This window comes from Hippopotamus amphibius, chromosome 9 (genome assembly GCF_030028045.1).
Source record: "Hippopotamus amphibius kiboko isolate mHipAmp2 chromosome 9, mHipAmp2.hap2, whole genome shotgun sequence".
NCBI classification, from domain to species: domain Eukaryota; kingdom Metazoa; phylum Chordata; class Mammalia; order Artiodactyla; family Hippopotamidae; genus Hippopotamus; species Hippopotamus amphibius.
The window spans coordinates 103,931,565-103,990,624 of NC_080194.1; the positions used below are offsets into that span (position 1 = coordinate 103,931,565).

At 55.6% G+C, this 59,060-nt stretch overlaps 6 protein-coding genes across 17 annotated transcripts; 4 read left to right on the forward strand and 2 right to left on the reverse strand.

The window, feature by feature from the left end:
* The first annotated feature begins 1,731 nt into the window (after nucleotides 1–1,731).
* AGFG2 (ArfGAP with FG repeats 2) lies at nucleotides 1,732–25,455 on the forward strand. Of its 5 annotated transcripts, none has more exons than XR_009055554.1 (14): nucleotides 1,732–2,200; nucleotides 10,112–10,205; nucleotides 11,040–11,155; nucleotides 12,246–12,399; nucleotides 12,982–13,147; nucleotides 13,816–13,941; nucleotides 14,583–14,615; nucleotides 18,105–18,225; nucleotides 18,421–18,503; nucleotides 18,859–18,939; nucleotides 19,736–19,864; nucleotides 20,499–20,584; nucleotides 22,902–24,216; nucleotides 24,386–25,446. XR_009055554.1 is itself a non-coding variant. In XM_057749961.1 (13 exons), exons 1-13 carry the CDS (start codon nucleotides 1,980–1,982, stop codon nucleotides 20,974–20,976), a joined length of 1,470 nt encoding a protein of 489 aa, XP_057605944.1. In that variant the 5' UTR covers nucleotides 1,732–1,979; the 3' UTR covers nucleotides 20,977–23,033. The 5 variants fall into 5 exon arrangements, 2 of the variants coding, with proteins under 2 accessions (XP_057605944.1, XP_057605945.1); XR_009055556.1 differs by lacking the exon at nucleotides 1,732–2,200 and adding an exon at nucleotides 2,412–2,696 and having other exon boundaries at nucleotides 24,386–25,455; XR_009055555.1 differs by lacking the exon at nucleotides 14,583–14,615.
* A 720-nt stretch (nucleotides 25,456–26,175) lies between these two features.
* LOC130860992 (insulin receptor substrate 1-like) lies at nucleotides 26,176–27,937 on the forward strand. The gene is given in 3 exon segments (XM_057749501.1): nucleotides 26,176–26,590; nucleotides 27,011–27,791; nucleotides 27,841–27,937. Coding segments are annotated over 3 exon segments (1,293 nt in total).
* A 990-nt stretch (nucleotides 27,938–28,927) lies between these two features.
* SAP25 (Sin3A associated protein 25) lies at nucleotides 28,928–30,778 on the reverse strand. The gene is made up of 6 exons (XM_057747635.1): nucleotides 30,388–30,778; nucleotides 30,080–30,180; nucleotides 29,900–29,988; nucleotides 29,657–29,804; nucleotides 29,484–29,581; nucleotides 28,928–29,401 (listed from the first exon to the last, which is right to left on the reverse strand). Exons 1-6 carry the CDS (start codon nucleotides 30,771–30,773, stop codon nucleotides 29,108–29,110), a joined length of 1,116 nt encoding a protein of 371 aa, XP_057603618.1. The 5' UTR covers nucleotides 30,774–30,778; the 3' UTR covers nucleotides 28,928–29,107.
* Nucleotides 30,779–31,096: 318 nt separating this feature from the next.
* Nucleotides 31,097–44,585, reverse strand: LRCH4 (leucine rich repeats and calponin homology domain containing 4). 6 transcript variants are annotated; one of them, XM_057747626.1, is made up of 19 exons: nucleotides 42,357–44,585; nucleotides 41,411–41,821; nucleotides 37,785–37,929; nucleotides 37,499–37,625; nucleotides 37,225–37,330; nucleotides 35,334–35,470; nucleotides 35,076–35,191; nucleotides 34,840–34,939; nucleotides 34,504–34,594; nucleotides 34,343–34,419; nucleotides 34,173–34,234; nucleotides 33,936–34,067; nucleotides 33,726–33,809; nucleotides 33,522–33,631; nucleotides 33,302–33,385; nucleotides 32,994–33,079; nucleotides 32,683–32,820; nucleotides 32,513–32,590; nucleotides 31,993–32,198 (listed from the first exon to the last, which is right to left on the reverse strand). In XM_057747626.1, the coding sequence occupies exons 2-19, from the start codon at nucleotides 41,628–41,630 to the stop codon at nucleotides 32,001–32,003; spliced, it is 2,091 nt and encodes a 696-aa protein (XP_057603609.1). In that variant the 5' UTR covers nucleotides 41,631–41,821; nucleotides 42,357–44,585; the 3' UTR covers nucleotides 31,993–32,000. The 6 variants fall into 6 exon arrangements, with proteins under 6 accessions (XP_057603613.1, XP_057603609.1, XP_057603610.1 ...); XM_057747630.1 differs by lacking the exons at nucleotides 31,993–32,198; nucleotides 42,357–44,585 and adding an exon at nucleotides 31,097–31,215 and having other exon boundaries at nucleotides 41,411–41,901; XM_057747627.1 differs by lacking the exon at nucleotides 42,357–44,585 and having other exon boundaries at nucleotides 33,522–33,628; nucleotides 41,411–41,901.
* On the forward strand, nucleotides 42,068–51,880 carry FBXO24 (F-box protein 24). 3 transcript variants are annotated; one of them, XM_057747633.1, is made up of 10 exons: nucleotides 42,068–42,173; nucleotides 44,372–44,470; nucleotides 44,580–44,763; nucleotides 45,737–45,975; nucleotides 46,217–46,451; nucleotides 47,781–47,939; nucleotides 48,207–48,328; nucleotides 48,569–48,700; nucleotides 50,947–51,117; nucleotides 51,441–51,880. In XM_057747633.1, the coding sequence occupies exons 1-10, from the start codon at nucleotides 42,135–42,137 to the stop codon at nucleotides 51,801–51,803; spliced, it is 1,743 nt and encodes a 580-aa protein (XP_057603616.1). In that variant the 5' UTR covers nucleotides 42,068–42,134; the 3' UTR covers nucleotides 51,804–51,880. The 3 variants fall into 3 exon arrangements, with proteins under 3 accessions (XP_057603616.1, XP_057603614.1, XP_057603615.1); XM_057747631.1 differs by lacking the exon at nucleotides 50,947–51,117; XM_057747632.1 differs by lacking the exon at nucleotides 50,947–51,117 and having other exon boundaries at nucleotides 48,276–48,328.
* Nucleotides 51,881–52,810: 930 nt separating this feature from the next.
* Nucleotides 52,811–58,126, forward strand: PCOLCE (procollagen C-endopeptidase enhancer). Its single transcript, XM_057747634.1, has 9 exons — nucleotides 52,811–53,131; nucleotides 53,999–54,107; nucleotides 54,536–54,794; nucleotides 55,695–55,819; nucleotides 56,364–56,500; nucleotides 56,844–57,091; nucleotides 57,347–57,424; nucleotides 57,572–57,742; nucleotides 57,886–58,126. Exons 1-9 carry the CDS (start codon nucleotides 53,034–53,036, stop codon nucleotides 58,047–58,049), a joined length of 1,389 nt encoding a protein of 462 aa, XP_057603617.1. The 5' UTR covers nucleotides 52,811–53,033; the 3' UTR covers nucleotides 58,050–58,126.
* The last annotated feature ends 934 nt before the right edge of the window (nucleotides 58,127–59,060 follow it).

Below are 59,060 nucleotides of genomic sequence, written 5' to 3' on the forward strand. Positions count from 1 at the left end.
TTTGGAAACTGAACATCAGATCATGTCTTGCTCCTGTTACAATCCTTCCAATGGCTTCTGTGGCAGAGGCTGTGGGTTTATCCTAATATCCTTTCTCCCCTTCCACTTCGGTAATTGAACCTCTGAAGTTTAGGTGAGCACACAGAAGCCCAAAATAAAGAATGCATTTTCCAGAGTTCCTCCCTGTACTTAGGTGTGGTCATGTGACTGAATTCTGACCAGGGAGAACCAATGAGGTTGTTTATATGTCCTTTAAAAGAGCAGGTTCTTCCTGCCGCTATAGCAGGCATGGCGGCTGAAGCTGTAATAGACCACGAGGTGAACTTGGGAGGGGAGGTAATGCACTGTGGAGCAACAAGACAGAAGGAGTGTGGGTCCCTGACATGGTGGAGGAACCCACCAGCCCCGGAAGCCTACCTAGACTTTTACATGAGAGAGAAATAAACTTCATCTTGTTTAAGCCCCGATTATTTAAGGTATTCTGTCATAGTGGGACCTAATTCTAATACAGCCTTCCATTACACTTAGAAGAAAATCCCAAATCCTTACTAAAGTCTGGAAGGTTCCACATGATCAGGTCCCACTCTAGTATAATCCCTCCCCCCCCCCCCCCCCGCCCCCAACACACACACAAACTCCAGCCACCCTGCTTACTTTTTTGCTGCTTCCACACACCAACCTTCCTCACGCTTTAGGGCCCTCACACTTGCTTTTCCTTCTGGCTGGGTTGCTCCTTCTCATATCTCCCCATAACTGACTCCTGTTTTGTTACTCAGGTCTTAGCTTAAATATCACTGCTTCAGAGACGGTTCCCTAACCAATCTGAAATACCCAATAAGTCACTCTTTCACAATACCTTATTTTGATTCTCTGCATAGAACTTCTCAGAGCCAATGATTCTTTTATCTGTTTATTGTCTGCCTCCCCTACTAGAATTGTAAGTTCCATGAGGATAGGAATTTTGATTGGTTGGTTCACTGCTGTACTCCCAGTGTCTACAACAGCGCCTGAAACCTAGCAGACTACTCAATAAGTGTTTGTCAAACGAATGCTCAAATACTGTTCCACGGATAGGATGGTGGTTAAATGCACAGTTTCTAAAATCAGACGTCCCAGATCAGAATCCTGTCTGGGCCACGAATCAGTCGTGTGACCTACCCCAAGCTGTATACCAAAGACTCTCTGTAAAACTAGATTTCCTACAGCACAGGGTAGGAGTAAGACAAAAAACAAAACAAACCAAACAAAAAATATATACACACACATACATACATATAGAGTTTATAAAGCACTCCCTCTCCTTCTCCCTTCCTTCCTCTGAGAGCGCCCTTCTTTTCTCTCTCCCCTTGTACCCTCATTTGGCCACTTCCCTTCGGCTTTGCGTCCGTCTCCGCACAGTCTAGCAGAAACTAGTCCTTTGAAATTTAGCGGGAATTAACATCATCCGCCAGGAGGACCACAGGTGCGCACGCGCGGGAAAACGACTCTTTCTCGCGCGCTATCTTTACAGTCTCGACATCCAATCAGAGTTAGCGTCGAAGCCCGAGTTCCGAGGGCTCACCAATCGAGTGTCGGAGGCGGGCCGCCCTGGAGGCAGTGGCGAGAGGGGGCGGGAACAAGGAGGGAGCGCGCAGAATTCTTGCGGCCAGGGTCTCTGCAGGCCAATCCAAGAGGCCTGAGGCCTGAAGGTAGTGGGGCGTGGAGGCCTGAAGGTAGTGGGGCGTGGCGTTGGCGGCTCCCGCAACTCTAGGCAGTCCAATGCCCGGCCAATCAGAGTGAGGAGGTGGAGGAGACTAGCCAATCAGCGTGCAGGACAGGGGGAAGCAGGGCGTTGAGGAGTCTCGCGCGGATGCCGCCGGCTCCCTAGCTTCTGTCAGGGCAGCCGGGCGTGCGGGGGCGGCTGAGGAGGCGGGAAGGCGGCAGTGGTTGAAGGGGCAGTTGCTGACTTGCGGGGAGGAGGTCCGAGGAGTCGAAAAGCCATGGTGATGGCAGCGAAGAAGGGCCCAGGGCCGGGTGGCGGGGTCGGCGGGGGAAAGGCGGAGGCGGAGGCGGCCTCGGAGGTGTGGTGTCGCCGGGTGCGGGAGCTGGGAGGCTGCAGCCAGGCCGGGAACCGCCACTGCTTCGAGTGCGCCCAGCGCGGGGTCACCTACGTGGATATCACCGTGGGCAGCTTCGTCTGCACCACCTGCTCCGGCCTCCTGTGAGTGGAACGGCACGGGGGCAGGACAGGGAAGGAGCGGTAGAGAGTCGCCTTTGGGGACAGCGGGACCTGGGGCGAAGGGACAGAGCCGAGGTCGGGGGCGGCGGGGAGGCCTGGGACGCGCCGGATGTGCAGCAGAGGGTCTTCTGCTCCAGAGGTGTCATGGGGAAGGGGAAGGACCAAAGGCGACAAGACACGATTGGAGTCGCGATGCAGGGGAAAGGAAAGACAGCGTGAGAACTGGAGAAACTCCCTAAAGGAGGTGAGGCCATCCGAAAGTGAGGAGAAAGTAGGCAGAATTGAAGGAAACTGGGGTGGGGGTGGGGGTTCGAGATTTAAAGGGCCAGAGAATGACAGACACCTTGAAAGGAAACTTCATGTAGGTGGAGGGCAAACAGGAAAGAGGTAGGGCAAGCTAGGCTCAAGATGAAGGGATACCTTTCTTCGGGTTTGTGCCCACCCTGGAGTGTGAGATGGAGAAGCCAATTTAAAATAGGTAAGTGAACCCAGGTTGACAGCACAGAGATAATGGCAGGTAAAGAGCCACGTTCCAATGTTCAGGAACAGATCCTAATCTTTCAGGGCTTTGGAATGCTACCCAGAGGGAGATTTCTTACAGATCTAAGAGATGAACGCTGATGGGTTGCCCTGTTAGAGAACTTAACTTTTCCAAAGGTTTGGGGATCGGAATGAGCCATCCTTAAGTGTAATAATTCACACTTTTAAGCTCCTTGTTGCCAAGGCTTGCTCCTCGTAGTAACATCTGGCAACACTTTCTAGATTGGGGGGGGAGGGCTGTTGTATAATCTGCAGTGCTACTTTGTCACTGGTACTGTATTTGGTCATGCCTGAGCTAATTTAGAGCCACAGAATTCTAGCCCAGATTTCTTATTATATAGTAAGGTTCTTTTTTACCTCTTAGGGAATTATCTGGTTAGATGCATGACTCACATTTGATACCAAACTGGTATGTCTGTCTTTATAAGTTTATCAAGGGATTTATTTTGACTTTTTTTTATTATTATTACATTGGTTTGGTTGGTTTCATTTTTAACTAGGAGTGCTTTCCTTGTTTCTTCTTACACCTTTAGGAGCCGAGGAGGGAGCAGTATTGTTCTTGCGTGACAGATGGGAGAACAGAAGCAAAGAGACGTTTAGTAACTTATCCAACGCCAGATGGGGGTTGCTGTTTTCAGCATTTGTTATTCGATATTAGCTATGATCATGGCAGACCAGAAATGAGGATCCAGGTCTCCTCATGCAGTTTAGGATTATTTCTCTATTCGATTTTTACCTCCTTTGCCAGACTTCTGTGTTGTGATCAACCTCACTTGTGTGCTGTGAGGATAGACTTGACTTTGGGCTCAGTAAAAGTATTGTGGCTCCTGGGACAGTGGTTTAGAATACAAACATGAGTGTATCAAAAGTGGAGACAGAGGCTCAAATGAAGTAAAAGGATAGAGACTGGAGACTAGGACAAGTGCTTTGAGGAGAATAGGAGCAAAGTTTAGGAATATTTATAGTGTAGAGTACAAAGAGAGCAGACTCCTGAAGTTCCTGTTATGAAAAGGCAAATCCGATCATAGAGTCTGGAGAGAAGTAAAAGGAAGCAGAGGGATAAAACTGATGTCATATCAGAGTCTAGGTCCCAAGAAGAAAATGTCAGGAAACAGTGTTAATTCATTGCCATGGTTAGCTGCCATGGCATCAAAGCTAAAACTGAATAAACGGCAAGTGCTGACATCATTATTTTATAGATCTTGGTTTAAAGTATCCCACAGACAACATTTCCCTTCTATAATGAATATCCCTCAATCAGGACAGGAGGGCCAAGGGATCTGACTCACATTAAAAACCTGGTTTCTTTTGCTGGAGAAGTTAACTCCTTAAACGTCAGTGCACAATTTGTAGAACTTTACCACTTACCCCTGTGGTCATTATTGTTGAGCTCACTGGTGAAAAGTCAGACATCTGTGGTCTGGACAGACACTGGGTGGGGGTGATGATGGCCTAAGGTTGATTGAGAAGCACCTCAAGAGGCTTGTCCCTGTGTGCAGCATACATACTTCCAGCTAGGGGCTTAGCTCCTCAGGAACTTAAGTTCTTATAGGACGAAGTGGTGGGAGTCTACTAGCTTCCCCCCCCCAGCCCCGTTTTAGTTTCAAAAGATTCTAGAAAGGACATTTTTGCTTAGTATTTTGGTAAAGCATTATGAGAATCAGTCGGAGTGATTCTCAAGGTGGTAGACTTTAGGGAACACATTTTGGTGGTTGGGAAATGAGAAGCTAGGCCAACCGTTTGTTAGCAGGAAGTGAGAGGAGAGTGAAGGGTCAAGAAGCTGGACCAATAAATGAAGCTGAACTGAAGGCATGTAAAGATTATAAAGAGATAAATATCAGAAGAACCTCTACAAGAAAGTGGTAGTTGCCCTGACTGTGACCATCTGCCTGGGTTCTGGGGGTTTGGTACTTCTCCTTTGCTAGTTGGAGTTGTAATTAGCATGGACTAGGGCAAAGCATGTGAAGCTTTAAAAGGGGGCTTTGCAAAGTATTACCTGTGTCCTTTCATGTACCTTGGGAAGGGCTGGGAGCTGGCAGGTGGGGTGTGCTTATTGCTGGCTGCAGAGTGAGGAGGGGGCACACAGTCCAGCAGGCGATGGAGAGGCATGGCTCCACGGTGACCCACACACCAGTTAACATCTTAAATCCGCATGGTTGACTGTCCACAGATTAGGATTTTGTGGTGCTAGTGAAATTGTAGTAGTAGGCAAATATCTTGCACATCCAGTCAGTCAGTCAGTCAGTCAACAAATATTTGTTGAGTGTCTGTGAAGCCCCAGACACTGTTTTAGGCACCAGAGATACGGTAATGAACAAAACTGACAAAGTCCCATCCATGTAGCTTGCATGCTAGTAGAGGCCATGCACTCTAAGTAAATCATGAGATATATAACTGCAGGTAGTGATAAGTGCTATGAAGTACACTAAAGCTCAGCATGGGCTAGAGAGTGATGGGAGCTCATACTGAGGTATGCAGATGAAAAGAGAAGAAATATTTTTTCTTAAAATAAAGAGGATACTGTGGACCGCTCAGCGGGCTGGGGTGTGCTGGGGGCAGTGAGCAGAATTGCCAGGGTTCCCATCTGGCTGGATTGACTGATATAGCAAAGTTGGCTGTTCAGCCACAGTTGAATTTCCTAAGATCTGAAGAAAAATTGAGAGTCTAATAGTGGTAGGTGGGTATGACTACGCCTTCACCCCTGCATGTGCGAGCTCATTCTTTCTGGCTTTTTAAATGAGACATTTTTGCTCAGCTCTAGCAGAAACGCACAGTGTTGGTGTGAAGGCCTGAGAGAGGGGCTGCTACTTTCTGCCGTTTCTAAATTTACATACATGCTGCCACAGTTGTAGGTCCCAAATTTGACCTAGTTTTATTCATTTAGTTTTCTTCCAATACCTAATTTCCTTAACCTGGATATGGATCCTTTTACTCTCCCCAATCTATTCATGCGCTTGTCTGTTTAGTTATGTTTCTAACTGTTCCACTAGAAGATGAATCTGCCATTTGAAGCTAGGGAGGGGTAAAAATTGCCACTGAAAAGGATTGCTTTCCAAAGCAGTGCCTCAGTGTTCTTTCTTGTTCTGGTTTGCTTGGATGCCTCAATGGATGAACCACTTTTCTTTTAAAAGGAAGTCGATGTTGCCGAGGCCTGAGATCTCATTGGCATCCAGGCTAGGCACTATCTGAAAAACTACCAGTTTTTCAGCCAAGTACGTGACACGCTTCCCTGACCTGTCAGTTTGGGTCTGTCCCTTTAATCCATCATCCTTCAGGTCTCAGTAGTGGATGCTTGTCTCTTCTACTTCTTTACAGCTTTACTCTGACAGTGGGATTAAGTCAGGATTAAGGTGGACAGAGCTCTGGACTGGGTGTCCACACCTCTTTTTTGTGACAAGTTGCTACCCTCCTGGTGCCTTAGTTTCCCTGGCTGGCTGGCTAATAGCTGTTCCTAACTGAAACACTTTTCTCTCCATGAAAGGAAAGGTATAGTGTGTTGTTCAGTAATTTAGTACTTTTTCATCTGTTTGGGTTGGAGAGGTAGACATATGCCTTGCCCTTATTTTAGGCCTGTCCCTCCATCCCCGCACACCTCACCTTTCATATTCACTTCTGCCAGGCAGAGATGGACAGATTTAGGCACTTTATCATATACAGCCCTTGGACAACTTGAAAAGCTCCTAAGAAAATACTAAATTACCAAAGGGATGAGAAGAAAGGGGTGGGGGGCGGGGGGGGGGGGGGGGATGTGAAAGGACTGAGATTAAGCCTGAAGAGGAAAGTAGCAGGTAATATCAGGATTCCACTTGGCTCTACATGAGGGGAGCTGTTTAGTGTTGTCACGGAGAAGGAGCTTCATGAAATGTGTCAAAGCAGGGGAATTTCTATTAGGAAGGAATTCCCTAAAATTAGTGAAATTGGCCCTGGAGCAGGGTAATAGGGGAGCCTTCCTGATAGGGACTATTCTTGGTAATGTTTGAGTCCAAGATAAGAGCCAGCCTGGTTTAGTTGAATCCTCAAGTCAAAGGCAGAGAAGTGGAATCCCAGGGGCAAAGAAACATAATCTAGGGTGTATGAATTTGAACACAAATATTCAGAGGTAAGGAATTCCCAAGTCCAAATCTGGCACAAATGAAGGAGTTTGGGTGCTGGGTGGAACTGTTTTTTTCCACTGTTGACCTGGCAGAACCCTTCTCATCTGAGCAGCTGAGCAGGTTTGAGGCTTTTATGAAGCAAGATAGAAGCAAAATATGGGTCAGTTTGAGGGTGATGACCACAGAGAAACAAAAGGTATGGTATTTGCAGAAACAGTACTATGCTTAATAGAAGCAAAGGGAGGGGAGAGGGGCAAAGAGAGGGAGGACTGGGCAGATTTTAGGATCTCTGCAAGCCGCTTCACTTGCCAAGTAACTCAAAGTGCTTCAGAGAGTGAGTCACAGTACCTCAAGTGCCGCTTAGGCGCCCTACAAAAAAGAAACTGAAGTAGAAAAAAGCATCATGACTGGGCTGAAGGCTTGAGCCCTAGTAACATACTTGCTTTCAATTAGAAAAACTTGCCCTATTCTGGGCAAATACCTTTATCTCTATTTCGCCAGCTCCTCCTGGTTAGAAATGACAGAAAAGATTTGCTGTGATAACCAAAGGGCAGTGCCCCCTTTGAGTTCTCACTCCTTTTGGGGAGAACCTGAGAGTTCTGTTGGGGAGACTGGCTACAAGTTGGATAGTCAGGTCTGTTTAATTCCAGGCCAGTGATTCCCATCTGGCCCAGTGCCTAACCCTGGTTTGTACCCAGTAACACACAACACTCCTAGACCATTTGATTTCGGCTTCTGCGGGGAGAGGGGCTCTTGATTCTTTGCTTCTCTCTGCCAGCAGTGGCCTCTCTATGATTCAGAGACAAACGCTCTGACTCATAGGCCATGTAACTAGGCCCTCTTCCTGGGCTGCAGAGTGTAGCCTTGTAGACTCTCCCTGCCCCCAAACCGTGGCTCTGGTTATACATAATCCAGTCTACAGACATCAAGGTCAGAGCAGTGCTTTTTGTACTGTGCTATGGAAACATCCTGTTCCATCAGATTCATTTGGCCCAAAGCACCTAAATCACTTCTTTTCTCTGCCTTCCCTTTATCCTATCTCCACCCCCCACCGCCCCCAAAACCCCTCCAGTCCAAGCTCAACCGTAGGAAGTTCTGTTGCTGTAAGCATCCCCTCTAGATTGATGAGTGGGTCAAGTTCCCCGCCCCCCACCCCTCCCAAGGAAGCACACCTCCCTGTTTACACTTTGCTAACAGTTCCTGGTTGTCCTTTCAGGAAATGTCAATGACCTTTTCGTGCTAGGCTTAGAATCTGCTTTTCTAGTGTAAACATAATACATTTTATTTTCCCATGACCATTTCTCTCCCCTCACTGCTGCGTTCTGGCGCCACAGCCTCCCGGATCTGACTGCGTGCGCCTGCTGCGTTGAGAAGTACCCCATCCAGGCTCCCTGGCTCCTTTTTGGGAGCAAGTGATCATGTGGTCCTATGATTTTTGTATCCCCCACAGTGCCGACCACAATGCCTTGTATTTTTATTTAGCAAAGTAAATATTTGTTAGTGGGAGGTGATGGGGCGGCCCGGGATCATAGGAGCAGAGGTCTGCTCTGGCTAGACCTCGGAAAGGCCTGGCATCCCCAGGGGGAAGGGCACAGTGGTTAAGGTGAGAAAGGGCAAGGGAAAGAGTATCAAAGTAGGATGTCTGGACTTCAGAACGAAACAGAACCAAGCCACTGGTAAGAGAGGCTTTAGGAGAGAAAAGTGGAATCTCTCTGAAATGCAATCAGAAGAGAGTCTTCAGGTCAAATCAAGTTTAAGAGCTGTTGTTTGACACTGAGTTACAAAGCCTGGCTTTTGGTTTTCCCTGGCTCTCATCTTTCCTCAGGGCGTCTGTCCTCTTTGATATCACTTATCTTTTAAAGGGGTGTTTTGAGACCTATCCAAGTCTAGTAGCAGAATTGCTGAAAACGCCCCCAACTGTAGCCTCCAGTGTCCTTCCTGTCCTTGCTTAGAATCCCATAATCCGTAATTTATTGTCCGAAAGAGCAGCTGCCCTTCACTGTTTCCCTTGTACTCTGTCATCTGTCTGCTCTCCCTGCCCAGGCAGCTGTCACGTATACTGACCCCCCGTGCTGCCGTCCCACCAGGCTCACCGGGACACCTTCATGCAGCGTGTGCACCTGTAAGCTTGGATGTGTGCTTTCTTCACCTTTCCCTAGACTTTCCAGCTAGTAAATTTTGTTTGCTTTCCTGAGGGCGTCAACCAGGACCCTATTCTAGAGTTACTTTTATTTTCACGTCTTGCTTTGCCCATTTTTTCCAGGGGGTTTCCTGCATGTGCCCGTGGTCTTTCACTCCTGGCCCCAGGGTCTAATTTATTTGTCTTGGTTCAGCCAGTTGTGTTTTCATCTAACGAGGGCCTTAAGTTCAAACTAGAGTAAAGCTGAAGGTGAGGAAAGGGGAACCTCTGAAACCCTGCTTGGCTTAGCCCCAAGCTTGTGTTGAAACACTCCAGAGGGCAGCTAAGTGGGGGCAAGGACGCCTTCTCGGCTGTAATCTCCACAGGGCATCTGTGGGCAGAGCCAGACTCCCAGGGAGTTAACAGAACACACAGAGCCGGCAAAGGGCATCCCTGCAGGGTATACATTCCTGACTCATGCCCGTCTCATAGCTCATGGTTGAACCTGACTTCCTCCTGCTTCGTTGAAAGATCTAGAAGTGAGAGAAAGTCAGGAATACTTCTCCCAAAGATCACTTCCTGAAAAGAGACCCACTCCATCCCTCCATCATGCAGGCCTCCTGCGTGGAGGAGAGGAGGACCAGCCAGCCTAGGAATTCTTTTTGTCTCCAAGTCTTTTCTGTGTTGGTGTTATCAGGAATGGCCAGGGGCCATGATAATACCGTCATTCTTGCCTTCCATCGTGCTTGAGGGACTTGTGTCTCCATGGGCTCTGGGACCCTGAGGATGTGCTGTAGGTCTCAGTGATGAAGCGGGAAATGGGAAGTGGCTGCATGCCCAAGTTCCCAGAAGTAGCCCTCAGCCTGAACATTCGGCTGCTGTGGTCTGAGCTGAGGTAGAGGAGGCTTCTGGATGGGCAGGCTCTACCTTCCTCTTCAGAATGACTGGGGTTCCCTGTCTCATGAGAGGCCTCCAGAACATTCTCGCCTCCCTTCTTTCCTTGAATTAGGAAGTAGCTTCAGTCAGAGAGTTTCGTGTACATGTGGTTTTATCCTTTCTCCCTCCCTCTCCTCCCATAAACAGACCCGCAGTGCTAACGGCATTCTACCACTTCCCGTTTTTTCTGTTTCTCTCCAACAGGAGAGGCCTGAACCCCCCTCATCGTGTCAAGTCTATCTCCATGACAACTTTCACTGAGCCTGAAGTAGTGTTCCTGCAATCTCGCGGAAACGAGGTGAGCCACCACAGATGGAGGGGTTCCAGGCTGCACTTGCCCTGTCTGTCGACAGAGCTTTGCCTCAAGATCATAGAAAAACCCTACAGTTTTCTTTTTTGTTTGAGTGTCTCTTATTTTTCAGTATGTGAGGTATCTTACCTCATGTCCACGTATATGTTTACGGAATCATAGTTACACAAACTGAGGTTTATCTAGCCCCTTGTTGGAAGAATCAGGGAAGGAGCAAACTCTCTGTCGGGGTAGCCCCTGGGCACTCGAGGGGGAAGTGCTCCACAGTGATGAGCGCTGAGGGTTGATGGGTCAGCCCCTCTGAGCAAGAGCGCCTGGAGCCAGCTCTGCTGACTTCAGCCTCAACAACCGGGTTTAAGCCCATGTTGTTCACTTGAAAGTGAGTTAAACCCCTTCTCCAACTAAATCTGCTGATGGGAAGATGCCAGCCTTGGTGTCAGCAGTACCCCTAACTCATGGGTGATGGACTTACTTGGAGGGTGCAAACAAGGGCCCCTAAAGGGTATTCTGGAAGCCACAGCTCTAAAAATTGCTCCTGACCCCACCCCCATCCAAATTTAGTTTCCCATAATTCTCATGGCCCTCTATTTTCTTTCACAAGATGTGTCACAATGCATCATTATAAACATATTTTTATTTATCTAAGGCATGACCTCCCATTAGACGATCCACTCCGCAAGGACAGGGATTATGTCTGTTTTGTAGGCGTACCCAGACCCTCACGTTGTGTCTGTGGTCGATAAACGTTTATTGATGAATGAGCAGGAAATGGTATCACTCCCATTTCACGCTTTCTGCCCCAACCCCCCGTCATCCTTTTAGGTCTGCAGGAAGATTTGGCTGGGGCTTTTTGATGCTCGCACATCTTTAATACCAGATTCCAGGGATCCTCAGAAGGTGAAGGAGTTTCTCCAGGAAAAATATGAGAAGAAGAGATGGTAAGGAGGAGGAGGGAGGTTGCTCTGGAGACATGTGTCAAAGATGTACTTCATCCTACAGTCCAGTTTCCAGAGCTGAACTGGGGCTTCTCTCAAAGGCTGGACGAGGGTTGTTCCACTCAGGGCTGAATTCTGACTTCAAAATGATAAAGGTACAGGAAAGAACAACTTGCTCTTGGTCACTAGCCTTGCAGATTTGATGCCCCCTCTTTTGGGGAGACAGTAGATTGGTTTGAGGGGAGAGCTAGGCCCCTCACTAGGGAGTTTGGGTTAGTTTTTATAGCTCAGCTGATCTCATTTATGGAAAGAGGTGACTGGGAGCACATATCCTCTAGCTTTATGCTTTTAACCCGTGATTCATATGTCCCCTGTTTTCCTGCTGAGGAAACAGCGTCTCTGTTCTCTCTTGCCTTTTCTCTCTCCAGGTGTCATTTCCTATTGTTTGATCTCTGGGGTGTGTGCATGGTGGGGGGTAACTATGGGGTGGAGAAGAGAAGGCAGGGAGCAAGGAGACCAGTGTGGATAAAACAGCATTTTGGGGTCCCTTCTGGGGGTGTCCTCGGGATAAAGAAGATAAATCTGGAGTAGAGACCACATCCACTGGGGTGGAAGGAGATTTGATCAGAAGTTGCAGGAGCCGGCGGGATAGATCGTGAGCACTTAGAAGATGAGGTTGGCAGAGAAGGAGGAATCTGAAGACACACTCAGGAAATAAAAGGGGGCCCTTGAGTAGGAAGTTGGAAAATAGGATCACCTGTCGGTCAGCATGATTGCAAGTGTTGTTACTTGAAATCCAGATGGTTTGACGTGTCAGAAAGAGGAGGGAGAGACAAGGGGAAGACCAGCACAAGCCAGAGCAAACTGAATGTCCCTGTGGGGGAAAAAATGAGCATCTGACAATAAAGGGGAAGCTCAAGTTGGGCAGAACTTTGCTAAGTTGCTAAATTCCCTTTAGTTCAAAAAACAGAATCACTAGGGAAAATGAGGAAAGGACTTTGACTGCTGTAACCTGTGTTTTCTCAAGCACCTAAGCTGAGCAAGGTCCAAGGTTTCACCCTTCTCCTCTCAGCCTAACTATTCTTTCTCCAAGGTATGTCCCCCCAGACCAAGTCAAGGGGCCTGCTTATACCAAAGGCGGCGCCTCTGCCCCCGTCCAGGGCTCCATTCCAGAAGGGAAGCCACCGCGGACACTTCTGGGGGATCCTGTGCCAGCTCTCTCAGCTGCCGCCTCCGCCTCCAGCCAGGTGACTCTCAGATCTCCCTTCAGCATTACTTTGGGATTTGGGAGACAGGGGTGTGAGTTTCTGAAATCAAATCCCCTGGACTTAGCAGACGATGGTCCAGGAGGTATGAGCAGGTTCTCAGCCCTGCTATTACCTATTTCTTGCATCTCTCACCTTGGATTTGTATGTTTTGGAAGAAAGAACCCAACAGGAAGTGGTATTTAGGAAAGTCAGAGTATCCACTTCAAACCTGACCATTCCTCCAAGGAAAAACAGTGGCCAGGTCACTGCTTCAAGCACCTAGGAAAGATGAGGAGGTAATAGCTCCAGGGGGCTGTCGGGCGACATCCCTGTGTATCTCAAGGTTACCTTGACTAATGTGCTCTAAAATGTGTGGCTCTGGGAGCTGCTGTCCTTGAGAGGACAGAGGAATTACGTATGAGAAGGGCTCAGGCAACTTCTCCAGGAACCCTCTCGGTTGAGGGCAGTTTCTTCCTCTCTTCTCTCTCCACTTGCCTATCTGGGGGCAGTCCGGGGAGCCATGCAGGGGCCTGGGTCATGACTGGGATTCCAAGTACTATATGTACTGCCTTCTCCTCCAAGTCTGTCGGTCAGTCTCAGCCCCGGACGTCCCAGCCCCGGAGCTCTCAGCCACCTCCCACCTCCTCTGTCAAGAAGGCCAGTACTGACCTGCTGGCTGACATCGGTGGAGACCCCTTTGCTGCTCCCCAGGTGGCACCAGCTTTTGCTGCGTTCCCAGCCTTTGGGGGTAAGTGGGACTTGGGAAGAGAACCTTCCTACAACATCTGTCCCCATCACACAAGGCATTCACTTGGCCCTTGCTCTCTGCACAAGGCTGAACGTGATGGTGACTTGGAAGCATCACGGCTGGGAGGGTGGGGGTCAGTTGAGTACAGCTGGGATTATGTTGGGAGTCTGATCAGAAAGCATGACAGCTGGGGGCTCCTAGCCCTTCTTTTTAGAGCACTGGAAAGAGCCTTCTTCTTACTCTCTCTGTTAAAATGGGGCAAGGGGATTGGCACAGGTTCCATGTCCCCTGCCCTCAGAGATCAGCAGTAGCCGATAGAGGGTTGAACAAAGTGATTATTTAGTTTCCCTGTTTCCTTTTTAAAGCCCTTCCCCCCAACAACAATTTTTTCACGTGATTCCACCCAAACTAGGCCCTGACAAAAACAGTAATGCCTCATGAAGTAAGGATGAAAACTGGGGAGTGAGCTTGGAGGCCTCTGAGACCCCCTTTCCCTCTGCATGTGTCTGGCTCTCTGCCCCAGGCTCCTGCCAGCTCCCTCTGGAGAGGACCCTGTGGGCAGGCAGATGTCCCATGGAGCAGCCCTCAGCCTTCAGAACTAGTGTGTATGATATAGATTGCATCTACATTACATATAAACATAACCTTTATATTCTCTCCACCTACAGGCCAGACACCTTCCCATGGGGGCTTTGCCAATTTCGATGCCTTTGGCAGTAGCCCCGGCTCTTCTGCATTTGGAAGCATTCCTCCAGCCGGCCAAGCCCCGTTCCAGGCCCAGCCAGCACCCCCAGGTAAGCACTGCCTCTCCAGCTTCCTCTCTCTCTTGCAGCTGTGACCCATTGTGCACACTCATACATCACCCTTCATTCACACCCGCACCTGCCTGAAGAACTGCACAGAGAGAAGAAGCTCCCAGAAAGGATGAGAGGAGTCTGATGAGGTTCTTGTCAGGAAGAAGGGGCTGTATTGTTCTATTTTTTCATGTAAGGAAGATGGCTAAAACTGCAGCAGGAGTTGTGCAGACTGTGCGCTAGGAGGTTGCTGACTAGGAAGTAAGGGAGATCCGCGTCCTAGGAAAACTTGAGAATGGACATGACCTTTCCCCTAGAGGGCCCCCAGGGCAAGGGCTGGGTCAGCATCCAAAGTGGTCTCCAGAAGTCCTCAGGCATCCCTCTTACAGCAGAGCCAACTCTGTGTCGTGTTGTTGCTGTCGTGTGATGGAAACAGAGTCTAAAGGTCCCTCGAGGACTTGGTCCCTCCCAAAGCTCCCAGACATCGGTCTCCAGAGCTTTTGCCCCCTTCCTTTGGACATCCTGCACACAGAGGGCAGCCAGAGCGCTGTGAGGACAGACGTCTGGGGACAGCCAGTGACTGACATTCTCTCTCTCCTCCCCACCTACCCGCCCTTTCCCTTCCCCACCCTCACTGCCAGCCAGTCGGATGCTAACTGGAAGTCACAGCTTTGGTAAGTTATGCCTCCCACCCCACAGCCGACCCAAGGCAGGAGCCTCTGTCTCAGGTCCTCTGACCCTAGAGTTTTGAGGTCTGGAAGGAACCCCTCAAATTTAGCTTTCTTACAGAGGAGGCAGTTAGCTGTGTTTCCCTAGTCGTGCAGCCCACAGAGCGGCAGAGGCCAGCCCACAGCACAGACTTCCTGACTCTCTGCTCTACCCACAGCACCCCCACCTCACTGTGAACTGGTTGGTTGCTTTTGTCTTTACTTTTTTGAATGGAACAAGAAGAGGCACTTTATATCGATAGAGGTTAAAATTCACAACAGAGTTCTCACGTCATGAACTTAAAAGTAACTGACAGGGTAGCTTTGAAATCTGTAAAGCAGAAACTATCAGACAATGAAAATCTGATAAACCAACAGAGGGAGACTATAGTAAATTCTCGCACAGATTAATAGGTGGAGTAGATAGACAAGGAAGGAAGGAAGTTGACCATTTGAGTAATACTTTTAAAAAGTTTGACTTAAAAAAATATAAGTAGAAATTTGTAACAAAATATAGAATATACATTATTTTCAAACATATAACCCTTTTATAATTTGACCATATACTGGGAAACAAAATCTCCATAAATTCTAACAAGGAGAAATTGCATAGGTCACGTTATTCTATATGGTAAAAGATATCCTAAACAAAGATGTCCTAAAAAATGTCCCCAAACAATGTTTCATGTCCTTAAAGGCATGAAGCAGGGAAGGTGAAGATACATGCTTACAACATGGAAATAATAACCATAATGTGCCTTTTTAAACTCCTGTTAATAGGAAAGACTAGAATAATGGACAAAGGATAGAAGATAATACCCAGAAAAAAACATGAAAATGTCCTCAACCTGACTAATCAGGGAAAATGCAGATTAGAATAAAATAGTAATTTTGCATGTTATATTCACAACATTTTTAAAGATTAATAATGGCCAGTATTGTCTAGGGAAATAGGCCCTTTTGCATGCTGTTGGTAAGAATGTAAATTGGTACCGAAATATTCAATTTAGCAAGAGAGAAGTATTCCCAGGACTGGGACCTCAAAAGGAAACGGTCTATTACAAGGTGGTTGTAAAGGTGGTTATAAAGGTGGTTATAAATTGGTCTGTTCAGAAATGCATTCCTAGCGCAAGTGATTACTTTAAAGAGAGAGCTTAGGGACTTCCCTGGTGGTCGAGTGGTTGAGACTTCACCTTCCAGTGCAGGAGGTTTGGGGTCAGTCCCTGGTCAGGGAGCTAAGATCCCACATGCCTTGCAGCCAAAAATCCAAAACATAAAACAGAAGCAATATTGTAACAAATTCAATAAAGACTTTAAAATGTTCCACGTTTAAAAAAAAAAAAAAAACCTTTTAAAAAAGAGAGAGCTTAAAGGACCAAGTTTTAAAGAAGAGAAGGGAGGTGTCACCCCTGGAGCCATCCCAGGCTGAACCTGGGTTGGAACTTTTGTCCAGTGTCTGCTCATCTTAAGAAGCAGACAGCCCACAGCTGGACCCAAGAACCCACCAGTACTGATGGTGCTTGGGGAGCACCCCTGTATCATCTCCATGAGGAAAGAAAGATCTCCATTTTGCAGTTGAGGAAACTGGCTCAGCTTAGCCAGTGACTTGGCCAAAATCAAATCTCTGAACAGTGGCAGATCCCATTCCCTTCCCAGCACACCCCGGCCACGAGGGTGTTTCTGTGCGTGTGACATGAGGAACCACTGGGGATGAAGTAGGAAGATTTGGGTGAGAGGTGGATGTCTCTTCTGACAAACCTGGTTGTATTTTTATATTTCTGAGGGGGCGTGTGGAGAAGGGGAGGTTTCTAAAAGTGCAGTTTCCCCTGAAGCCGTTAGAAGGCAATTCTGCAAATTCCAGCTGTGTGGGGTGAGGCTCTGGCAGTGGGCAGGCGTTGGCCGCCTTTCTGAGGACGCGCCCTCAGTGCAGGGAGCCCACCCCACCCGAGCCAGGGCCGGCTCTGCCCCCTAGCGCCCGCCAGGAGGCACACAGCACTCTCCCCACCCTGGGGCGGAGGGCCCTGTCCTCACGGAGGGGAGCGCCCCGACCTGAGGGCCCAGAGCGGGACTGACAAGTCGGACCCCAGTAAGGACAGGGCGCTGTGTCCGCTCGGAGTCCACGCACCTCGAGTCTGTCGGGCAAAGGAAAGGCCCGGGGTCTGAGAAGCCGCAGCTCCAGCACCGCCCCGCTGGCTTCCCAGCCTTCCTCACGGCTCTGCCCCTGACCGTGCTCAGGAAGGGTTTGCCGAACCAGCAGCTGACCCGGCAGAGGGCGAAGAACCGGATGCGAGTCGTGGCTCTGCCACTGGTTACTGCTGCGACTTCAGCCCTTGTCCCTCTCTCTGGAGCCTGTTTTTGTTCTTGCCCCCTGTAGGATGGCTGTGAAGGCCCTCTGAGGTAAAGTGTTTTGAAATCTGAAAAGCATAATACAGCTGCGAGGTATTATCATACCTATGACATAAGATACTTTTTCCAGGGTCAGAGAAGCAAGGCAAGGTCTCAAAGGATCATCCTGTGTTTCCCTTCAGTAATAATGTCTTCCAACACTCAGAAAAATCAAGCTTTTCTCCATTCCTAGCCTCATTTTACCCTCACCATATCCCAGAGTAGTTGGCAGGACCCCACAGTGCAGATGAGACTTAGACACTCAGATAAAGAGGCTTTCTTAAAATGACGGGCCTCGGGCCTCTTCCTGGGAGACCAGGTTGCTGATTGGACCCTAACCCTAGACCTGATTGGATTCCTAGGACTCGCCTCGAGGGCTGTTCTGTAAAGTTCCCCTGTGAGGCTTTTCCTTTTTGACTATGAAGACCAGGGAGGGCAGGAGAGCCCCTCAGTCAGCGAGTCCCAGCCCTGATCGGAGGTCGTCAGGGGGGGTCTCCTGAAAGGGGAGCAGGTGGCTCGATGGGAGTGGGAAGGGTGTTGGTGAGGCCGGAGATATACTCAGCACCTCTAGTGCCATCTCCACGTTCCCTGAGTCACCCGAGTGTCCCTGAGCCTTTCTGCTCTTCACAGCTCCTACCCCACCTCCTACCTGCCCCTTCATAGGATTTATCCATAAATGGAAATGCTGGTTTAGGCAAAGGACAAACTTTTCCATCTCTTAAGGAAAGAATAAGGAGTGTAAGCCAAACTAGAGCTGGAGAGATGATGACCTGGACAAGGAAGAGCTGCTTTTCTTTCAGCAGTGGCAGTTTTGAGCGCTAGGGAGATTGAGAAGGGCTGAGTCTCACATGGCCTAGAATGCTTGGTGGGAGATAAGCCCTCCTGAACTGGGTGATGGGGGAAGAACAGCTGCCTCAGAGGGACCTGTAGGTGCCGTTCACGCCATCCCTTCCCCTGCCCTGCCACTGTACCACACCCACAGCGCCCCCCCCGCCGCCTCCATCTCTCCTCCTGCCCCTTCTGTCCTGTCTCACGCCAGCACCGCCTGTTTTACTTCCCACACCTGCCCAGGGAGCAGCCAGGGGACTCCATTTGGCGCCTCTCCTCTTGCACCTGCCAGTCAGCCCAGCAGCCTTGCAGATGTGGGCAGCCTCCTGGGCCCCGGGGCGTCAGCTGGAGGCATCCCTAGCAGGTAGGTCCAGGTGTCAGGGAGTCTGCCTTTGGGCTTTGGTAGGAAAGCCAGCCAAGAAACCCTGGCCTTGCTTATCCCAGCCCGCTCGGCTCCTGCTGTCTGCCAGGACAGGGTTTGCCATCTCCTGGTTCCTTGGCCAGCTCACCTCCTTGGTGCTGGTTGATATGCATGCCCACTTCTCTCCCCACATCACAGCATCTTCGGGATGGCCGCCCAGGTCCCCACACTCCAGTCCACCACCACTGGCGGAGGCGGCAGCACGGGGCTTGCCTTTGGAGGTGAGTCTTGCGTGTAGAGGCCCAGGGAGGGGATCTAAGGCCAAGAGGAAACTGGGGACTCTGGAGGGAGGGCTGGGGAGCAGCGGTCCCCAATCTTTTTGGTACCAGAGGCTGTTTTCATGGAAAACAATTTTTCCACGGACGGGGAGGTGGAGGGGATGGTTTAGGATGATTCAAGTGCATTACATTTATTGTGCACTTTATTTCTATTATTATTACATCAGCTCCACCTCAGATCATCAGGCATGAGATCCCAGGGGTTGGGGACGCCTTTAAAGGAATGCTCAGTTATCACAATATTAACCAAATGACAAAAAAATAACCAGCTCTTCCTCCCCCCTCTACCCCATTCCAGCCTTCAACCCTTTCACCACACCTGCTGCTCACGCCCAGCTGCCTTCCACCAACCCTTTCCAGCCCAATGGCTTAGCCACAGGTAAGCCTCCCAGACTGTCCCCTGGCCCTGACTCTCTCCAGAGTCACCAGCCCAGGCCACCTAGTGGGCGAAAACTAGAGGCATCCAAGTCACTGAATTAGAATTTCTGAGTTAGAACAGACTGCCACTTCCCTGAGCCAGTTCCGAAGGGTTAATGCTGACTGGTAGTGGTGGCGATTCTTCTTTCCCCACCCTCCCTCCCTTCTGCGTCCCACCTGAAACCATGGCTCTGTTCCCTGCCCTCCTCATCTGGAGTCCTGTGGTCTCCTGTCCCTCCCCAGCCTCTGTTTTTCTCTCTCCAAACTCATGTCCATGCCCCCTCATACTTTTTTTTTTTTTTGGCGGGGGGTGGGGGGGGGGTTGTTCTCAAAAACCTCGAGGCCAAGAAGAGAATAATATTCGCTACTAAGCTGACCCACATGGCAGGCCCAACGCACAGGGCTTTACATCAGTTATTCAATGTTCACAGCAGTCCTAGGTTAGTCCTACATTAGAACTGAGGCACAGAGAGGGCTGGTAATTAGCTTTAGTGTATGCAGTTTAAGTGGTGGTGGAAAGCTGACCCCATGATCGTAACTACCCTGGTCTCCAAGCCACAGGCCACAGGCTGGAGAGAGCAGCTTTGGCAGGACGTGTGGATGCTGAATGGTTTCTTGCTCATTCCGGGTACTTCCACTAGGTACCTCTGGGTAGGGAAGAACTATATCCCATTTCCCTGTCTTGGAGGGACTTAGGAAGAACTGTTCTTCAGCCTACCTTCCAGAACCTCACCTACCTCGTGTCCTTCCCTCCACAGGGCCCGGCTTTGGGATGAGCGGTGCTGGGCCTGGCTTCCCCCAGACAGCACCACCCACCGGGGCTTTTGCCAGCCCCTTCCCACCACCGCTCTTCCCCCCACAGACTTCGATGACTCAGCAGCAGAATGGTAAGGATTCAGACCGCGCCCTCCTTTCTTACCCCATTCCCGCCCCCAGGGACTCCGTGTGTGTGTGTGGGGGGGTGGGGTGGGGTGTGTGTGTGTGTGGGGTATGGTATGTGTGTGGTGTGTGTGTGGTGTGGGGGGTGTGTGTGTGTGTGTGCATGTGGGGTATGGTGTGTGTGTGTGTGGTATGGTGTGTGGTGTGTGTGGTGTGTGTGGTGTGTGTGGTGTGGTGTGTGTGTGACGTGTGTGTGTGGTATGGTGTGTGGTGTGTGTGTGTGGTGTGTGTGTGTGTGGGGTGTGTGGGGTGTGTGTATGTGTGTGGGGTGGTGTGGTGTGTGGTGTGTGTGTGTGAATGTTAGGAATGTATATTAGGGAGCCAGACATCTGAGCTAGTTCCCTTTTGGACCAGCAGGGGGAGGCCCAACGCATAGGGCTTTACATCAGTTATTCAATGTTACAGACCTGCCTGTGTCCTCTGACTGTTGCTCACTTTTATTCCTGACTTTGGGGAGGACCCCCGCTGGCTGCCCATCTTGAGATGTAGCTGGGCCTGCCCTGAATGGAAGCAGATGAGCTGGGCAGCCCCAGCCTGGTGGGCAGGGCTCCCGCCAGCTGAGTTTTTGCTCTTGCCTCCCAGGCTCTTCCTTTGGAGACTTGGGATCTGCCAAGCTGGGGCAGAGACCACTGAGCCAGCCGGCCAGCATCTCCACCAACCCCTTCTTGGTGAGTGCGCCCATGCAGGGTTTGGGCCTGGTGTTGGTGTGGCCTTTCACCCGAGGCCTGGGGACAGAATCCTTCCCGGGGAAGAGGGCGATGTGAGCCAGGACGCATGCCCCTTCCTCCTGAAACTCTGCCTTGGCCCCGCCAGGGACGTGTGGGCTAGTTAAGGGGTCCCGGCACTCCCTGCCCCTCTGCTGGCCTCCTGGTTCCCTCATTTTACCTCTTCCCTCAGCACAGTAATTTTGAGGGAGAAAGGAATCCTAAGCTGCATTTCTTCTGTGGCCTCCAGCTTTTCCTCCCTAATCTAACAATTTGTGGTTGTTGTTTCTTTCCAGACTGGATCCTCAACAAGCCCATTTGCCTCCAAACCACCAACCACCAACCCATTCTTGTAGCACTGTGTCCCTGGGGGCCTGCTCTCTGGGGCCCCTCTACTCCCTGGAGCTCTGATGACCACTTGCCTGTGGCATTTCTGCGGGTCTGAGACCAGATGGGTCTTGTTTTGCAGGGTCGGGGTCTGGGGATGGTGGAGGTGCTAATGCTTTGCTTGGGGCTTGCAGCTAAAAGGGCAGCTTCCTCCCTTCCTCCTCCAGCCCCCACCCAGGCAGGGGACCCAGGGGCGAGATGGCAGAGCCTGGCCTAGAGGAGGTATGCTGTTTTAGTTTGCAGATTATTAATTATGATGGCAATAGTCCTCCTCTCCTGCCCTCAGCACTCCCTTTACCCCGAACCCTTGGGTGGAGGAAGCCATGGGCACAGGCTGACCAGCGCTCCCCTGTGGGAACACCTCCCCAGTGCCCAGCTGAGCAGCGCTGCTCTCCTCATGGACGGAAGCACAGTGGGGAAAGCAGGGCAAAGGTGGGGACGAGGCACGCGTGGTGTTGTCGTGGGACGGCGGTCAGACAGGCCGAGGAGTGCCCTTGGTGCCCTGGCTGGGCCAGCACCCCTTGCTCCATGTTTTTGCTTCCCCAGCTCCCTCCCAACGTCCTGGGCACTCAGGATGAGTAGTTTTACCTACATACTTATACATGCCCGACTCCTGTCAAGCACTTTAGTTAGCTGTGGTGTCATGTTTGGATACCAGTGTTTTATATTTATACATAGAGAATTTTCTAATATAGCCTATTATATATATATATATATATGCACACACGTGTGTCCACCTGCAGCCATTCTCCCACTCCCAGACAGCTCTTTCACACGGGGAATGGGATGAATCCTTGTCTGTACCTCGACCAGCAAAGCCAGCGTTCCAGGGGGTGGGGGGAGGGAGCCACACGTCCTGACCACCCCAGAGCCCAGGCTTTTCCAGGGAAAGGCTTTGTGCAATTGGCTGGGTTTTTTCCTTTCTTTTTCCCATGTTCCCCCCCCCCCCCCCCAAATCTCTGCACCAAAGCTGTTGCAGGCAATGTTGGAAAAGAACTGCATTTGAAAGAAAAAAAAAGGCTCTCGTGGTCTTGCTTTGGGCCAGCTCAAGGGGCCTCGTGTCAGTCAACATGACGGCCTGGGTCGGTGCTGCTGTTGGCCAAGGCCAGGGCCAGTCCCTGCCTGAACTGCAGTCCAGTTTTAGCAAGGGAGGAGGATGTGGGGGAGAAGAGGAGGAGCCCTGGTCAGGTGCATCCTCAGCCCCTCCCCAGACCTTTGCCACTTGAGGATATTGTGTCAACAGTCACTGTGTCTGGGCTGTTTGGTGACAAGACAGTGGCTTGGGTTAAACACCTCACCGGGTGGAGGAAAGGCCTGGAACTCAGCCCTGCTGTCAGAGCAGCTCTCACTTCCCCACCATTGCCCGGGAACTCTGGCCCTCCAGCCTTCCCTTCTTGGGATTTCTCTGGGTCTTTCCACGCAATGACCTTTAATAACCTGAAAGCAAAGAGAGGTCGGGACAGTGTTATCATTGATTTACTTTGAGGATTTTTCTGTAAATACCTTCAGCTGCTGCTCTTTGCCCAGCCAGGCATGGCCTCCCCACCTTCCCAGGGCTCAGTCCCCATCCTGTCTTGGGTCTGTTTTCCCGTTCTCCAGCCTCTACCCTCTTCCATCTCCTGGTGGTGCTCCCAAGGTGGACCACCATCTCTCTTTCCCTGGGTGTTCTCATCTGTCAGCCTTGATTGTCTCTCTGATTCCCATTCTCTGCTCAGAACCAGGGAGGGAAGGGGAGCTGAAATCTGTGTGGTAGAGGAGGAGGAGGAGCCTTCTTTTTCTCCAGCTTCCCCCACTCCTTTCCTAACCGAGAATGCTGAGGTTTGGAAGTGAGAGTGAAAGGATCAGGAGGTGCAGTGCCTCTTACTGCTTCAGTCACACTCCTGCTGTTTTTCAGGGGTCTCCTAAACTGCGCGGTGCCTGGGCCCAGGACCTCCCTGCAGTCCCCCCACCTCCATGCCTCCCAGTCACTCTGCCCGACTTGGACCCCAGCCAGCTCACTGACCAGGACAGGATGACCAGTCAGAGAAGTTACGCTGGGTCAGCGTCCAACTGCAGGGCAGAAAAGTCAACAGTTCCCCAGGCACAGGCTGAGACCAGGACTGCAGCCGCCTTTCTCGGTGTGGAACAGCCCTAAGTGCTGCCTCCACTGGGGGCCCTCTCTCCAGGCAGGCTGAAAAGAGGAAAGAATCCCTGGCCTGATAGGAAATGTCTAAATGACTGGGCTGTGTTTCCCCTGCCCCATCTCCCAGAGCTTCCCTGCAGGCCCTTCCTGGTGGTTACAAATCTGAACCCACACCATGAGGCTGGAAGGACTCACCCAGGCTGCCCCCCGGGCTTCTGGTCAAGTCCGCACGTTCCCCTGGCCGGCACGGTGACCGTACTCTGCAGGCAGCAGTCCTCTGGCTTGACCCCAATTTTCAGTGGGTCACCAGTGGCTGCCTCTGTGGGTGAGGAAGCAGGAGCCAGTCCCCAGGACCTCCGTCAGGCTCTCTGTTCTCTCCACATTGGAGCCTGGGAGCCATGGTGGGGGAAGGATGGAGGAAGGGGGTGGCGCTGTCCCTGCATCCCCCTCCACAGAGAAGTGAGAACCTGGACGGAGGAGAGAGGGAAGCCTGGACTTAATGCCCCAGCCTCCTCGCCGTAGGCGCCCCTTTGGTACTTCCATAGGCACTCAGAATGTGGAGAGCCCGTCCTACAGCTGCCTTGCACCTGGCAGCAGGATGCATAGGTGGACCCTCTCAGGTTGGGGGAAGTGCTGTCACCCAGCAGAGCTGAGGTTCTGTTACTTCCTGTCCCTGGGGAGCAACATGGGTTACCAGGGCAACAGGCTAAAATAAATTTTGTCTGGGTAGAGCCAAGGGCAGTGCTGTTGCCAGGGCAACTGATTAGGTCAGTTTGGCTCCGGGCTTTTCCTGGTCCCTGGCAGGCTAAATCACCTGGCGTTGATTCCCAACCCGCTCACCACCGCTGCTTGCCCGGGACCCAGGCGCCCAGATCCCTGCTGCTTCCTGCTTATCTTTACCCAGCACTTAGGGGTTCAAACAGGGTCTGGAGCTCGTCCCTGTGACAGCGGCTGTGATTTCACAGGGACTGGTGTGCTGCAAGGTGGTCTGGTTGGTGGGGAGCAGAAAATAGATATGGAGAGACCCTCCTGTGGGGAGCTTCAAATCAAGCCTGCAGAGTAAGGCTCCAGGCCAGGAGCATAGCAGGTACGTGGGCCCCATGGGTGCCCTGCTCCTCAAGGCAGCACCAAGACTAGGAAGGGGTGGGGCCTGCAGGTGTCTTTTGTGTCCCTGCCACTTTGCACGTGGTGCATGTGTCAAGGCCACACTGGAGGCTATGGCCTTGAACATACTTTTGTTTTGGTGTCCACTTCAGGATCTATCACATACCTGCCTCTCCCTGGCCAACACCCACCAATGGTGGAGGCTGCTGCTGGCCCCCATGCACCACCTGAGCTGCTGGCACCTCTCCGGCACGTTGGAGAGGCTTTGGCTGACCGGAGGCACCTGGAGCAGGCCCTGGGCACTGCTGCTTGCTGGCCAGATGCCCATCCTCATGATGCCAGCTAGTGCCCTGCATCACACTTTCAATACAGCCCTTAAAGGACATTCAAGGATCCTAGCCTCCCTGCACATCGCACCACTGGCTTCTCCAGTATTCCAGCTCATAGACCAGCCCCTTCCTCCCATGCCTGGGAGGTGGAGAAGCATAGGTGGGAAGTCCAGCCCTCTCTGCTCAGCCTTTCCTGGCCCTTGGACTAGCCTGGGAAAAAGAACCAGATGGCCTTGCTTCAGTACTCCTGGTATATCTCCTTCCTCACCTGAAGACTCTTCCCCAAATACCATCTTTAATAGGGGCCATAGTTGCCCTCTTCCCAAACCGTCAGCTCCCCCACTGTAGGTATCCCACTTGCCACGACAACGATATCATAAGGTCCTCTAAGGCCCCCATCCATGCGTCAACTGCCAGTTTGTCTCACAGAGTGTGCACTGACCAGCACCATCGCTCCCAACGTGAGTGGGTGGTCCTTGCATGGATCAGAAGTGGGGTGTAAAACTATCTGAATCCCAACCTCATTTCAAATCTCTTGGGATGCAAGGGGCAAAGAGTACCTTCACCAGTGCAGAGAGTCTGCACTTCTGTGATCAGAGCCTTCAGGTGGCCTGGGCAGCATTATTTTCGAACAGTGGTGGTGAGGAGGGGCTGAGGGCAATGGTGCAGCAAGAGGGAAGTGCGCCGAGAGATGGTCTCTTCTTCCACAGGCTCCCCTTCAGTGGCCACTTGACTGGAACCCTGGTGGGTATGGTCTGTGCACAGGGACCAACCCAAAAGTTAACTGATCCCAAGACACCTCCTATCGCCCCAACCCCGCAGAAAAACTGAATCCCCAGCTCCTCCGAGATCAGCAGAGACCAGTGCTCGGAGGCTCTGGCTTCTAGGATTACTTGGGAAGGAAGAGAACAGAGCCATTCCTGGGTGGGAAGGGGGGACGGGGTGCCTAGAGCCCGAGTGGGTGAGTGGGTAGTTGCGGGAGCCGGAAGGGGGTGCCGCTGTAAGGGGGGCCCGGCTCAGCGGCCTGCTCACCTCCAGGACTGCAGACGCTGCCAGGGCGATCACCACAGACGTGGCTCCACGGATATCGCCTCACCTCCCTCCCGCTTTCTCGACTCAGATTAGTAGCCACGGTCCCCCGCCCCCGCCCCTGCGAAAGCCCAGTCCCAGGACGTGGGTTACGGTGACCCCGAGGCCGCCTCTCCTGGACTTCCCGACTCACACTCCACTCCCACCACCCAGCGTCTGGCTCCCGGGCGCGCGAGGGTTAATCTCGCGGGGGTGGGGACTTCGGCGCGGTCCGCGCCGGGAGGGAGAGGGGAGGAGGCGACGGGAGGCGCAGGGGTCAAGCCAAGGAGGCCGTCAGTGCTCTGGGGGGATACCCGGCGGGCAGCCACTGGGGTATACGCTGCGCGCAGCAAGGGCCCTCTGCGGACCCCCTGCCCCAAACTTCAAGCCGAAAGCCGGGGAGAGACGCTGGACATCTAGACGGGTGGCCGCCTGTCAGGACGCCGTCCCCCTCCCTGGGGACCGCCACTTCTACGCCACCTCTGCCAGCCTCCTCCCAGCCGTCCCAGCCCCTGCTCCGGCCACTTTATTGCTTTTGGCCCGGGATGAAGCCCGGAGGCCCCAGGACGACCCCGGAGTCCGAGTTGGCCGACGTGGCCCTGGCTCCGCCGCCCCCCTGGGCCTGCCCGGCTGACGTGCGGCTCTCCGGCCACCTGCGGAAGCAGAAGTCCCAGTGCCGCCGCTTCTTCGTGCTCCGTGCCCACCCCTCGCGCCTCGAGTGTTACGAGAACGAGAAGGAGTTCCGCGCCGGCCGAGCGCCGCCCAAGTTCAGCGTGAGCCTGGAGGGCGCGTGCACCATCAACAAGCGTGTGGACGCGCGCCAGCGCCACCTGATCGTCCTCTACACGCGCGACCGCAGCCTGGGCGTGGCGGCGGCCAGCGACGCGGAGCAGCAGGCTTGGTACAACGCCCTGCTCGAGGCGCGCGCCGCCGCCGCCGGCGGTGAGGCCTGAGCCCTGGGTGGCCCGAGACCCGGCCGGGGGGGGGGGGGGGGCGCGGTGGGGGCGGGCGGGTGTAGTGGACGATCGTACCGCTGAGCCTGCGGAATTTCAGAGAGGGTGGCCCAGGGTACCATCAGCATCAGCAGCCATATTTAGCTTTTGTTACACCATCGTGTCTTCAAGACCCAGCCTTTTGGGTGACTGGGAGACATTCATGGGCTTTCACCAACCTCTCTTGCTTGTGGAAAAGAGAACACGGGCCATTTCATGACCCTGAAGGAATTTTGTCGTGGATTTGGCTTATCCGTAGGCTGTGCCTTCCCCAGTTTTCCGAAATCAAGTCCAAACATGAAGGGTTTACACATTTTCAGCCCCCAGGGCACAGTGACCCCAACCTGCCTGCCTGGGAGCCCCTGTGACCAGATCATTGTCTCTCCAGGTCCCAGCTCCCACGACGACCCCGGGGCCTGGATCCTGGCTCCATTTCAGGACGTCTGGCCCGTGACGCTGCGGCCCAAGGGGCTGGGGCAGGCACGAGGCCTGGGCAGCGGTGGCTACTGCCTGTGCCTGGCATCCGGGGTCCTGAGCCTACTGCGGACGCCCGGGGGCAGAGGCTCCGGGGCCACCAGGGCATCTCCGCCGCCGGCCCTGCGCCTGTCCCTGCTCAGCGTGCGCCGCTGCGGCCACGCAGACTCTTTCTTCTTCCTGGAGCTTGGCCGCTCGGCACCCACGGGTCCCGGGGAGCTGTGGCTACAGGCGCCGGACGCCGTGGTGGCCCAAAGCATTCACGAGACTGTCCTGGCCGCCATGAAGCGAATCGGGGACAGTGGTGCCGGTGGCAGGGCTGAGCCACTGCCAAGAAAACCCCCGACAAGCGCCTCCAGACACCCTGTCCCTCAATCTTATGAGACGCCAGCCTCCGCGGCCCAATCGAGCGGCCTGAACCATCGGGGGTGCCTGAGTGAGATCCAGCAGACAACCCGCAAAACCCTGGCGAAGCTGGGGGCGCCGCTCTCACACCCCGCGGGGTTGGAGCGGGGCGGAGGCTACATAACCATGGGAGCCGAGAGTGACTACGAGCCCATGGGGGGCGGCCGAGCCAGCGGCTACGTGGTGATGGCGCCCCTGGGCCTTCCCGCCTCCGCCAAAGCCCCTCCCCGCCAGCCGCTCCAGGATGGAGGGGTCACTGAATATGTGTCCATGAGCCGCTGTGCACCACGGTCCTTTCCCTCGAGCTTCTTGCCTCTTTCCTACAGGCATGGGGCCGAGGAGCACGGACCCGGACTCCAAGGCCCTCATCTCGGCGTCGGAGACAGCTGGGGACCGGCGGGGGCTCAGCGCTGCTTGCAGCCGCTGTCAGAGTTAGCCGGGGAGTATGTGTGCATCGAGTTACGAGTACACGGCCTCTGACTACGTAGGAATGGGCACTGCCGTCCCCGAGCCCCCCAGCAGCAGCCTCAACTACGTCGACCTGGACCTGGTCCCTCCCCTGGAGGTGCGGGGGGACGCCCCTGGTGCCAGGCACCGCCCGCACAGCTACGCACACATCGAGTTCCAGAACCTCAGGGAGGCCCCGGTGAGAAGACCCCTGCGGCCCGCTTGGTATAGCTGACAGACAGACAGATGCGCATAGGGGGAGGAAAACGGAGGCAAAGTTTAGATTGCCTTCCTGCCCACCGCGGTCAACCCTACAAACCCCTTCCCCTCCATGGAGAGGCTCTAAAGCCCGTATGTCCCCTAGGACGTGTGACCAGCAGAAGCGGTGAGCTGCCCCTTAGGACCTGCTGCCGACTCCACCCCTTCCAACTGTGGCGCCTGGGAAATCTTCCGGAGGAGGTTCCCCAAGAAGTTAGATTTTTAAAAGGGAGAAAATTCTAGAACTCTTTCCCCCTTAAAAAACAAACACACACTACAAATTTCTGGACTTTCTCAGCCAAAGCCCTGATCCTCTCTTTACCCCCAGAGTTCCTGCAACATCACTCCAGAGTCTCAAGTCAGCCATGGCCCCCCACCCTGCCTCCGATGATGTGGAGGACAAACACATCTGCCCCTCCCCCCACGCACACACACCTGCACTACTTGCTTGGTGTCGGCTTAACTCCTGGGACCCTAGCGCAAGAAGGATGAGAGCACCAGATTCTTACACCAGTGCCCCCGCAAAGTGATGACATCCCCTACTCCCTAGTTTGCCTCTCCCAATGCCAGCTATGTGCTCACACAGTCCTCCTCCCAGGCCTGGCGGAGCTGATGGGAGTCCTTGCTTCTAATATACTTAGTCTAGTCCAGGGAACTGTACTGTGCACCAGCCCCCACCCCCCATTCAAGTTTCCCTGCTTGGTCCGCCCCACTAGAGGGGGAATGAGTAACAAGAATTTGAGGGGAGGGCAGCCAAAGCCATGGTGGAGGAAGAGACCCCATCCCTACCTCCACGCCCCACTCTGCTATCTGCCACAAGGAGCCTGTTTGCAAACCAACAGTTTTATTGTCAACAGAACCTGCATGGGAAAGTAGGGGGCCCACTCTGCCCCCAAAGGAGCTATGGACCTTGGGTGTCTGGGGTCTGCGGGAGAGATGGGTCTGTGCAGGGAGAACAGCTCTGGCCACCACTGGCACCTGGGTGGTCAGAGGCAGGGTCTTGGGGGCCAGCAGGGGGCACGGGAGCCCCCAGGGGGCTGGGTCTTGGCTCCCCCTGACTCATCTGCAGGAGGCCAGTGAGGGCAATCAGCTCAGGCCCACTGAGCCAGGCGGTGGAGCAGCCAGAGGAGGGGTTGGGGAGAACCCAGGGGGACGTGATCGGGGGTGGGAGCAGCAGCTTTAGAGAGCCCATCACCTGAGGAGAGAGGAGGAGCAAGTGTCTTCCCCCAAGCCCTTCGTGAAGGCTGGGGTAAGGCCAGGGCAGGAAAAGCGCTCACCTGCTGAGGGGCCTGAGACAGATACAGGGGAACACGCTGCCCACAGCGCAGCAGAGGGTCGGAAAGAAAGACATCTTCACAGCACATCACCGGGAACCCTGGGGAGGAGAAGCTGCTAGGGCAGCAAGCTCTGCTTTGGTTCTCTGCAGAGCCTGAGGGGACCAAGGCAGTACCTGCATCCCTGGGTGCCTGCTCTCCACTCTGATGTCCTGCTAGACTGGGCCTGAGGCCTCTGCCTGAGGCTGCCTCATACAGAGGCCAGAATGAGGGATGGCACAAGGTCCGGCCTGAAAAGGAGGTGCCCGACCCATTGCTGGGCCCCTGTGGAGGGAAAGGAAAGATTCCTGGAGATTCAGCCCCTTTCCAAGCCATCCCTGCCCCACCGGAGGTCAGTGCCACAAGTACCCCCAACTCACCCACACCAGCCGAGGTCCTGCTTTAGCCTCACAGTTGGCGTCCCAGGGCGATGGGGCCACCTCCCAGGTCATCTGGGGGGAGAGGGGAACTGGGGGGCGGGGAAGAACTTGAAGAGATTAAAACAAGCTCCGGAGTCGATAAAAAGGTCTTGTGGGTAAAGAGCAGAACCCTGCACCTACCTGGGGCTCCCGGGCACTGCTCAGCAGCCAGGCCTGGGGGCGCCCGAGGCAGCGGCTGCTCTTCCCGGGTCCAGGAAGGTCTTCGGGACCAGGGCTGAGGGCTGGGAGGGGGCGGAACTGAGATACTGCGGTCACAGCCTCCCCCAGTCACGTCCCTGCTTCAAGTCTGAATATTTCCAAGGCAGGGCCAAGGGTGCCCGGTGCGCGAAGACTGATCATACCCATTCTTCGGTAGGGACAGCTGAGATTTTCTCATGCTGTGGGCCCCCGTCGGGTTTCCCCCAAGCGCTGCCAGCCGAGCCCCTTACCTGTCCGGTAGGGGTGTTCCTGGCTCCCCCGGGGCTTCCTCTCCAGAGTCCCAGGCCTGGCCGGGGTCGCGGGCGGCTGAGGGGCCTTGTTCCTCGGGCTCTTCGCCCGCGCCCCACCGCCGCCGGGGGGTCCAGGGCCACATGCTGCGTCCGAGGAAGGGGCAGAGCCGCACCTCCGCGCCAGCAGTGCCTGGCCCCAACTCGGGCCCGGCCTCCCTCAGCGGCTTGCGCTGCCCTGCGCGTCCAGGTTGCTGCCCACCTCGCAGGGCCTCGCGACGCCGGCGTCCAGCACGCTTCCGGGCCACGTGGCGCGTGGTCCCGCCGGGAGCCCGCGGGCGCCCCCTGGCGTCGGGGCTGCGCGGAAGAGTGAAGCCGGGCAGAGGCATTCCAGTCCCCGCCACGCACCGCTCTTGTTGGCAGACACACACACACACACACACCTGAAGGGCAACCTGGAGGGCTTCCGGCTTCTCTTTATTGCACTTGACACAATATCCAACCCCCCATCTTCCATCCCAGACCCTCAGCCACACCCAGAGGCGGCCACGCGCCTTGCTGGGCCGGCCTGCTTCCAACCTCCCGGGCGCAGAGCTGCCCGAGGCACAGGGCCAGGCCCAAGGCCGCCCTCACCAGTCCTCGCTAGAGAGCAGGGCCCGGGCGCGGCTGTCTTCTCTGTTCCTGGGGTCCCCGCCGGGTCGGGCCCCTGCACCCCGACCTCAACCCCTAAGGCCGTTCCAGCAGTGCATGGACGACAGCAGCGATGTAGGGGAGGCCCCTTCCGGGTACCCCCTCCTCTTCCAGGACGTGGTGGGGCTGGCACAGGGACTCCTGGGGGGAGGGGCCCAGGTTAAGTTCCCCTTGTCACCTCCTCCTCTCAGCTGTAGGGTGGGAGACACCCTAAAGGAGCCTGGGCAAAGGGGGCTGACAGGATGTAGCAGGCAAAGGTCAAGGGCACCCTGGACATGGCTTGGGGACAAATGAGATGCAAGGAAGCTGCCAGAGGATAACAGAAGGGAGATGACACAGGGGGCCAAGGCTCAGAGGGAAGGACAGACCTACCATTTCCAGAAGGAAATGCTGGAGTAGGCAGTCTGGCACATAGAGCCCAGGGGACACGCCGGGGCTGGGCCCCCAGGCACAGCAGGAGCAGATGGAAACACACATACACACACACACACACAGAGGTGGCGACGGTCTGTACAATTTATACAAGAGACAGAGACCCAGCCTGGGCCACTGCATCCCCTACAAATATAGAGTTCTCTCTACAAAATATAGATAATTTAGTCCCCTATAGCAGCCGGGGGGGTGGGGGGGTGCAAGAAGGGAGGTTAAGATCCACCCTCTAGGGAAGCAGAGGGCAGGGCAGGGAGAGGACTTAAAGGCACCATCAGCACTGAGAGGAGAGGGGCTACAGGAGGGCGGCCAGAGGCTGGGGGCCCAGGGTCTGGGGGTACCAGAGTGGGGCCTCTGAGGTCAGTGTTTATGATGGGAGGTGGTTCACTAGTGTCTTTGGTAGGCGCTGAAGGCACCACTGGTGGGGATGGGGGTTGCACAGGAGTCTTATAAATAGAAATAGGGCAAGGGAGCAGGAGGAGGGGTGACTTCAGATCCTAGGAACCCAGGAGCCGAGTGTAGACGACACAGAGCAGCAGCATGAGGACCACGTAGAAGAGGATGAAGCCGCCCAGACCAGAGGGGGGCCAGAGGGGCGGGGGGGGCCTGCCCCCCACCCGCTTCACAGCCTCCAGGGTGGTCCACAGCCCTTGGGCGGTGCCCTGGAGGAGATCCGAGGGCGAGCACAGGTCAGCCTGGGAAGGGAGAGTAGGACAGATGGACAAGGACAAAGGACAAAAGACGTCAGCAGCAGCAGCAGCAAGACAGTCCTTCCCACCCCCTGCCCTCACGTGCCAGGGCCAGAGCCATGCCAACATGCAGAGTGCAGGGAAGGGAGGCATGCAGGGGAGACGTGCAGGACAAGGGCTGGCGGATGCGCTTCCTTCTGGGGAGCAGATACCCCCGTGAAGGAATGCTGCCATCCATGCGGAGGGCCCTGCTGAGCCCAGGACACCGCACCCTTTACAGGAGAGACCAGCCCTGAGCCCGTGAGAACACACCCCCATACCTCAGGCACCCCCATTTTTCGACAGGCTTCTAAGAAACTCTCCACGTTCTTCCGAGACTTGAGGGCACTGAGTTTTGGCTGGAGGTGGTAAGAAAGGAAAAAGAGAGTAAGGGAGAGGCCCCAGGAACCCCCGTCCCAACCCCTACTTCCTGCCCTGGGCCCGAACTGACCACAGCAGGTGAGGGGACATGAATGAAGGGCACGGAGCGGGGCCGCAGCTGGTTGGCCAGCTGACAGAGGACGACCCCATTGGCGAGCGCCTCTGCCAGGTCCTCGGGCAGGGGCCGCTGCAGCTGGGACTCAAGCACCTGAGAGGCAAGGGAAGGAGGGGGAGAGGTCAGGGTCAGCAGGGAACGCCCTTCTGCCCGTTCCATCTCCAGAGGAAGTACCAGGGTGGGCAAAGAGGCTGTTGAGGGAAGACAGGAAACTCAAGGCACCGTGTGGAGCCCAGGTCCACCCACGCAGATCCCACCTCTCCTACCTGGCGCAGCTGAGCCAGCACCTCCTTTTCGTCCAAAAGCTGAGGGGACCGCCGAGGTCTCAAGACAGTATCTGGTGAGGAAGGGCCTAGAGAAAAAGGAGGATGTGGGGCTGTCTCCACTACCCACCATCGACTTTGTAGCCGGGTCACCGTGTCTGGCACCCACATCTCCTGCCTCCGTGCTTGTGGGATTTTCAACACAAAGGGACAATTGACCAGAGAACTCCCAGGCCAGAAGGGATGACCCCAGCCCAGGGGTTAGTGCTGGGTTAGCACTGGGTTAGTACTGGGGAGGCAGGAAGGCCCACCTGAGCTGCTCTGAGAGGAAGAACGGAAGAGGAAGCTGTTTGGTCTCTGAATGGAGCTGAGTGGCCGGGGAGCAGGTGCGGTCGCTGGGGGCCGGAGCCAGGGGACAGGGGCAGGTGAGAGAAACATCCCCTCAGTGTCCTACTCCTCCCTCAGGCCACCAGGTCTCAACCGCCCCTCACTACACAGGCCCCCACCCTCCTCCCAAAGCCCCCGTCCCACCTGGTCCAGCTATAGGAAGGGGCTCCTGGGAGGTGGAGGCAGGGGTGGGGGCAGGGACTCCCTGCCCTCCCGAAGCTCCCGGCTGGGTGGCACTGGACTTAGATGTGCTGCTGAGGAGAGACAGAAGGGGAATCAGAGGGGATGGTCAGGGGACACGTGTGCAGGGCGGGGACTGAGGGAGGTGGAATCCAGCAGGACACATACTTGCAGGTGGCCTGAGCGGACGAGGTGGCAGCGCTGCCGCCAGCAGCGCTGCCGCCAGCAGCCCTGACCCCCAACTTCAGGAAACTAAAAAACGAAAGAGATGTGGGGTCAGCAGTGCCAGGCAGGGCTCTGCCAACCCCGAGAGGCCAAGGTGCTCAGGAGGGCTCACAGCCAGGGCCCGCCTCCCAGCAGCCGCTCCCACGCCCACACCTGTCCTTCCTGGGCCCCGCCCACACCGCGCTCTGCTGCTGCTGCTGCTGCTGCTGCTGCCGCCGCTCGCGCTCCTGCCACAGCTGCAAAGTGTCCGGGCGCCGCCGCTCCTCCCCTGCCGGCTCCTCCCGCCTGAGGGGCAAAGGCAGGAGGAGGCAGCGCTGGGTCACCGGAGGACAGAGGTGCGGGGTGGTGGAGTAGAGGGAGAGGGTGCCACCGCAGGTGGCTCTGGGTTACCTGCTGCTTGGTGCCTTCTCCCCGTCCCCTGCCACAGGGCTCGAGTCTGGTGGCCGCTGCTCCTGAAGAAGGAACAGGAGAGGGGCTGAGGGGCTTCCCCGAGCCTCCACTGGCTCCCTCCCTCCAGCTCTCTCATGGTAGGTGCACACACGGAAGCGGACGCCCCTCACCTCACCAGCACCTCGCTCTTCGTCTTCTCCAGGGACGTGGCTGTCGATGAAGTCGATCTGCTCAGGGTCTCCGTCAGCTGGAGAAAGCAGAGCACGTCAGCGAGCAGGTGCGGTCCTCGTCCGTGCCTCCCTAGCCCCTGGCCCGTGACCCCATTCCTCACCAGAGCCATCCTCCCTCCGCTCCCTGGGTCCCCGAGGCTCACGGGCCAACTCTGAGATCCGGAACGACAACTCGGAAAATTCATCCGTTGACTGTAAACGCAGAGATGCAGAGATAGGAGACAGCGTCTCTGGAGTCTGGGGGCCCACGGGGTCCAGGGCCTCAGGCTTTGCTGCTGAGCCAGGCCTTCCCCGAGATACTTGGGTGAGGGAAGGAAGAGGCCTGCTCCAGCCACCCTGTCACTCTGAGCTTTAGAGGTAGCAGGTGAAGGGTCCTGGCTCAGAGGTTCTCCCCTGGGGCTGAGATCCCCCATGAGCCATGGAAAGGAGGCCCTTACCTCATTTCCAGACCACCTCTTGCTGCCACTGTCAACGCTGTGGAAGCCTGAGTCCAGCCCGCCATCATACCGACGTCCCGGAAACAAGTCCTCAGCAGGGCTGGGGCCGGCCAGGGAGAGCTGGTCAGCCCCATTCTGGGCAGCAACCCCCTCATCCACCCTCCAGAAACCATGCGGTCCCTGGTGCCAGGAAGGGGTTTATCCAGGGGCTTCCTTCCTTCCCACTTCGAACTTACCAGGGGCTGAAACTCGGGGGGCGGGAAGGGGCCAGGTCCCCCACTGCAGATCCCCCACGCCGCCCAGCCTCTGTTGACAAATACTTGAAGATGTGAAGTTTCCCCTTCAGGCAGATCTAGGTGTGGAGGCGCATGGGGGGTAGTTAGGGGAGAGGAGGGGGCCCCCTGAATCCTGCTTGGCTACCAAGGGACCCACACCCCCAACTCCTGCCCATTCTCTGCCTCATTCCCGTGGCCCAGCCCAGGCCCACCCCTCACCTGGGCAGGCGGGCTTTGCAGGGGGTTGCTGTCCAGTAGAATGACCTGCAGGTGCCTGAGGCGGCAGAAGGAGACCGGGATGCGGGAGACACGGTTACAGGAGAAATCCAGGCGGACAAGAGGAAGGTCCCCCAGCTCTGGGGGTGGGTGAGGCAAGAGTCAGAAGCATGCTCGGGGCGGGGCCTGTGCTCCCTTCCTCTGCCCCCTGCTCTGGCTGGCAGGTCACCCCTGGGGCCACAGCCTCTGCCCTGGTTGGCTGAGGGCACTCCCCAGGAACCACCTCCCTGCTCTTCTTCCTGCTCAAAGCGACTTCAGCTGCTGCCCATCCCACAGGCTTTGCTCCTGTTCTCCTCCCTGCCCACCCCGCCCCACCCCACCGCCGCTTCCTCCTTCTCAAGTGTCCGCCACAGGGTGACATCTCGTTCTGCAAAAGCCTTCCAGGACTTGCTGCTGGGGCCGCTGCGGGGGAGCGGGCTGTGCACTGCACACAGGTACAGGCAGGAGGGGCTGCAACCCCGCAGCGCTCCCCTAGACAAGCCCTGGCCCACCCGCAGAAGGGCACCCTTCTCCACTTCTCAGAAAGGCACGGCTGGATTAGTGGTGACCCGAGACACTGAGTAAAAATCACTATTGGCTGGCCAAGCTCCACTCCCTGGTTAAGGAGTTCATGATCTGGCTCCGCCCATGTTTCCCACTTCGCTGCACCTCCGCACACTGCACCAGACAACCCTCCAGCCCCTTGGCTCTGGGCTGCCCCACATGCTGTCTGCTCAGCTAGAACCCCATTTTTCTGTCCACGCATCTTTCAAGGTTCAGCTCAAGTGTCATTTCTTCTATGAAATCTTTCCAGACACTAGGCTGGAATTTATTGCCCCTTCCTGTGTCCCCAGGGCATTTTGCTGGGGTCTGTTTTGTGGCCCAGAGAGAGCCCTGGGCTCAAATGCTTATCTGTACCCCTACTGTTTTAGAAGGAAAGAGGGAGTGGGGGGAGCCCAGAGAAAACGGATGGTCACCGGACATCCCTCTCTTGTTCTTCGAAACCATGGGCAGCATGGCCCTAGCCTTCCCACCTAGCCCTGGCTCCTGTGCTGGACCTCCGTGCTTTACACACAGGGTTGCTTCTCCCTGGGCTGTAGAAGGACGGAGAACTGTCCTTCAAAGGTCAGCTCCTGCTGCGCCTCTGGGCTGAGGTCTTCCCCAGGGTCCCCACAGCTCCCTCTAGCTCTTGTGGCTTTCAGTTTCCTATTCTAGCACCTCCCTCTGCGTGTCTCTCCCCATTACGCTATTAAATCTTAAAAACTGGCCCCAGATCTGAGTGACATCACTCACATCTACCGGATCCCCCACCTGAAACACAGAAAACACACACACACACACACACACACACACACACAGAGGATAACGCGGGCTGAATGAAGGAAGGTGTGCCTGCTTTGGAGCGGGGGCTATCAAGGGTCGGGGTGCATCACAATCAGCTCATTCAAATGGAGTTGCCTGGGCTCCAGCACTGGTTCAGAATCTCTGGGGAGGCAGCACAGGGCTTCACCCAGCTCGGGTTTTGAGAGCTTCATCTGTGGTAAGTGGTGACACTGGGTGACCCTGAAGGCTCCTTCTGACCATGGAATTCCATAGGGTGCTGATGCACTCACCTATTCTTCTTCCTGTACCTTTTCCCACATTTGTCAAGTACAACTCATAACCCATGCCTTGCCAGCCTCAGAGGGTTGCTGGTCAAGAGCAAAGAAAATAATTTACAGTGTGTTTTGTACACCGCAAAACCTTGGGTAACTAAGGCATTATTTTTCCTTGAAGATTCCCTGTCTGTGACTCCTCCAAGACAGACACACACACACACACATCCTCACACCCTCCAGTTCTCCGTTTTCCTCACCATCAGGCAGGGTGCTGAGCTGGTTTCTCCGAACATTGAGATCCCGCAGGGAAGGGAGGCCGCACAGCTCTGCAGGGAGGGATTGCAACTCATTGCTGCTCACGTCCTGGAATGAGAAAAGAAGTGGGGAAGGAGCCACGAGACCCGAGCATCAGAAACTGCCTCCTGAGCCCGGCCGCCTCCTCTAGTCTCAGCCTTTCCCCACCCTCCCCGCCCGAAAGGTCCTTAGTTCCTGGCTCGTAGGTCCCTCCCATCACCCTGCTCCCCATCTCACGAGCTGTCGCAGGCTCCCCAGGGCGCTGATGTCGGGAGGCAGGGCGCCCAGCCTGTTGTTGCTGACAATGAGCACACGCAGGGGCAGCTGGCAGATGTAGGGCGGCAGCGAGGACAGCTGGTTTCGGCTGTGGGAGGAAGCAGGGCAGTGGGCTCACCCTCCAGGCATGGCCTCCCGGCGTCGCTCTCCCTTCAGGGTCACGGGGAGGGTCGCTCAGGGCGCCGTGCACCAGTACTTGGGGCCGAGAAGGACAACCCCCTACCCTCCCGTGGCCCTGCCTCCCTACCTGAGGTTGAGGTAGGTGAGGGCTGTGAGATTCCCCAAGGCTGGGTTCAGGCATCTCAGACAATTGTGGTAGAGGCTCAAGCCCTCCAGGGACACCAGCTGGCACGCTGCCTCTGGCACCTCGGGGAACCGGTTCCGGGACAGGTCTAGGGGAAGCAAGTGCCAGGGGAGAGCTTGCAAAGACCCAGTCCTGGACAGGAAGACCTTGGACTTCCCCAGAGCCAGCTCCCCAGCAGACCTATAAACCTGGACTCCCTAGAGTAAGAAGAAAGCCTTCTGTAACCTGGAGCACATTCCAAGTGTGACCAAAACAGCAAACAGAAGGCAAAGGCCTTGGGGTCACTGGGCTGGAAAAACTTAGACTGGGGGCGGGGGGGGGCGAGCCACGAACACCATCTGCAAACACACAAATGCAGGGCTATTCTGCAAGGGTGGCTAGATCCTATAACTCTTGTGGTTCCTGTTGTTCTGTGATGCCTGGAGAGGCGGAGGGGGAAGGCAAAGGTCATAGGAGAAGGTTGGTGCTCCAAAGGAACTAGCAAGGTGATGGGCTGGGAGGTTCAAGGTAAGAATATGAACAACCCCTGGGGGAGACGACCGAGAAAGCTCATCCCTCCCAGGAGTCCCTGTCTCCCAACCTCAACCTACTTTCAATTAAGCGTCATTATAACCTGGCTCAGAGATCTGACACTGGCTAACGGTTTTTCACCAGGCTCTGGGACCAGCAAGCCAGGTCCAAGGGACTATGAAGTTACAGATTCTGACGGAAAGGCAACTGGACCAAGCCAGAGGTGGAAGCTGGAGTCCCAGGGCTGGCCTTCTTCAGGGCTGGCCTCCTTCCTACCCTCTTCCAGTCCCAATAGGCTGCCTCTACTTTCTCTCTCGCTGACCTGGACTTCAGACCAGCTACTCTGCCTTGAGTCTTGGGCACAGGCAAGGAGTGGAGAGGGTAGAAAGGAGGGGAGAGTCTACTACCATCCTTTTATCTCAACCAGTGGCTTGCTAGACCGGTGCAAGGAGTCTGCCACGGGGTTCCTGCCAGTCTGGAGGCACTCACTGCTGAGACCTCTACAAGCCAGGGTTTCTGTTTCCTCTGCTCAGCCTGTACTGGGAGGGGCCCAGGGCCTGCTGGGGAAGTCCCAGGCAACAGAACTTGGGTGAGCTTCTTAGAGGGCCTTCTCCAAGGAGGGGCAAGCAAAAGCTGAGGGGAGGGGAAGCTGGGGTACATCCCCCAAGGAAATGAGCCTTGTGACAGGAAATGAAGTAGAAATAATCTGTGAGGTTCTGTCTCTGGTGGGCCCTGTGTTTACCAGGGTGGATGACAGCCTGACACCCCAGGAACCCTTCTCTCCCTCTCTGCTCCTAACCCTGGTGTGCACAGACAGAAGACCTGTCACAGAAGACAGTTCCGGAGCGGGTGGGAGGATCAGATGCAGTCCTCCCACCCTCCCCCTCCACCTGCCCGCTTTCTCTGCATCCGCAAATGTGTGAGCTGCACACACATGTGGAGGAGGGAGGTGGAGAGCAGGTTATGAAGGGGCGGGCGGAGCGGGGGCAAAACTCAGAGCGGGAGGGAGCGGGGCTGGAGGAGGCAGGGCACAGGAGGCACAGGATGTGGTCTGTGAGAGAATAAGCTGCACTTCTCTTTTGTGAGGGCAGCCCCTCCCCCCACCTAAGGATTCATCCTCCTATCAGGGCCCCAGGAACCAGTCCAAGGGACATCAAGGACCTGTGCCACAGGACACATGCAAGGAAAACGCTGGTTCAGAAAGAGCCAGGGAAGCAGGAGGAGAGGTTCCCCATGATTCGGGCAGCAGAGCTTGAAACTTATAGTCCATCAGGATTGAAGAGGAGATGTGGAGAGCAGGGTATGGGCAACACCGCCTGGGTTTCTGTCACTTCCTTTTTCCACCCCAACCTACAGGCACCCTGCTTGAGGAGAGGGGCCAGAGGAGAGAGTTCTGGACGAGAGAGACCCACCTGGCCCAGACTCTGGGCCCTGAGAGGGCTGAGAATTCCTGTGTAGAGAGCAGGGCAGAGAGGGGTTCTCAGGAAGCTGGGATTGTCCCCCTTCCCCGCAAGGGCTCACTCCCAGGAGAGCAGGCTGCACCCTGAGCCAGAATGCCGGGGGAGGAGGCGGGGAGGGGGTGGGAGCTGGGAGGGGCCCTGGAGTTCTCGGGAGTTTTCCCCAGGAGTCCACTCACACAGACACAGCCCTAAGTAAAGAATAACATTTGGTCTTTGTCAAAAAACAAGCAAGGGGGAGGGGAACGGGAACAGACGGCGAGTGTCACACAGCTGCTGAGGTCAATCTGGAGCTGGGGGGTTAGGCGGCTGCGGGAGGCTGAGGGGAACAACAAAGGCTCCCGGGTTCCCTGAACTCACTTGCTGCAGAGGGGCAAGTGAGTTTACCTAGCAACCCAAGACAAGCGGAGCGGTTTCAACCGGTTCTCTCCAGAACAGTCGAGGAAAGAGTGTGTGTCGGTGCCCACTAGGGTGTCTGCAGGTGAGGAGGCACCTGCTAGGCGGGAAATGCAGGCCCAGGGCAGTGTCATCAGGGGGACACTCTCATCCAGTCCCAAGTCCCTGGGGTGGGGCTTTGGGAATGCAGTCCTCCGCCCCTCTCCCAATCCCCACCCCTCCAGCTGCCAGCCCAAGGTCAGCGTTTGCCTCCTGAGCAGCTGTGGCCTGACTCACCTGTCACAGTGGAGTCTCCTACACACCCTACCATCAACAGACACCAGGGTGGAGGGCGCATGACTAGAGGGATCCTATGGGTGGGGGAGTGGGAAGGACAGTTGGACCGTCTCTAGCTTCCCAGCACTCCTAGCTGGGAGATAAGATTTCCTTCCTTTCAGCAACTGCCTCAAGTCCCTCCCCCCTAGGGAACGCAGAAACTGAAATGGGAATTCTAGCGTCTCTATGAGATCACAGGCTCCACAGTGACCTCACACACGCAAGAAGGAGGAGTCACAGATAAAGGGTTCAGGGATAATAGGAGGAAGAGCTCTCGGGGAAAAGAGTTTGGGCGGGGGGTGGAGATTTGCTACTTTCCCACAGCCTGGCTGGGTGAATTGTGGAGAGAGTCAGCGGCCTTAGGGGGCGGGACTAAAAGCAGAGAAAACAGAAACCTGGGGCTGTCAGGGGCAAATCCATGGGAAGCGGGGGCTGGGGGCTGCTCGTATCTTGGTGGAACTGGGGAAAGAGTTGGAGACTAAGTGGAGAAAAAGAAAATAATCATTACTGGGGGCTCATGGGGGCTTCTTTACGGACGATCAGAACTGAGGTTGAAGAGGTCACGCAAATGAGCCAACCAGGTGAGGGGCGTGACCATTCTACAGGTGCGCAGATATGCAAATAAAAAGAAGCCGAGGGCGGGGTGGGGGTGCTCTTAAGACGCTCGGCCAGGAACTCTGGGTGTTCCGTACAAACAAGAAAATCGCTCATTGTCTAGTAGTTCTTAAAGTGGGGAGGGGGTGGTAGCAGACTTATGCAAATTAGCAGAATCCAGAACTCCGACGGCCAGGTGATGGGGCGGGTCAGACTCCCCGGCCCCAGGAGAAACAAGCGAGGGGCGGGGCTATGCAAATGAGGGTCCCGGCCGGGCTCGGGGCCGGGTGCACTCACCAGCCTGGGTGATGTCTGACAGGTCGTAGCTGCGGGCCGCGCCCCGGGGGAAGTGCTTCAAACGCCGGTTAGACAGGTTCAGGGTCCCGGTGGCCACGGCCTCCTCTAGGGCCCGCTCTGCACTGCGGCTCCCAGGCAGACCCGGAGATCCTGGAACGGAGGTCGTGGCCGCCGCCTCCTCACCCCCGGCGGCGAGTGGGGCCGCTACCGCCGCCGCCATCCGCTCCCGGCGGCTCCCGCTGCCTGACTGACGGGACCGGCCGTCCCTCCTTGCCCCTCCCCCTCCTCAGAGCCGCCGTAGTCGCTTCCAGGAGGAGGAAGCGGGCTCAGGAACCCGGCGGGCCAATCGGGATCCCGAGACACGTCGGAAGTGGCTAATCAGAACCCGCCGCGGGGGTGGAGACTCCGGCGCTGGAGTGAGGAGAGAGAAGGGAGGGGGACCAGAATAGAGCGCTCGCCAACGGCCGACGCTCCAGGCCGGCCCGCCCCGCGCAGCCGCATCCAATCATAAATCTTAGGGGTGGAGATGGAGCCAATCAGGTCCAATCAGGAGGTGCTCCACTAAAAGGGATCGAGGCCGAGAAACGTAAACCCTGGTCCTCCTCTAACGAAGACCAATCGCAAGCCAGATACAGGCGAGTGACTGTCAAGAAGGCCAATTAGATCCTCCAGAGGGAATCTGGCCCGGCCTCTTCTCTGAGGGACGGCTCTACCGACCAATAGCATGGGCGAGAAGGCGGTCCCTTCGCTAAGGAGGAGGCGGGTGAGCTAGAACTTTGAGGTAAAGAAAGTGAGCGCGGCGCTCTGAGGCGGCTGGAAGGAGTGAAGGGACTGCAGTATCGTGTGCGAGCTGGACGTGTTAGGTAGCGAGCCAGCGTTGAGGGCGTCAGAGTGGCCGTGGGGATGGGGGGAGCGGGAGGCAAGGTGATGCCTGAGGCCATTGTACAGGGGGTCGTTGCAGCCGAAGGGACCGTGGATGCCATTCCGGCTGCGGCGGCCGAGGCCCCGCGACAGTCTCCGGAGTCAGGGTGGACCGGTGGCTTCCCAGGGGCTGGAGAGGCCCAGCTCAGCTCCTGGAGGTAGAGTTAAGAGAGACCGAGAAAGCCTCAAAATTACCGCCCGCCCTAACCCCTGCCCAAAGGAGGGGCCTGGGCAGGAACTGTGATGATCAGACCTGGGGGGTTAGTCTAGAAGGGACCATCTCACCTAGGGTGAAGTCCTCCGTTTTACAACTGAGGAAACTGAGGCGGAGGGAAGGTGATGAGCTGTCAGGAGCAAACAGCAAGTTACTGACACCTCGCACTAGAAGCCAAGTTTCCCCCTGCATCAGCTTTTGCGGTGGGCTTTTTTCTGTTCGCACCGTCTTCTTTGGCTCCCGAGGTGAAATGGGGTGGGTAAAGGGGACCCAGATACAAAAGGAAAGATGCTGATACTTGTTCCGTCTGCCGAGAGATCTTAGCATCCTGTTAAGTGGCATAAGGACCTAATATCCACTTAATTGGTTAATAGTTGCCTAGCCACAAATAGCTGAAAGTTCTTTCCCATAAGTCACATAGTTGTTGCCATTCCTAAACATTTATTGAATTATTAAAATGCCATCCTACATGTCCCAAGCTAGCTGTTTACTAGGGAGTTTGGATGGTTGGCAGTCTGTTAGCTAACACAGAAAACGAATGAGTCTATAATACTATGCAGCTGAGGGCTGGTTGTCCAGACGTGGATTCCTCAGAGTTCCTGGGAGAGCCAGCTACTCCTTAGATGGATTGGTGTAGATCCTCTGCCCCGATGTGGACAGACACAGCCCCAGCTCCTGCTGTTTCTCGTCCATGTCACCGCCCTCCTCCTATAAGACTAAGTTAATAGCTTAGACTCTGGGAGATATCCTAAGCTTTCAGAGTAAATCTATCCCTTTCTTCTACCTTAATAGGTTGCCCTTCATACATGCAATCATGTTACTGTCCCAGGAAAGCAGTCTACTTTTGGGTGTTTTTTCCTGAGACTGTAAAGAGTTTATGCTCAGCTGTGCCCACTTTAATCTGATGCACGCTTTCATGAGACAGATGATCTAATTACCAGGGTCACCTTTCCCCCTTGCCTGTCAGTTTATACTTGTTTTTGTTTTTGTTTTTTTTGAGTTTGTATCCTTGAGCTACAAATCCCCTGGAGGCTCTGACCTGCTGAGATAGGAACAATTCACCAGTGTTTCTCTACAGAGTTAGTGCTAAAAGGGAATCAAGTGGAAAAGCCTTCTACTACTCCCTGAAAGTAAAGGCCTCGTCTACCAGTAGTTCACACTTTATTTCTCCTGTCCTGTGTATATCCCATGAGCCACTGGGTGGCTACAACTGAGCTAGAACTGAGGAGCTAAGAGACAAAATCCCGGGCAAGGTTGGGGAAAACAGGTCACAGTGGCTGAGTGGTGAGGTCACAGAGAGGTTTGTCTGCCCCAGACTCCATGGGGGAGGGGCCTAGGAGGCAAAGGGGCTCCAGAGGTCCCTCAAGCCCAGGCAGGGGACATGGTGTGGGAAAGGCAGCAGGGACGAGGGCCAGGGAGCTGAGTACGAGGGGCCAAGGGGCCCGGAGAGATGAGGGCAGGAGCAGGGAGGGGGCAGTCAGGATGGTGAGGAGAAGCCGGAGACGGAAGCTGCAGAAATTCACCGGGCTGTGCGGATGGGAGGAGGGGCTCAGGGTGAGGGGGGGGGCGAGGCAAGGGAAGGGCAGCAAGATGGCAGCCAGAGGTCAGGGGAGGGGTCACGTGGAGCCTTCGGACAAGGAACAAGGCAGGCAGGGAGGGGTAACCCACGGACCTAGAGAGAAAGATGGGAGGGTATGACAGCACAGAGCCATTAGTCAGAACTAGGAGCCCCCAAGGTAGTGGTTACTAAGTAGTTAATAGGGAGAAGGGAGAAAGAGAGGCATGACCCTCATAGAACCCCTGTGCACCCCCTTCTCCTTGGGTAGGTGAAGCGGAGCTGCCCTTCATGTGGCCCAGAGCCTGGGGGTGAAGAGAAGAAGGGGAGAGGAAACCCTATATCTGTTCAGTTGTTCCCCCCAGAGCTGGTGAGTCCTTGCGGCGGGGTTGGGGGGGGTTGGTGCTAAGAATAAGGGACTGGGGGCAGCATGGCTGAGGGGCCCCCTTGACCCCTGCTTTCCCCCTCCTTCCCCCCAGGTGGAGCACATCATCTCATTCCTCCCAGTCAGAGATGTAGTCACTCTAGGCCAGACCTGCCACTACTTCCATGAAGTGTGCGACTCCGAGGGCGTCTGGAGACGCATCTGTCGCCGGCTCAGTCCTCGCCTTCGAGAGCAGGGTTCTGGGGTCCGGCCCTGGAAGAGAGCTGCCATTCTGAACTGTACACCTTCCCCAGAACCTGTGGTTCTCTCTGCCTCTGTCCTACCTTATTCTGGGATCCCTGCTGCTCCATAAAGTTGCCCGATGACCTTAGTATTCCCAGCCAGCCTTCCGGGGGCCCCTTTCTCTGGAAGAAACTTGTTAGATTTAAATGTTCTCCAACAAGGACTTACTCCAAGTCTCTAGAGCTGCTCTCAGACAGACACGTCACCCAGAGCCCCCATTCCTAGCATCCCTGCCAAGTTGCCCGTCATATTTAAACTCTTCCAAATCTTACCTTGAGACAGCCTCCTCTCCCCAAACCTGGAATTTTCCCTCCCTAAACCAGGATTTTTCAACCTTGTCACTATTAAAACTTTGGGCCAAATAATCATTTGGGTGAGGGGGGCTGTTCTTTGCGTTGTAGGATGTGTAGCAACATCCCTGGCCTCTACCCACTAGATGCCAGCAGCACCTCCCCCAGTTGTGACAGCCTGTGCCCCTGAGGGACAAAAATCACCCCCAGGTTGAGAAATATGCTCTAATCCCCTCCCCTCCCAGGGGGCCCCTATTCAGTAACTTCATCTCACACAGTGGAGATGAAGGCAGATCCAGATAGCAGATCCAGAGCTAGGGGTGAGGGTGGGGTACCAGCCTTTCCCAGTCATTCCTTTGCACACCTTTTCTACTTTTCTATGAATTCTTATATTTCCTTCCATGTCTCTGATGCAAGTTGGAACCAAAGAAGTGCTCGCTTAGAAGCATGTGTGCGGCCCTGGGCTGAGGTGGGGCAGAGAACTAGAGTTCAGACATGGAGCGTAATTTCAAATATTTTCTAAGCTTTCCATCTGCCCTTTGGAAGGAGGCGTTGGACGGGCCTGGGGTGGGGAGGAGATAAACACCTATCCATTGAGAAACCTAGCTTGCCCAAACTCTGATTCATCTCCCTTGTGCCTTCCCGACCCCTTCAACCTCCCTCTCTTTCCCTTTTCCAGACACGAAGGGCCTGTATTTCCAGGCATTTGGGGGCCGCCGCCGATGTCTCAACAAGAGTATAGCTCCCCTGCTAGCCCATGGCTACCGCCGCTTCTTGCCCACCAAGGACCACGTCTTCATTCTTGACTACGTGGGGACCCTCTTCTTCCTCAAAAATTCCCTGGTCTCCTCCACCCTTGGCCAGATCCAGTGGAAGCGGGCCTGCCGCTATGTTGTGTTGTGTCGCAGAGCCAAGGATGTAAGTAGCAGGACCCCGGCAGCTGAGAATCCCCCCACGTCTCCTCCAAGAACCCCGGTCCACACCAGGCCTGAGGCAGCATCCTCAGGACAGCCCCCCTCCCATACTAGGAACCAGAAACCAAGGCTGCATTTCCCAGCCTTGGACGCAAGTATCTCATCTCCCACCCCAGGATCCAGCTGCCCCAGCCTCATCCCACTGCAAGGCCCTAGATCCCGGACACCTTTGTCTTTTCCTGCAGTTTGCCTCAGACCCGAGATGTGACACAGTTTACCGGAAATACCTCTATGTGTTGGCCACTCGGGAGCAGCCAGGAGTAGTGGGCACGACCGGCAGCCGGTCCTGCGACTGTGTCGAGGTCTACCTGCAGTCCAGCGGGCAGCGGGTCTTCAAGATGACCTTCCATCACTCCATGAACTTCAAACAGATTGTGCTGGTTGGCCAGGAGACCCAGCGGGCCCTGCTGCTCCTCACAGGTGAGGCTTAGAGCAGTGGTTTGCAAACTGTTTCCTGCAGTTTCTTCAGGACCCATGGCAGTGCGCGGGGAAGGAGGCCTCTCACATCGGGCTCTGTGTGCCACTTCATCCTGGTCTCAAACCAAATAGCTCTGCTTTTGTCCGTCTCCTAGTCTAGGATTTGGCATAATGTGTCATAGGAATAAAAGGCCCTGCTGCAAAAAAAATGGCTTGGAGCCCACTGTTCTGGTGAATGCCTGATTTTGATTTTGATTTTGATTTATTTATTTATTTTATTTTTTTGCCATGCCACGCGGCCTGTGGGATCTTAGTTCCAGGACCAGGGATTGAATGGGGGCCACGGTAGTGAAAGTGCTGAGTCCTAACCACTGGACCTTCAGAGCGCTCCACAGATTTTTAAAATTCTAATCTCCCAACCTCCACGCCAGGCCCTGTACTTTATACCCCAAACTGCCCCCTGCTTTCTCAGTGTTCCCTATACTTGACCACACTCCCAAGCCCCCGAGCCCAAGACCTTCTGGACTTCTCCCCGCCACTGTGCTGTGCAGTGCTGTGCAGCTTGTGGGATTGAACCTGGGCCCCCTACGGTGGAAGCTCAGAGTCCTAACCCCACTTCTGGACTTCTTTTTTTAAAATATATATTTATTTATTTGTTTATTTATTTATTTTATTGGCTGTGTTGGGTCTTCATTGCTGCACACGGGCTTTTTCTAGTTGCGGTGAGTGGGGGCTACTCCTGGTTGTGGTGCACGGGCCTCTCATTGCGGTGGCCTCTCTTGCTGCAGAGCACGGGCTCTAGGCGTGTGGGCTTCAGTAGTTGCGGCACATGGGCTCAATAGTTGTGACTCACGGGCTCCAGAGCACAGGCTTAATAGTTGTGGCACACGGGCCTAGTTGTTCCATGGCATGTGGTATCCCCCTGGGGCAGGGATCGAACCTGTGTCCCCTGCACTGGCAGGCGGATTCTTACCCACTGCGCCACCTAGGAAGTCCCTGGACTTCTTAATGTTAGGCAGGGCCCTGAATCCCCAAGACATTCTTTCCAACACTTGAATTGGATTCTGCCAAATCTAACAGTTAGGTTTTCTCTCCACTCATCTCTCACACCGAAGAACTCTCCTGGTTGATTTTCGGTGATGAGGGCTGGAGGCTGGGGAACTTGAGGTCATGCTTCCCTTATTTCATCTCTACCCTTTTCCTTCTAGCCCCACTCTAGGGCAGTAAATGTCTCATCCTATATGGCTTAGGGAGTCTCTTGGGAAGTTAATGTGGCTACTGGAGGGTCCCCTCCCCCACACAATTGTCTGCCTCCCCTCCCCTCTCCCTCAGAGGAAGGAAAGATCTACTCTCTGGTAGTGAATGAAACCCAGCTGGACCAGCCACGCTCCTACACAGTTCAGCTGGCCCTGAGGAAGGTGTCCCATTGCCTCCCTCACCTGCGTGTGTCCTGCATGGCTTCCAACCAGAGCAGTACCCTCTATTTAACGGGTAAGAACTACCTCCCTTCTTCTCCAGACCCCAACCTTGGACAGACCTTCCAGATACAGACCCCCTCCCTTATCCTTATTCCAGCTCTGTGGGGAACCCGTAGGGCATCCTAGTCAAAAGAGATGTTTAAGTTCCCAGACATCATAGCTGGTGCATTTCTAGTGGGCATGAGACTCCCCAGGTCTTGCATCTTTCATCCCAGGTAGGGCTTCATCCCTAGGAAATGGGTGCCCAAGGCTGCTGAGCTGAGGGCTCCCAACCCCCCAGACCAGGGAGGAGTGTATTTTGAGGCGCATACCCCAGGGGTGTATCGTGATCTCTTTGGGACCCTTCAAGCCTTTGACCCCCTGGACCAGCAGATGCCGCTTGCGCTGTCACTGCCTGCCAAGGTAGGATCCTGGAGGGGTGGGGCAGACTGGAGCGGGTGGGGCCTCCGAAGTTCTGACATAACAGCAGGAATCAGATGACTGATGAGGGAGGGACGGGGGGCCTAGGGAGAGGGGTGACGTAGAGGGCAAGACCGAAAGCCATCAGCGGGGATGGCAGGTTCGCAGTTGGGAGATTTTGGAGCTCAGAGTTCCTCCGGAGACAACTGAATGCCCACTTCTCCTTTCTACCTTACCTCCTAGATCCTATTCTGTGCTCTTGGCTACAATCACCTTGGCCTGGTGGATGAATTTGGCCGAATCTTTATGCAGGGAAATAACAGATATGGGCAGCTGGGAACGGGGGACAAAATGGACCGAGGGGAACCCACACAGGTGAGATTGCTTCCCAGCTATTCTCATCCTGCCCCCCTTCCTCTAATTCCCCGACCCTGCATCTCTCCACGTCTCTGAACTCCATAGAATCCACTTTCTAATCCCTAGGAAGTTGAGCCAATGCTTAACTGTAATGCCCGCGCTACTGCTGCTCAGCCGGGGTTTGGCACCACGAGGTGCGTTGTGTGTGGCTCGTGCTGTAAGTGCAGGAGGAGTTAGTGAAGTGGGAAGACCTGGGTGGGCTGAAGTAACTTAAAGAGGTGAGATGTGAGCAGGGCCTAGAGGGTTAGATAGGACTTGGGTGGGTACGGGGAAAGGCATCCTGTGTAACGGGGATGGGGACGAAGCTTGCACATCCCTGGGATGGTGACCAGAACAGAGTGTGTTTTGGAATTCGGTAGCTATGAGGTGGTATAGGTGGTTGCGAGCCTACAGAAGTATGGATTAGGGAAAGAGCCATTGTGGGTTCTGGAGCAGGAGAAGGCAACCCCCTGGATGATTGAGAACAGGTCACGTGGCCAGAGGGTACAGTGAGAGGACTTGAGACAAGGGACTGGGGATGGTGCAGTGGCAGCGGGAATAGAGAGGAATGGAGATGTGAGGTGTTTTGAAAGGAAATGAACAAAAACTGGAAACTGATTAGATATGAGGACAGTGGGGTAGGACAATAGATGGTATCACTGGTAAACATGCCCGTTGGAGAGGAATGCTGGTTTGAGGAGAAAATGTGAATTTAGGCTCCCCCCCCCCCTTTTTTTTTTGCAGTGAAAGTAAAACACTAAAGTAGAAATGTCTACCTGGATTGACAAAAGAAAAGAGAGGAGCAAAGCGGGGTGGTGGCTGCCATTGTGGGTGGGGGACTGAAAACGCTGTCTCTGAGACAGAGACACAGCCTCAAATGCCACATCTCACAAGCCCCGCGCACAGAAAGTTTCACCCAGGAGGGGGTGATTAATGGTGGCAGTGACAATGTAGGAATATACTCCCTGACATGGAGGGATGGTTGTGCCATTTTTTTTTCTTCCTTCCTTCCTTCCTTCCTTCCTTCCCTCCCTCCCTCCCTCCCTCCCTCCCTCCCTCCTTCCTTCCTTCCTTTCTTTCTTTATTGGCTGTGTTGGGTCTTCACGGGCTTAGTTGCTCCGTGGCATGTGGAATCTTCCCAGGGCAGGGCTCGAACCCGTGACCCCTGCATTGGCAGGTGGATTCTTTACCACTGCGCCACCTAGGAAGTCCCTGTGCCATATTTTTAAGTGGAAAAAAAAAGTGTGAAATGGTTTATACAGCACAGTCCCATTTTTGTTTAAAAATATACAACTTGAGTGTATATGTTTGCAGAGGCAACAGTGAGGAAGAATCTGCAGCAAGATGTTAATAGCAGGTGGTGGGGCATCCAGTGATTTTTAAGTGAATTTTTGCTTGCCGATATTCTATAATTTTCCTATAATGGCCATCAGTTACTTATCTATGTCTTCAAAATTAAGGCGCTCACAGTCTCAGGAGCAAGCGTGCAGGAGGGGCCCTGAGATTTGGCTGCTGGGAGGTCCAGTGCCTTTGGAGAGAAGAAGTCGTAGCGTAGTGGGGACAGAAGCCAGATGGCAGAAGGCTTGGGCGAGACTGGCTGTGGTGAGAACAAGAATGTGTTCCACCTCAGACTGATCATGTAGCCTGTCCTGCTGCCTGACAGACAGAGGAAGGAAGCAGCAGAAATCAGGTGGAATGTTCTTCCAAAACAGAGTGGCCATTTTTTGAAAGATAATGACATGACAGACTTCAGAAGCTAGAGATGGAAGGAAGGACCCAGTGGAAGGCAGGTCCTTCCTGGAGCCTAACCTGGAATTGCACAGGGATGGAGAGGAAGGCTCTTCCTGCTCCCAGGCTGGAAGGCAGAATGAGGGACTGGACAGGCCCGGGCCTGGGGGTGAGACCAGGGAGCAGGTAGCAGGCCCTGGCCTCAGGCAAGAAGCCTGTTTTCCAGGGAGCCAAGAGGAGGAACCAACAGCCATGCTAGCACCCCTGTGGTCAGACTGGGGCTGCAGGAGAACCAAGGAGGAGTGATGGCTGCGCGTCTGCAGTCAGTAGGGCAGACCTTGTCAGGGAGGGGAGGTTATTCTGGGGCCCATCTCCTCCCTCCCCTAGTTTCCCTAGACTCTGCCCTGAGCCCTTCTGTCACCCTTCTTCAACCCGGCCCCCCACCCCGCACCATCCCTTGGTGTTCCCCGCTTAGGGACCCTGCCCTGTGTCCTCAGGTACCTTATCTGCAGCGCCCCATCACCCTGTGGTGTGGCCTCAACCACTCCCTGGTGCTGAGCCAGGGCTCAGACTTCAGCAAGGAGCTGCTGGGCTGTGGCTGTGGGGCCGGAGGCCGCCTCCCCGGCTGGCCTAAGGGGAGTGCCTCCTTTGTCAAGCTCCACGTCAAGGTCAGAACAGGTCTGGGGAGCGGGCACCCAGGGAGAGCAGGAGCAGTAGAACCCACAGGACTGTAGCTGGGGCTCTCACAGGGACCCAGGGGCCCCATTTCCCAGCACCCCTCACCCCCCTTTCCTGCCACGTACCGTGGCTCCTGGCTCTCTCCCTGAGCTGACCATGCTGGCCCTCTCTGACCTCACACAACCTTGGGACTCAGCCAGCCAGCTCACTAGCTGGCTCAGGGCTGGTCTGAGCAGGACGAACACAACAGCTGGGGCTTCCTGGGAACCCCTTCCTGGGGCCCCACTCAGCCATGCCCTGTCTGTCCTCCAAGGTCCCTTTGTGTGCCTGCTCCCTCTGCTCTACCAGAGAGTGCCTCTACATGCTGTGCAGCCACGACATCGAGCACCATCCCGCCTACCGGGACCTACCAGCCAGCAGGGTGGTGGGGACCTCTGAGCCCAGCCTGGGAGCGGGAGCACCCCAGGACCCTGGGGGGGCGGCCCAGGCCTGTGAGGAGTACCTCAGCCAGATCCACAGTTGCCCCACGTTGCAGGACCGCATGGAAAAGATGAAGGAGATCGTGGGCTGGATGCCCTTGATGGCTGCACAGAAGGATTTCTTCTGGGAGGCCCTGGACATGCTGCAGAGGGCCGCTGGAGGGGTTGGCCAAGGCCCCCCAACCCCTGAGAACTGACCCCCCTCTCCTAGTCTCACCCCTGGAGGAAGAGTCTGGCCCTGGGCCAGGGGCTAAGGAGTGATGGAGTGGTAGCAATGAACACTGTGTGCGTGGATGGGGAGGGGACGCAGTGGGTGGGGCCTGCTAGACATGCCAGGGTGGGCAGGAAACTGTTTTGTAAAATGGGGGGCCCCAGGAGGGGCCCCCAACCTGAGTATCATGGACAAAAGATTTGATGGACAAATAGAATAAAAGGCTGAAGTGAGGCCCGGTTTGGAAGCCTAGGGCCTGGGAGGAACACGGGTTGGGGGGAGGGGTGGGCAGGCAGAGTGGACAAGCTCAGGCTGTCAGTTGCTGCAGAGCTGATAGCACCTGGATCCTTCAGCTTCCTTTTCCCTCCAAGCCCAAGACCCGACGCCTACTTGGTTCCCCCACTTGGATCCTCTGTCCGTCAGACTGAGGAAGCCACTTCCTCTGACTTCAGAAAGCTTCCTACCCATTTCCCTTCATCCCTATAAAGCCAAGCCCACTGCTCTCCTCCTCCTGTTTCCCTTCCAGATCTGATCTCACGTGTTGTCCTTTCCCTTTCTACTCCATCCCCCTCTTCCTCAATAAGGAAGACACTCCCTCTACCCACATACCATGCCTCCCTGCCCCCACCCATACCTCCAAAATTTGAGAGAAGATAGGTGAGCAGAATTCTTTCTCCGTGGCCTAGTCTGGCCCGGGGATGGAGAGGACAGTAGACATTTGAAGTGGAAAACAAGCTGGAGCAGGGGGTGGTCAGGAAGCAGGTAAGTGATTAGAGGTTGTGAGTCCAGGGAAGGACTTCCTCTAGGTGCTGAGAAAGCAGGAACGGGGAGGATCACGGGTGGGCTGGAGAGTCCTCAGGAAGGACCCGAGGCGGTGTTGGAAGGATGCTCGGGCACTGGCTGTCATTCCTGGATGGCCTGGATTATGCTGAGAGCCTGACGCTCCCTCTGCCCTTCTCTGCTCCACCCCCCCACCCCCCACTAGGTCAGTGTTTATGTGTCCTGGACCTAGAGGGGCCCCTGGACTCGCCACTGTCCGGGCTCTTCACTCCCTGTCCCGCCTTCCCCGCCGCCCGCCCCGCTGGCCAGTCCCCACGCCCACACGCCTGAGGCTGCCTCATCTGGCACTGATTATCCCTGCTGCTGCCGCCGCTGCCGCCGCTACACTCAGCTGCTGCCTCTGTCTTGAGGACCCCAGCGCCTCTCCCCCCCGGCCATGCTGCCTGCTGCCACAGCCTCCCTCTTGGGGCCCCTCCTCACTGCCTGGGCTCTGCTGCTGCCTTTCGCCCAGGGCCAGACCCCCAACTACACCAGGTAGGTCTCTTGGCACCTTCCAGAAGGCTTGAGTGAGCTTCAAATCCTGATTCTTCAGGGGTTATGCCTGTGGATCTTATAAATTCTTTTGCTAACAACCCCCCCCCCCCCCAACCAGATCTCCCACAGCCCCCACCCTTCTCTGGCCCCCAAGTCCTCCTTCCCTGCTGCAAGACCACTGTCTCCTGCAGGGCACCACTGCTCCCCACTCCTCCACCCCCCGTCCTCTGCCCTCTCAGTCTCCCCATCTATCCAAACCCTTGGCCCCCCATGGAACCTGAGAGCACCAAGACCCTGAACTTGCCTGGTGGCTGGACATCTGGATGCCAGAAAGGAACTGGAGATTGTGGGGGAAAGAGGGGGCTGCGAGGGGGAAACTTGGGAGTCAGACACTCAAGTAGTTAGCCAGAACCGGAGCGGGGCAAAGGTTGGGAGCTCAGGCCCCTGGCTGCTGCTGCTCCCTCATCTCTCCACCTCCTCCCCCCTCCCTGCCCCCCCCACAGCCTCGTGGCTGTGTCCACATCTGGAAGTAGTTAGGCGTCTCCTGTCCCCGACTGCCAGGCACGGCGGGGGGGGGGGGGGGGGCTGAGGGAGGGGGGCCGAGGAGGATTCCGGGAATTCCTGATGGAGTGGGGGTGGGGACGCTGAGGGGCTGCAGGGACAGCCAAGTTGCTGGCCCCATCTTCCTGATCCTCTGCTGGAGTATTTCCCACCCCAGTGCCGTCCTGGCCAGCTGAGGCCCCCTCGATCCCTTGGGCCCTCCTCCCTCATCTCCCTGGCTGCCCTCCTTGGCCCCCCAGAATCCTCATTACCCCATCCCAATCTGCTACTCCTCCACTCAGGGCTGACCTCTCTTCCGTTCTCCAGACCTGTGTTCCTGTGCGGAGGGGATGTGACTGGGGAGTCGGGTTACCTGGCAAGTGAGGGTTTCCCTAACCTCTACCCCGCCAATAAGGAGTGCATCTGGACAGTAACGGTGAGAAGGCCTCTCTGGCCACTATCCCCTTGCCCAAGTCTCCGAGGCCCGGGGCCAGGCAGCCAAAGGCCAGACTGCTAAGGGAACTGCCCTCCCCCAAGCACCACTTCTCCTTGAGGAAGTCCCAGCCCCCTCCCCTCTGGTCATTGACAGCATCAGTGCCCACAATAACACGTGGCAAGTGTCCCCACACCTTAACTCAGAAGGTGCTTCTCCATTCCCACCTTCATCCACACCCGCTCTGGTCTCTCCACACACCTCAGGGCTTGTCCCCTGCACAAGCCACAGGCCCTCTGCTCTGCACCCTGATGGGGCCCTCTCCGCTTTCAGGCCCAGTTTCTGTAGGAAATGCTTGGGGAAAGAGGTGCCCTCTGCCTGGTTGTGTCTGGCCTGACTTTGCAGGTCCTGGCGCCTGTCCCCACCATCAGGTCCCTGAGGGCCAGACTGTGTCCCTCTCCTTCCGAGTCTTTGACCTGGAGCTACACCCCTCCTGCCGTTACGATGCTCTGGAGGTCTTTGCTGGGTCTGGAACCTCAGGCCAGCGGCTCGGACGCTTCTGCGGGACCTTCCGGCCGGCGCCCTTAGTCGCCCCCAGCAACCAAGTGACCCTGAGGATGACATCGGACGAGGGCACGGGAGGACGAGGCTTCCTGCTCTGGTACAGCGGGCGGGCCACCTCGGGCACTGGTGAGACCTCCCTCACCTCCGCCGTCCCCCTCTCCTGGCCCCGCCCCCGGCGCAGGCCCCACTCCAGCCTTAACCTCCACCCCAAGAGCCTGGGGCCCCCATTATCTCCCTTACCCTTTTTCCTCACTAACCGCCCCTTCAGTCCCTCCTCCCCGTCTTCTCTCCCCCCCACTCCCGCTCCCACCCACCCCCTCTTCCAGGGCGCCCCCCAGGCGCGAGGCGGAAATGGGTCACCGACCCGCGGGTGGAATGGGCGGCCTGGGGTTACTGGGACGGTGAGTAACTGCCCGCCCCCGTCCGCAATCGGGCTCCCTCAGATGGGCGCGAGGGGGCACCCCGGGGCAAGGGGACTAAGTACCCCCGACCCGGAGCCCCCTACACCCAGCCCGGGGGCTCCCGATTGCGGTCCCATCACCCCCTCCTGGCGGCAGAAGTCTCCCCTAAAATGTTTAAGGCAGGGACCTCCCCAAAGGGGTCTCGGGGGCTGTGCCCCAATTTGAGGGCACCTTCACAACATGGGGAGTCTCCAGCTGCGATGGGGACTTTTCTGCCAGGCCGGGGAGATGGGATCTTCCAGGGGAAGAGGAGCGATGTGGCCTCGGGTCAGGGGGAGGGGCAAGAAGGGAACGTGTCCAGTCAATTCCTCCTTCCCCTTCCACCGCCCGCCTGGGCGTCGGGCGGTCCAAGACTTACCCCTGTGGTCGAAGACCTCCCCGGGCCCAGCTTCTCTGAGCCCCATCTCTGCTAACCTACCCCCTTTCTTCCTCCCCCTCTTCTCGCCCCCTCATCCTGAGACCCAGACATCTGAGTTTTCTGCACGGGCTCCCAGCCTAGAACTCTCCTCCAGCTGACCGAGGGTCTCCACCGCTCCCCACCCCCACTCCTCTCTCCCCTCCCCAGAGCACCAATTTTGCGGGGGGCGGCTGGAGAAGGCCCAGGGAACCCTGACCACGCCCAACTGGCCCGAGTCCGATTACCCCCCGGGCATCAGCTGTTCCTGGCACATCATCGCGCCCCCGGACCAGGTACTGACCCCCTGCCCGGGCTGCCCTCGGGGACCCAGGTGGCATCCTCCAGCATGCAGCCTGCAAAGATTTACTGAACATCTACAATGTCCCGAGCACTGAGCTTGCCATGGTGGGGAGCAAAAACAGACCCAGACCTGCTTGCACCCAAACAAAAAATGTAAAATTACAACTGTGACGAGCCTTACGAAAGCGAGGTACCCGATGCTGATATGTAAACTGATTTGTGCGTGTGGTGGTGGTGGTGGTGGTGGTGGTGGTGGAGGTGGAGGTGGAGGTGGATTCTGGGTCTGTTCCTTAAGAATGAGCCAGGACTTGACCTTGCGGGCTACGGCCGACAGAGGCCATGCAGCGTTCCCGTGGATGTGTGTGTTCCTCCGAGCTGTGTTGTGCATGCATTAAGAGGGGGCTCGAGGGCACGCGGGAGATGAGGAGGCCGCGGCGAGCGTCCCGGAGGCGGCGTCGCGGCGGAGGAGGTGAGAGCTCGGCGCCCTCGGCCGCCCGGGGTCCCGCCGCACAGCCTCCGCCTCTGCCCGGCCGCCAGGTGATCTCACTGACCTTCGGGAAGTTTGACCTGGAGCCCGACTCCTACTGCCGCTACGACTCGGTCAGCGTGTTCAACGGAGCCGTGAGCGACGACGCCAAGCGGCTGGGGAAGTTCTGCGGCGACACAGTCCCGGGGTGAGGGGGCGGACCCGGGAGGGCGACGGCGTCCGCGCGTCTCCGCCGCCGCGGGTGCGGGAGCAGGGGGCGGCGCTGCCGGCGGGAGGGGCGGGGCTTAGCGGAAGCCTCCGGTTGCCCACCTGACGGCCCCAAACGCGTGGGCGGAGCAGGTAGCGGCCCAGGCCGAAGACTAGGCTTGGCGCCAGGCCTAGGGTCCGCGGGTCAGGAGGCGAGGGGGGCTTGCGGAATCGGGAAGCTAACGCAGCCAACCGAGGGGCAGAGGTGAAAAGGCCGCCGGCCTGGGCAGGGGGCAGGATGCGCTGCCCGCCTGACGCTGCTCCCAACGCCCCGCCGCCCGCAGTCCCATCTCCTCCGAAGGCAATGAGCTCCTCGTCCAGTTCGTTTCGGACCTCAGCGTCACGGCCGACGGCTTCTCGGCCTCCTACAGGACCCTGCCACGGGGCGCCACTGAAGGAGGGCCGGGGGCGAGTCCCCCGCTCCTCGGCCCGGGCCCGAAGCCCGGAGCCGGACCCAAAGTCAAGCCCGAAGTCCCACCTGTGGAGAAACCGAAGGCCGCGCCTAAGGCAGAGGCCACTCCGGTGGGCCCGGGTAAGTCTGGAAAGGGAGAGGAAGCGGACGCAGACTTTAGGGAGCTGTATCAGAGTTCCTTCCTGCGCTCACTCATTCATTCACACAGCACCCTCGAGCGCCGCCTCTGCGCTAATGGTTGGTACTGGGTGCTGGGACCCAAAGCTGGATAGAGCTCTGAACAAGTTCAAAGCAATGACGCTTTTGTGGGAAGAGTGGGCCTGCCTCCCTGCTGGGTAGGTTACCCTCCACAAACGGTGCCCCCTCCCCCACCAGATGCACCCAGTGTCTCCTGCCCAAAGCAGTGCCGGCGGACAGGCACGTTGCAGAGCCACTTCTGTAACAGCGACCTTGGTAAGAAGCCCCATCCCCCAGTTCTACCGTTCCAGCTCCTCTAACCTCCCCTCCTGTCACCAAAGCGCCTCCCCGCCCCCCTTCGCCTTCTGGTTCCAGCCCTGCCCTGGCCTCCTGTCTCCTCACCTCTCCCCCTCTCTCCCACAGTGGTGACGGGAATGATGAAGTCCATGGTTCGGGGCCCAGGGGAAGGCCTCACAGTCACTGTCAGTCTCACTGGTGTTTACAAAACTGGAGGCCTGGACCTGCCCTCTCCACCCACTGACACCTCCTTGAAGTTTTATGTGCCCTGCAAGCAGTGTCCCCCCATGAAGAAAGGTAATGGAGATGGGAATGGGAAAATGTAGAGGGGGACTTAGCTTCATGAAAATGATGGCGGTGGTAGCATCTGAGGGAATGGGACGAGGGGGTACATCTATAAGGTCTCAGTTACACGAACTCTCAATACCTCCCTTCCCTAGGAATGAGTTATCTGCTGATGGGCCAGGTGGAAGAGAAGAGAGGTCCCATCCTTCCTCCAGAGAGCTTTGTGGTTCTCTACCGGCCCACCCAGCACCAGATCCTCACCAACCTCAGCAAGAGGTGTCCCTCCAAGCCTTCTCAGGCTGCTGGATCTCAGGCCTGAGCCCAGGCCAGCCTCTGGACCCTGGCCCTAGGGACCCCTTTCTTATCCAAATAAATGTTTCTTGACTGAGGAAGGGGTCACATCTCCATTTCTGTGGTTTTTGGTGCTCCTCTCGGGGATTTGTTTTCATTCATTCATTAAACTCAACAGTTACTATACAGAAGTATGTAAGTCGAATCTTGTCACCCCTTTGCTCAAAATTCTCCCATATTCTCAAAACACACACAAAATGGTAACGCTGTAGAGGTGATGGATATGTCAGTTAGCTTGACTGTGGTGATCTTTTCACAATGTATACATATATCAAAACATCAAGTTGTACACCTTAAATATATACAATTTTTATATGTCAAAGATATCTCAATAAAGCTATTTTTTTTTTTTAAAAAAAAGAAATCAAGGGAATTCCCTGGCAGTCCAGCAGTTAGGACTCCCATGCTTTCACTGCCAAAGGTCCAGGTTCAATCCCTGATCGCGCAAACCTGGCAGCACAGCTCCCATAGTTTCTCATCAGTCTCAGCATAAAATATGAAGGCCTTTTGGGAGCTCCAAGGCTCTAGATGATCTGTGTCCTCCTTCCCACCTCACCTCGTCTCTGAGTGTTGTCTCCCTTACAACCTCTTCCATCACACTGGCTCCTTGGCCATTTCTAGTACACATCTGCCTCCAGCCTTTGCCTTTGCTGTTCCCTCTATCCGGAATTCTCTTCCACAGGCATCTCCTGGCTCACTTCCTAACTTCAGTCAGATTCAGCTCAGAAGTTCATCCTAGTCACTCGTTCATTTGTTCATTCCAAATGGCAGGCACTGTTTTAGGTGCCGAAAATACAACAAACAAAGCCCCTGCTCTTGTGGAGAGGAGAGTAAATTCTACTTGAGCACAGATCAACTAAAATAAACATGATGTCAAGTAGCTCTAAGAGTGCTATGAAGAAAACAAAAGCATGATAAGAGCACAGACAGAGATTCTACATTTGATAGGGTGCCCAGAGAAGGCTTTCAGATAACTTTC

Bases quoted from the DNA above. Each gene is read 5' to 3' on its own strand.
- AGFG2 (XM_057749961.1), top strand. From the start codon at position 1,980: ATGGTGATGGCAGCGAAGAAGGGCCCAGGGCCGGGTGGCGGGGTCGGC. The intron at 2,201-10,111 runs GTGAGTGGAACG...TCTCTCCAACAG, and splicing joins ACCACCTGCTCCGGCCTCCT to GAGAGGCCTGAACCCCCCTC. The intron at 10,206-11,039 runs GTGAGCCACCAC...TCATCCTTTTAG, and splicing joins TGCAATCTCGCGGAAACGAG to GTCTGCAGGAAGATTTGGCT.
- SAP25 (XM_057747635.1), bottom strand. From the start codon at position 30,773: ATGCCTCTGCCCGGCTTCACTCTTCCGCGCAGCCCCGACGCCAGGGGG. The intron at 30,181-30,387 runs GTAAGGGGCTCG...GCCCCCTCCCAG, and splicing joins GGAACACCCCTACCGGACAG to CCCTCAGCCCTGGTCCCGAA. The intron at 29,582-29,656 runs GTACTGCCTTGG...TCTCCTCCCCAG, and splicing joins GCAGGCACCCAGGGATGCAG to GGTTCCCGGTGATGTGCTGT.
- LRCH4 (XM_057747626.1), bottom strand. From the start codon at position 41,630: ATGGCGGCGGCGGTAGCGGCCCCACTCGCCGCCGGGGGTGAGGAGGCG. The intron at 33,810-33,935 runs GTGTGGGCGTGG...TTCGTTTTTTAG, and splicing joins GCGGGGCCCAGGAAGGACAG to TTTCCTGAAGTTGGGGGTCA. The intron at 32,821-32,993 runs GTAGGAGAGGTG...CTTGCCTCTCAG, and splicing joins TGCTGGCTCAGCTGCGCCAG to GTGCTTGAGTCCCAGCTGCA.
- FBXO24 (XM_057747633.1), top strand. From the start codon at position 42,135: ATGGGCGAGAAGGCGGTCCCTTCGCTAAGGAGGAGGCGG. The intron at 47,940-48,206 runs GTAAGAACTACC...CCAACCCCCCAG, and splicing joins CAGTACCCTCTATTTAACGG to ACCAGGGAGGAGTGTATTTT. The intron at 48,701-50,946 runs GTGAGATTGCTT...CTGTGTCCTCAG, and splicing joins ACCGAGGGGAACCCACACAG to GTACCTTATCTGCAGCGCCC.
- PCOLCE (XM_057747634.1), top strand. From the start codon at position 53,034: ATGCTGCCTGCTGCCACAGCCTCCCTCTTGGGGCCCCTCCTCACTGCC. The intron at 55,820-56,363 runs GTACTGACCCCC...CCCGGCCGCCAG, and splicing joins TCATCGCGCCCCCGGACCAG to GTGATCTCACTGACCTTCGG. The intron at 57,092-57,346 runs GTAAGTCTGGAA...CTCCCCCACCAG, and splicing joins GGCCACTCCGGTGGGCCCGG to ATGCACCCAGTGTCTCCTGC.